Source organism: Danaus plexippus, chromosome Z (genome assembly GCF_018135715.1).
Source record: "Danaus plexippus chromosome Z, MEX_DaPlex, whole genome shotgun sequence".
Taxonomy (NCBI): domain Eukaryota; kingdom Metazoa; phylum Arthropoda; class Insecta; order Lepidoptera; family Nymphalidae; genus Danaus; species Danaus plexippus.
In genome coordinates, this window is record NC_083559.1 from 8,663,980 (window position 1) to 8,736,068 (window position 72,089).

General features: G+C 29.6%; 6 protein-coding genes and 1 long non-coding RNA gene across 10 annotated transcripts; 2 read left to right on the plus strand and 5 right to left on the minus strand.

Moving 5' to 3' along the window:
• Nucleotides 1-21,435: 21,435 nt before the first annotated feature.
• LOC116777292 (thrombin inhibitor hemalin-like) lies at nt 21,436-24,931 on the minus strand. The gene is made up of 5 exons (XM_032670752.2): nt 24,776-24,931; nt 24,359-24,449; nt 23,443-23,552; nt 22,066-22,159; nt 21,436-21,588 (listed from the first exon to the last, which is right to left on the minus strand). The coding sequence occupies exons 1-5, from the start codon at nt 24,876-24,878 to the stop codon at nt 21,453-21,455; spliced, it is 534 nt and encodes a 177-aa protein (XP_032526643.1). The 5' UTR covers nt 24,879-24,931; the 3' UTR covers nt 21,436-21,452.
• A 158-nt stretch (nt 24,932-25,089) lies between these two features.
• LOC116777291 (ATP synthase subunit b, mitochondrial-like) lies at nt 25,090-26,523 on the minus strand. Its single transcript, XM_032670751.2, has one exon. It carries the CDS (start codon nt 25,943-25,945, stop codon nt 25,178-25,180), a length of 768 nt encoding a protein of 255 aa, XP_032526642.2. The 5' UTR covers nt 25,946-26,523; the 3' UTR covers nt 25,090-25,177.
• Nucleotides 26,524-26,618: 95 nt separating this feature from the next.
• On the minus strand, nt 26,619-34,539 carry LOC116777289 (chitinase-like protein EN03). Of its 4 annotated transcripts, none has more exons than XM_032670748.2 (10): nt 34,379-34,539; nt 29,045-29,295; nt 28,816-28,948; nt 28,315-28,485; nt 28,023-28,191; nt 27,786-27,916; nt 27,581-27,706; nt 27,438-27,470; nt 27,095-27,194; nt 26,619-27,004 (listed from the first exon to the last, which is right to left on the minus strand). In XM_032670748.2, the coding sequence occupies exons 1-10, from the start codon at nt 34,488-34,490 to the stop codon at nt 26,893-26,895; spliced, it is 1,338 nt and encodes a 445-aa protein (XP_032526639.1). In that variant the 5' UTR covers nt 34,491-34,539; the 3' UTR covers nt 26,619-26,892. The 4 variants fall into 4 exon arrangements, with proteins under 4 accessions (XP_032526639.1, XP_032526638.1, XP_032526641.1 ...); XM_032670747.2 differs by having other exon boundaries at nt 29,045-29,316; nt 34,379-34,524; XM_032670750.2 differs by lacking the exon at nt 27,438-27,470.
• LOC133319899 (uncharacterized) lies at nt 30,335-34,370 on the minus strand. The gene is made up of 2 exons (XR_009753359.1): nt 33,079-34,370; nt 30,335-33,030 (listed from the first exon to the last, which is right to left on the minus strand). It is a non-coding gene; the product is annotated as an uncharacterized LOC133319899 (long non-coding RNA).
• A 7,037-nt stretch (nt 34,540-41,576) lies between the features above and the next one.
• Nucleotides 41,577-50,929, minus strand: LOC116777373 (nucleobindin-2-like). Its single transcript, XM_032670882.2, has 10 exons — nt 50,771-50,929; nt 50,254-50,374; nt 48,047-48,154; nt 47,453-47,560; nt 45,970-46,137; nt 45,743-45,865; nt 44,488-44,587; nt 43,122-43,355; nt 42,635-42,738; nt 41,577-42,474 (listed from the first exon to the last, which is right to left on the minus strand). Exons 2-10 carry the CDS (start codon nt 50,365-50,367, stop codon nt 41,833-41,835), a joined length of 1,701 nt encoding a protein of 566 aa, XP_032526773.2. The 5' UTR covers nt 50,368-50,374; nt 50,771-50,929; the 3' UTR covers nt 41,577-41,832.
• Nucleotides 50,930-51,344: 415 nt separating this feature from the next.
• On the plus strand, nt 51,345-53,617 carry LOC116777821 (transcription initiation factor TFIID subunit 7-like). Its single transcript, XM_032671556.2, has one exon. It carries the CDS (start codon nt 51,523-51,525, stop codon nt 52,804-52,806), a length of 1,284 nt encoding a protein of 427 aa, XP_032527447.1. The 5' UTR covers nt 51,345-51,522; the 3' UTR covers nt 52,807-53,617.
• Nucleotides 53,618-54,211: 594 nt separating this feature from the next.
• Nucleotides 54,212-60,802, plus strand: LOC116777776 (N(G),N(G)-dimethylarginine dimethylaminohydrolase 1). Its single transcript, XM_032671485.2, has 5 exons — nt 54,212-54,681; nt 55,996-56,098; nt 56,355-56,452; nt 56,693-56,920; nt 58,751-60,802. Exons 1-5 carry the CDS (start codon nt 54,418-54,420, stop codon nt 58,856-58,858), a joined length of 801 nt encoding a protein of 266 aa, XP_032527376.1. The 5' UTR covers nt 54,212-54,417; the 3' UTR covers nt 58,859-60,802.
• Nucleotides 60,803-72,089: the final 11,287 nt, after the last annotated feature.

Sequence of the window (72,089 nt, forward strand, 5' to 3'; positions counted from 1 at the left end):
TTAACGAATTACATAAGAGATGAGAATATTATCTTTAATCGGACGTAGTGCAAAAATGAAAGAAATCTACGTAACCTATCTGGATATATAAAAAAGACTGCTTGTTAAATATAGAAGAATATTTTTAGTTATTTTAATAAAATTCTGAATTTTGTTGTTTGTATCTTGAAACCAATATATTACTTTATAATACTTAATAATTAAATATATAAGAATTAGGATGGACATTTTCATAAAAAGGCCTAAAAAATAACACTCAAAACCATTTATTAATTAGAATAAAATATCTAAAAGCAAAATATTAAGCACACTTCAGATATCTACTCTCAGACCGTAACCGACACGCAGTTAAGATTTTTTTTGTTAGAAATAACGGATTCTATACAGTATCCTAAATTTCAAAGTCATTATCAGATTACAAATAGTTATGCATTAAAATATTTAAACTTTAGTTGTTTAATTGTTCTTAACACTTCCATATCCAAACACTGCTTTGAAATAATTATCAATTGGAAAGGATTTAAATTTTTACCTTAATATAGTTAAATAAAAAATATATAATTTAGTTTATATTTCAATTATTCGAGAAAACAAGACTAAAATAAATGAAATCCTAAACAGCTATGTGGCAATTAAAACAAATTTATCAATGTATTCATTACTACACAGACTAACAATTGTTCAAAATATTCAACCGGTAAATGAACTATCTATTTAAAATCAATGATATGATATGTAACGTAAATAGTTACAAATTTTTCCATAATTTCCATTAATCAAAAAGTCCGGTCACTTAAATTTTCAATACAAAACGATAATTAGAGGTGCATCACTAATTTTATTATTAACAGAACAAAAGCTCAACAAAACACAAAGTATGGTATTTTTTCCTATGAGTCATGACGCAATGCAACAGGTGATAAGAGTGCGGGAGTTATTGTCTCACTCTAACATCATGTCTCTCTTCCAACTGGATGTGATATTAATTTTCATCCAATTATTATGTTCCTATTTCATTGTAAATGTTTTAAAAGATTATATTAAGCATGTTAATAGAAATATTATTAATTTATTAAAATATTTTTGGTAATTTATATTACTACACTTAAATATATTGAAGTTCATAATATATTTCACAGCTTTAATCTAGTATCCATATACATACAAATACTTTTTGATATAGTATGCTTATTTTAAATAATTTTATAGCAAATAACAAAAAATATTGATGTACACGATAAAATTTGTCAATGTGTTTTCACAGTTAGGAATTATTACTTGTTTATAAAATTTATTAACAATAATTTTTAAATGGCATTTAAAGGTCTTTTTACAAGGGAATATCTTTTAAACTATAATATTTTAAAATATAAATAAATATTGCGTCTAAAAATTGCGTACTCTGGTTCGTTGGTAATAGAAAAAGCACCATTTTTATTCAATTAATAATCACATTTCAGAAAGACAACATGGCTGAATTAACTAATAAATAATAATAAGCAATGAAGTTAGCTTACAGTGAAACGACTTATGAATGTAAATTAAATTTTCAGCGACACAATAAATTTATTTAATGTCATTATTGAGATGGTTGCGAAATAAGTATTTTAGGTTTTTAAAAACTCTTAATATAGAGGTCGTTGAAAATTCAGTAAAATAACTGAAATAGTTAATAAACTATACATTACTAATTTTGATATACTAAGAGTAAAATCGAAACATCAGCATTGTATAATTATAAATATTTGATGCTGTTTCTAAACTAAGCCATGCGTGAAAGTGAGATTTTTTTTCTTATCCCATTGAGGTAATCTAATAAAGGTATACACCAAATACTACTGCGCCCAAGCTAAACTTAAATTTTGGACAAAGAGAATCTCTCTGAAGTGTACACGTTTTCCCTTTTACTCAACACCACAGATCTTTTACTCTTACGACCCTCTTTCACTCTAAAAAGTGGCCCAATTTAGACTTTCATTATTTAACATTTTTTATGTCCAAATTCCAACCGTTTTGGTTACAATGCTGATTGCAAGACAATTAAGCTGTTTTTTTATGTATAAAAATTTGGGTTTTATACTTTAATGTGTATTGCTATTTACAATAACGCTATAAATCAGATAAATACCTAGTATGGCTTCTAACCAGCATTAAGTTAATCTTCAGCACTAGTTAACGTAATCCATTGGCATATTAAGGGTGGGATGGCCTAGTTAGTAAGAAATAAGCAACAATAATATTTGTTAGTTTCTAATAAGGTTGTTATTTGGTTTTCTGGTTTAATTAATGACATTTGGATCGAATATCCATCACGTTCTAACATATTTAGATCAGATATCACAAGTTTATTTCCAACGAGTGAAATTCTTAGGTATTTTATCATAGGTTTGACATCGGTTTCTTACCTCCTAACGTTTTTGCTTAAAGACTAATTCTAATCTGATGATTTGCCAATATTAAAGAAAATGGTAATGGAAAACTGTGTTATACATAGCGTTTGTAACGTATGTCATCATTTATTTTAATGTCTTTATAAAGTTAAAATAAAACACATGCACACACATACATACATACACACAGCCAATATCTTCAAAGCCGACAATGCATCCGCAACACCCCTTATGTTGCCGATGGCCATGGACGACGGTGACTACTTCCCATCAGGTAAGCTGTCAGCGAGGTTTGCCAAAGTCCCATATTTTTGGTCCAGTCCGGACTCCAGGCTCAGTAAATTTATTCATTATTCAAATCAGCGGTAAATCCAGCAACAACTCTTGTTTTTAGGTAACAATACTGGTGATGCTTTCCACACTGGCCAAGTAAATTTTTCTGAAATTACGGCCAATGACGTAGCAATACAGAAGTTTCTGCCCCTGTGCTGTGATGGAGTTTACGCGTAAACCCCGTGGGTGGTGACCGGGAGATCGGCGTCCACACAAAAGGCGCCAAGGCGAAAGTATCCTAATGTTCGGGGAGCTCTGGGGGAGAGTTACGCGGCGGCGTGATCACCTCATCAGAGAAGAGTTAGAAGGATACTTGCGCTGCGTGGTCGAGTAGCCTTTACTGCTTCCACGTCCCCCGCTAATAGCGCAGAAGGAGGACATCCAGTGGCTTCGTAGGTAAACTTTGGAAGGACTTCCACAGGCTCCTATCGTCACAACCGTGTGTGGTAGAAAATGCATAGCGTTAAAAAAAAGTTAGGTTAGGTTGGGGACGACACCGGTTCTTGTTCCTGAGCAATGTGTGAATGGAACTTCCTTCTTTGGAGCAAGTTTCTAAATTGTGTAGTTGAAACCTACTTCAGTTCCGAGAATGAGCTTATGTCAGTTCTTGACAGGCCCAAGTCTTTTAGTAGTTTGTCGAGAGATTTGGCTATTATACCTCTCACTCCCACTTCTACCGCGTACTAATTTACAACGAACCTATTCTTAGTGAGTTCGTTAGTAAGCTCGTGATACTTGTTGATCTTGATCTTTGGGGATTTTGGTTTCCCAAGGAACCGTGAGCACTATTAGCACAACGCGCTTTAAAATTCGCGAACATAAAAATATGTCTGGTTTGGATGCCGACGCATAAATCTCTTCTGGGATTTTTTATTACTTCTCATACGTATCCATCATGACAGTTTAAGGCGAAGCCGCTAATAGAGTAAGACTTGACGTTTTATTTCGTAACCCTAGCTCCTTCTCTCACAAAACCTAATGATCGCTGATTTGTGGTTATTTCTATTTGCGGTCTGGTTACCGAAAGTTTAAGCGCCTCATGTATGATTTCTCAAAACCCGCACGCCGTGACGACGCAAGTATTGACCGCTATTCAGGAGTACCCTACATCCCACCAGCAAATGTTTAGCAGTTCCAACTGCCTCCCCGCAGATGTAGCAAGTTTTTTCGGTATCTTTACCCCATTTTACTAAATTACTTTGATCCGTGAGAGTCATTTTGGGTATGAATTAAAGTTCTCCATTAGTGCCAATGGGATGCAAAAATATCCTATGAGTACACATTCATTCTGTATTTCTAAGCTCATTGCATGGATCGTATACTTAGAATTCTCGTCTTGTCTAATAAAAGTCTTTAATACGAGTATATTCGTCGTGGCCTTCCTACTTGACCCTAGCCCTGCTCTGTTACTCTGTGCTGCTATAACAAACTGTTTATGGAATTGTAGTCTTGATTCTAGCTCTAGGGCATCTTTGTTTTCTAAGAGTGATGCAACGACGTTATCAAGAGATTTCCCCGGGTATGTCTCTTGGAAACTCTTAGGTAATTCTAGAGCTCCGAAGGACTTTTTAGATTCATCCCAAAATTATTCCGATTTCTAAATAAAGCTGACGAATAAACTGATAGCGCGAGCCCGAGCCACAACTTCGCCACCTTTAGACGCTTGCATCTAACTTTGACAAAAGGATTTTATTTAAATCATAGACGAGGAAAGGCCAATTCAAACGAGATATTAGATAATTATCGTAGATTCAAGCTTTGTTGACGTTACTTATCGGTTTGTTGACGACCTTGGTAATATCGTGCAAAAAGCTACTGCTTTTCCTTCTAAGGATGGAGTTTGACCTATATGATGCACCTTACGACCGAGAAATTTAAATGGAGCATTTTCCGTAACCGTAGAAACGCATTGACCGCCTAAGGATAATCTGGGATCGTGTGAGGTGTATTTTGTATTTCGCCTACCGGGACACAAGACAGTGACATTTATTGGATTTTGTTCTCAATCCATCCGTCTACTCATAGAAATTATCCACTTTATCCAATAGAATTTGACAGTGTTTGGGGTTACGTGGCAGTATTGCGAGATCGTCAGCGAATGTTAAAGTGGATTCTATATGTTTATTATTAAACTTGAAGCGATAACCGTATTTTTTCTCGTTACTTATTAGTTTATCTATTAAAATATTAATTATGATATTGAATATTATTGGAAATAAACAACAGCCTAGAAATAGTCCTACATTGTAACTTAAAGCTTTTGAAACACCTTCTTTAGTTTTTATAGAAAACTTTAATTTTGAGTAATATGATTCCATCATATCACTAACTAGTGTTGGAAAAATATACCATTTTAACATTAATTCATGTTGTATCGACCCGAACGCATTCTCTAATCTAAGTCTATCCAACAAACTGTAATTTGTCTCTCGCTTTTTCTAACACCTTTTAAGTTCTCCGACAACAAAGTGTTGTGTTCTCGGCATCCAGAAATCCGGGGTAAAAAACCCTTCTGGTCATTTGGCCTAAAATATCTGTTGTATATGAATCGCGTCATTTTCGTTTGTACAACAGAGAAAAAAGATTTAGCTATGGTGTTTGTTAAGGCTATTGGTCTAGTATCCTTTCGATCCTTAACTTGGTCTTTTATAGGAATGTGGACAAATATTGCTTTCTCGAAGGACTCCGGGATGTGTTTCCTTTACCAGATCTTCTCGTATATATTTGTAAGATATTTACGAACCGATGAACATTTTTTAAACACTATGTTTGGGATACCATTAGGTCCCGGTGCAGATTTAGACGATTTTCTCTTAATCTGATAACTTATTTCCTCTATCGTTGGTGGAAGTCGACGCGAGGAACTTCAGGATTTTTTCCGTCAGGATTCCTACATAATCTGACACTTCTGGGCACTTCATATGAGCTTTTAAAATTGTCGTAGATTTGTTCGTTGGTCAAGAGAAGCTTTCCGCGGTCTTTCTTAATAATGGTTTTCAAATACTCAAAAGGGTCTTTATCAAAATCTACTTCATGTTTTGCCCGGTCAAAATTATTGTGATATTGTGCGGTTCGTGCCGATATTCTTTGAGGTTATTTTACAATTGACCATAAGTTAGTTAGTTAGTTAGGCTAGTTGGTGACTCTGATTATTTTCGCCTAGGCTTTTGGCTATACGTAGATTTTTATTAATTCCCGTTTTTTTCCTTCTCATTTATAACTCGAAAGAATTTTCTTTGTTTTTATGAACATAACGATTTTGAGGTGGATATTGCTAGTGAAAGTAGTCATTAACAGTATTTTGGAAAGTTTCTATTTGCAAGTTCAATGTCTGCTTCATACCCGGATGCTCTAACAGGAACGCTAAATTATCGTCATGAACTTTCCATGTCGATTGTTTCATGTTTTATGTGCTAAGATGTGTCCGGATGCCAATGGACTCCTGGTAGTTTCCAGTCAATGGTTGGTGAAAGGAGTGGTTTCCATGGTGATGGAATACATGAGGATCAACTCTATCCGAAGTGAAAGTAGAAGTATTGTGACATATTATACACAAACAATAAGTGAACATATAAATATGAAAAAAGAAAACCTACCATACAAATTAGTTTATTAGTATACTTAGTGATGATTAATATATAAAAATATATATACAAGTCATCTTAGTTATATGTGGATAAAAATGAGCTATTATGAATTATACGCTGTGATATTCCAGATTTATTCGGACATTAAAAGTAGTAGGTCACAGTATAGGGAAGAAACAAAATATAAATTAAGGCGACCACCTATAGAAGGCCACTTGTCATTCTGACGAAGCTTTTTAAGTTTGCCTTCGGTGAAATTTAGGTAACTAAAATCTCTAATATTAAAGAATTTAAAACAGAAGAGAATGTACTTTCCTAATTCTAGGGGAAATCTCAACAGAAAATCTTGGTCGAAATTGATAAGAAATGTAGTTTTTTATAAACCTTCAATAGTATAGAAAAGGATATTGTTCGATCTAAACGAAAATATAAACATTTAATAAAGGTAAGATAATGTAAGGTAATTATTATAGACAATAGATGCAACATTTGTATACCAATTCTTGGTATAGTGAGGCATAAGCTGAGATTTGCATTTGTGTCTGTGCACACATTGTGTAGTTGTGATGCCAAACTTGTGCGTGCCACGTGCTTTTCTAGGTTTGGTCCGGTTTTTACTGCTTTTACTCCGCCCCGCACCTTCCGCGCTTCAACCTTTGTACTGGTAGCAGCGTGACGTAATTTAATACTTAATATTTAGTTTTTGTGTTCTATTTATTCCTGAAATGGATTCTAACATAAGAAATGAAGAATACTTTAAACCCTTAAAAAGCCAAGTTAAATAAATTTTGTGTAATTTAAATAATTATTTTGAAGACTTTAATGACAAAGAAATATTAAGTAAACATTTTTTTAACATTTTTTGAGTGAATAATTTAAATAAATCATTTTTCTTTACATAATTTTTATATCTGACCTTTAACAAGTCTTACTTATTTTATTTTTAATCTAGAATACCTCTCCCACTTATGTAATGTATATAATTAAAATATAATAAAAGTTAATTCTAAAATATTTTTTTTGTCTGACTCTACTTTTAATTTCACTCGCACAAATGCAAAGCTCAGCCTAGACCGCACGGACTATATCATAGTGAGCTAAGTAATAACAGGAACTGGCTGAAGTTACCTGAATTTACTCTAAGACTATAACACACTACACCAAGTATTCATCGCTATAAGACATTTTTGAAGTTTTGAGTAACGGTATATTTAAATGTACTCTTAATATATATAGCAGAGATAAGTAATATCTTCTTCTTCTTTTTCTTCCTGGCAATTATCCCAGCTTTAGCCAGGGTCTGCCTTCCTGCTTAATTCCTCCACTTTGCACGGTCTCCTCTGTTTGGCTGACTACAAACTCATGAGTTTGTACATCTTCGAGTTCTCTGTATCGTCCGGTTAGAGAGCCAATATTACACGTTGCAAAGCGGAGTTTCCGTTTGGGTACTGACTTCTTTAGCCGTGTCCGTGCTTGACACGGTAGCCCTTGCCCACTTATCGTAGGTGTAGGGCGATATGCCTGCACGTCGTTCGGCGACGCCCTAGCCGTACCAAATCCTTTAACTTTGTCAACCATATGACTGGCGAGGAGTGGTTTTAACGGAGCGAATGCCATTTGACCACCAAAACCCCATTTTACGGGAAAAACCAGGAGAAGAAAAGATAGAGAAAGGGTAAAGAGGTTAGGAAGGGGAATGTTGGGGAGGTAAAGGACTGACAGGACAGGACAGGTCTGACAATGGTGGCTCGAGGGATCCGGGGTTGCGTACCCGTATGCCCAAGACCAAATATCGGAAAAATAGTTAGTAGGACACCCTCTGGATAATATATATATATATTATATATACAGAGATAATTAATATATTGAATAGTAAAAGCAATGAATTCGGATAGCTCAGGAACAAGACACCACCCTGAATATGTTTGACTTCACATTATACTGAGACGAAATAGTATAATGGAATGAAAAAAAGTCTGGATGCGTTGATGTCAGCTAGAGAAGTAATTCTGAAACCAATGTATCAAAAGAAGGGTGAACGTCTGGCAAAACTTCTTTATCGACAGTAATAAAAGCCTTTCTAAAATCCAGCATAATCGTACTACATAATGACAATTCAGCGCTTATTAAATATAACCTACGACGTTGAGTAGATCAGTAATAAATTCCTATAATTTTGAGTGGATCAGTAATTGGAAAGCTTAAAATCTGTTTGAAAAGGATTGAAGAGAAATTTTTGCTTAGAAATTGTCATAACTGTGCTATAAAATACTTTCAGCCTGTAGAACAAAACACAATATTTCACGTAATGCAAAATAAACTTAAACCAGCGTGAATGACTCGATAAGTTTTAATCGAGGAGAGGTCAACTAGTACTTCATGCAGATGCTTTTAGGGTATGAACCAAAACCTACATAGACACAGAAGTGAAGGATAGAAGGTTTAAGATTGGTACAGTACTATAAAAGTGCGACTTACGGTATGAAACGAGAAAATTGATGATGCTCAAAGTGTAGTTTCCTCATAGAGAAAAATACAACACATACACAAACACACATACAAATACTAACAAACCGATATTAAATTGTAGTGTTAGCCTGGAGGTTAAAGGACCGTGAGGAAGCGGGTTCGAAACCTGGCAAGTACCAAAGTGATTTTTCATAATCATATGTACTTTCTAACAGTATTTAGACACCACTGACAGACGGTGAAGAAAAACATCGTGAGGAAACCTAGACTTATAATTTCAAATAATAAGTTTGAAATCGTCAACCCGTCTTGAGCAAGCGTGGTGATTAATGCTCAAACCTTCTCCATGTGAGAAGAGGCCTTTGCTCAGCAGTGGGCTCCGATAGGCTGATGATTATAATGATGATGATGATGATATTAGATAAAAAATATTTGGAATCATTACTCGGTTATTCGAGTCTAAATAAGATGTTATTATAGGTCCAATAAAAATACTCAACACGGCTCTTCAAATCGTTACTAATTCAATGGACTTACTTTTGTGATATGATTATAATCTGTGAATTTTTATTACAACATTTAAAAAGAAATGTCTCCATTTATACTTATCGATGCTGATTTACTAATTAATTATCTTCTGTCGGTTCAATTTTATGTAATCGGGCAATAAATTTTATTTATTTTAAAATTACCCAAAGCTTTCCTTTCATGTTTTCTTTAATATTACTAAGATAAGTCATGGCAGCCATTAATCATTTACTCCTTTAATTAACATAAAAAAAGGAGAGAAAGGTATAATAAATACTTTTAATAAGTCCACTATGTTTAAAAAAATATATTGGTTCTTTTGTTTTTAATTATGCAACGAATTGTATTTATACCTTGAAACATCCATTACTATAGAATAGTAATGTAATATTGTAACCTAGAGGTTCCAATATCTCAAAGTCAACAACATAATAAATCATGTTAGGCGCTTTAAATCTCCTTTGACCACAAATATCATTAGTAGCGGTAACGTTCGCTTTGATCTCTAGCATGTTAAATATAGTTTTACTACAAAAACCTAAAGGCAGTGAATATGCACAATTATTGAACTTAATTGCTTCCTTTTCAAATAAGCCAAAATGTGACTTTTATATTATTTAAACACTCAATCTATCACAATATATTTTAAATTTATGTAGTGCTGAGTAATAGTAAGTAAAATACATCCACATGAACAAACTCTTTATAACCTTCTTCTACTTAAACTTAATTATAGACCTTCTATTTAAACTTAATTATATCCTTTTTCTTTCTTATCAATCTATTAATAAAAAAAAAAATAATAAAAATTTTTAAGTTATTTTTTCACAGCTGTTTTCGTTTTCAAAGCTGTGTGCGAGGGTTGGACTTAAACCGACGATCGAACGATAATCAACAATGATTTCCGTTTCCGAAATAAATATGAAATCTAGAAACTATTTTTCTATTTTAACTTTTATTTTTTAATATTATTGATTTAAAATACCTATAACACTGCAAATTATACGTCTCTATAAAAGCATTAAAATAAAAGGGGTACTCGCATAACTGGCCAAGGTCCAGAATATTTTAAGTTATAAGAAGTTATTTTTAAATTTTGTGCATATCTTTTCCATAATTGGAAATATGAACCCTTAACAATGGTATAAATTTTATAAATTCAAGTTTTCATGTATTTATTTAATTATTTAATATAATTTTATCACAATGTCGTCAACGTCGCATAGTGTCATAGAGTAAAATGATCGTGGAATACGGAAAATCCAAAGCATTCAAAGTTCGTGGTCTACAATAAGACGAAACTTTCAGCACCTTCCATAGCAATGTCCTCAAAATTCCTTTGTTAGGAATTCCACCCCTTATTGTAAGGAGCATTACGAGTCTCGAAGCAATTTATGTCCAAACTTGAAGGAGCCTTACACCGCTTTTAAATTGCACGATTCACGGTTCAAAATGATCGTCTGATTCTTTTAAAATTGTTTTACGGATGAATAAGCAAACCCTTTGACGATACTATCACTGTACCTTATAAATATTACTTATGAAATTAGTTAATGAATGAGTTTAAATATTTTACATTTATATTATAAGTATTACTACATTGCTTATCTATTATCATTTTCATCATTGTGAACCATAGAATTTTCTCTGCCCTAAAACTGGTCAGTATTACGAGTTTAATACTGAAACGTATATTTTAATGTACAAGTAGATTAAATATAAGAAAGACATAACTGAACATTTCTAATGTCATAGACGCATTCAAAAAATATATTTACTTCTTACATTTATATAAGTACCAGCATGATAAAACATTTAGATACTTAATGTGAACTGAAATCACGAATTACTTACTTATGCAAAGCCGTGAGCAAAAGCTTATGTTAAATAATAATATATTGTTCAATATTCAACCAAAATTTATAAATAATAAACTTTACTCACCGCTGTATGTTATCAAAAATGACTACAAATTTTAATTTATACTTCAATATTAAACACTGTTTCTAGAATTTGGGTATTAAAACGTTTATGTGGTATCGTTTTCTTTGTTAGATATTCTATTAAAACTTCAAAGTTTAAACATCATGTATCATTGTCCGTTATAACATTGCCAGCGTTACACATCCTCAAAGAAACAGAAAGCACCCAAATTACTACTTAATTTCGAATATATTCATTAAGAATAGTAAATTAAAACCTATAATACAACAAAATTTTAATGGACTACAATTTACCTTGTTAGCTCAAATACGCAATTGAATGTCTTTAAAAGAAACTCGAAATAAACTTTTACGGAATATAGTGTTTTGCATCATAGTATCAGGTATAAAAAAAATAAAATAAGAGCTACCAAGAAGGAGCTGTTGCACTTGCAAGTCTAGGTTAATAATTAACAACAGCGGGTTAGCAAGGCCGTTAATGAAGTTATAGGTTCACCGACATTTTCAAAACAAATACTTTTAGATTTAGCCATCAAAATTGTCAAGTTTGCTGATGTAACCCTTACACCTCAATTAAGTCGAGTTTGCCACGAGGGTCTAACGACGGGGCCCTATCCGTAATGGAACAAAATCACTCGTTGTAAAACTAAAGAAACGTGACTTAAAAGACCCACTTTTATCTGGACTTCGCAAACTTAGAGAAATTAACACAGAAATCTTTTACATAGATCTAATATGTTTTCTAAGGAGTTCCAAGAAAGTTTTTGAACGAATGACACAATTGTTTTTCTAAAAATTAAATTACTCCCTGAATGCCACTTTGTCCAAGGTGACTTTCATAGTTTTGCAAAAATATATTGCGATAATAATAAATATAACATTTCAAGTTTCCTCATATAACTTTTTCTCTTAAAATAAATAACATTGAAATTTTTGAAGCTATTTCTGGACCTTATCAGGAGTTTAGTTTGACGCTAAATTGCTAATAACTTAGCAAATACAAATCACAACGTATAAAGCTTATTTTATAGACAATTGCGGTAGATTAAAAGCGAATGTCAGTCTTCTCTAATATTGTGTGTATTAAAATTTTATACCTTGCCTATGTTCCCACCTTGTTAGAATACGCAATATAATAATTACAAAGAAAGAATTGAAAACATTCAAAGGAAATTATTGAGCTTCTTAGTTATATGGACTGTAATATATTCAGCAACTACACTGAGGCTTACCTTTATAACCCTAGGGCTTAGAGACACTTTGCAAGCACTATGGATGGCGATGCTTTTGTTCACTATTATCCAACGAAATAGAGGGCAAAGTATTTTTATTGTTGTTGCAAGTAGATTGCAGTCTAATTCGTTAAACTCGTGGAGCAGCAATATTTGATACACTGCGGATGAATACAAAATATAGAACCAACTGTATAGTAATCTCAAACAACTAAATGTGTATGGTGTTAGAGTTTAACCACTTCCTACTTTGAATTATATTCTCACTTAAACTTACTCAGGATGAAGAATCCTGAATTTAATCTCTTTATGATATATACAAAACTTTTAATTTAGCGAAAAGTGTAAGTCAGGTGAAATTTGAATTTCCCAGAATGAAAGATACTGAGATAAATTATATTTACGTAGACAAAAGTAGCTTCTAATTTAATGAAAATTATTTTACTCAAGCAAGGTGTGCCAAACGGGTCTGAAAACTTTTGGAATGAATTCTTCCACCATTGAGATGTCGGATATCAAAACTTTGGAACTTATAATATCGGAAACCTCAGGTATTTCGTTAATTTTTGGATTAATCTTGAGAAAGATCTTTAAATGCAATAGAATTTGTTTGCTTTCTTTATTACCCTGAAGTAATAAAATAGAAAAGTCTTTCGTTTTGTGTAATGTGACGCCTTTACCGTATTATTATTGATAAAAAATACGATCATAGTTAGACAAAACTTATGTATTACCGTCATTAAGCTCGGTAAAAATTCATTGCAATACAATATTTCAGTTGCAGTAAATTTTTTATCTATGCGTAATGTATGTATGCATATGAACTTGTAGAAGACTATTACTTTTAAGAAGTAAACAATTTTATTAAATAGATTTAAATAAAGACTGTCTTTGGCCGATTTTTATGCTGTTACTTTTATATTTTTATAAGAATAAAAACCTGAAATGACACATCGTTTACTTAGAATTAATAAATTATTACTAGAATATTGGCCTTTACAACAATAACACTAAAGAGATTAGCACAAAAAATTACCATAACAACTTATATTAAACTATGTCAAAATAAGAATATGAATTCTATCAATACTTTGGTACGATACACACGACCACAAAAAAAAACATTTAACTCACTAAATTAACCTAACTAAGATATTCAGAAGTGAAATGTCACTTCTGAATATCTCACACTATGATAATATTCTCACTTCTTACAATACAGTTTTTCTAATTTTATTTGACTAATCTGAGCGATGCAAAAATATATTGACATTCAGCACTGAATGGTTATATCCACGGCTCTACTAACTACTTACAACATTGTCATAAGGGATTATTCTAGCATAAAGTTAAGAAGCTTAAAGTTCTTTTTCAAATAGCATTATATTCTTTAGATTTTAAACTTTCACATTAGTGACATCCATAATTTTTCCTTATTGTAATTCAATTTAATTTTTCAATTTTAATTTGATATTTTCCAAATCAGCTATTTACAGCTTAGTTTCGAGAAGTTCCTTCTTGCTATCACCACAAAGTCGGCGTAAAAAAATATCACACAAAAAAAAAACGTGAAATTTGAAACCCTTTATTTAGAAGCAATTAGTCTGAAATTTCCAACCAATCAACCAACTTAACCCGTTAAAGATCTTACGATGTTTTATTCCATTAACACATACATTTTTTCTTTCAATAAGGTGTTTTTATATATAATTAAATTAATGGCAGTTTTAACAAGTAACAACAACTGATTACAAGAACACGCTGTACCGATATTAAGCATGTACCCCCTTGATATACATACCAATGGAAGATAAAGGAGTTTATTGTTTATTGGAAACAATATACCTCGTAGTTATGGTGTTCTTTAATATAAATAAATTATACTTCATTTGTTAAAACTACCATTGCCTAACACAATTTGATGAAAATGTTTGCTGAGGCAAGTTTCTTTATAAATAAATTATACATTTGGAACGGACTAGACATAATATAATAAGACCTATATAAACATTAATAATAACTGGATTATAATAAACAAAGCATTGTAGATTTATTAGATATTTATAAGATGTAACTAATTACTAATGCAGTTAAATATTTCTACATTTGTTATATGAAAGCCAGTTATAGCCCTTAAAAAATTATAGTTTGCTACGAATAAAGAATTAAACCCGCTTTTCTTGTTATTTAGCAAACATTTACCTTCTGAAACATAAATGAAAATGATAAATAGCTGTACAGGTAGTAATTTCAGCTCTGTTATCTAGCTTAAGAATAGTCATTGCATTCCGCCAACAGGAGCAAATAAGGCAAACTCTACGAGACCTTACCCCATAGGTGGCGTGGAATCGTCCATGGTAAATGAAAAATATTATAATATACGAAAATTAATAAAAAAATATGAACTAAAACTAAACCAAATTATTCGGTTTTTTTTTGGTATTCTTACAAGTATTCAATAACACAGATGAATTAATGAAACTTAACAATTTTATAGGAGAGATTATTTGTTAATAATGTTTTTATAACATAATAACATTATTAAAACCTTTGCAGGGTTTTTAAAATGGCGGTCTGTAAACGCGGGTTGCTACACCACAAATTTGAATTAAACTCATACTATACTTCCACACACCGAAAACACCAAAAAACGCTAATCTGGATGTAACGTTGTAATAAATTAAGGATACATTAAATCTTATTATTAAAATGATCATTACATAGCTTTCTCAGCTTTGAAATTAAATATAATAGAACATACTTTAATATCCCTACTTTCATGAATTGTTATCATTATTAAAATTAAATTATGATGAATGTTTCTAAAAACGAATTATAAATACAAACTGAATAATACTTAATAAATATGATTTATCATAATTAATATTTAAAGTAAATAAATGTAGAATAATGTTATTTTTTTTATTTTCAACACTATTCTTATTTTTAATTTTGTGCCACAAATATGCGTTTCTAAGAAATTTAAAGACATTTATCATTTTTATATTCTTAACAAATTGGAAGTTATGTTAAGATAAAGTACAGAATGATAAATAATATATAAAATTCTTCACTGAAAAAGACGAAATTAGAGATAAATCTAGAAAAGTAATCATGCTAATCAATCCGTGCACCGTTTGAGAACGTTTCACAATTCCGTCGTAAATAGATTTTCCTGTATTTTGTTTAAGGTGTTACATTTTCAATTTACTATATAGCCTGTAGTTATTTGAACAAGAAAATAAGAAAATTCTGACAATCTATCTTTTTATAAAAAAATTGTCTATGATCGCGACTCAGCCGCATGAACATCAGAGTCCTTGTCCTCAGAGAGAAATGTAGAAAGTATGTTAAAACAAAACATCGCACCGTAGCACCTTATTTGAAGCCTTTTTATTTTAAATAACCTGGATACCGACTGCAACACTATCTATAAAGCTAATTTGGAAATCTAAACCACTTGATGCGCCACCGAAATCTCTCTCTCTCTCTCCTGGACATTTATTATTCCCATCTTGTGGTGGGGTCTGCCTTCTTTATCTTCTTCTTCCACTTCGCACTGTCAGAGGCATCGCATTCGGAGACTTTGTAGGAAATCATGTCTTTTTTGATCTAATTTGGCCACCTTATTTTCGGTCGTCCTCTAGGACCCTGGGATGTTCAGATTGGTTGTTACATTGCCCACATAATCAGGTTTTCTCTTTACGTGTCCGAACCACCGAAAACTGATTTCTTGGTGCTTATCAGCGATGTCACGGACGCCAAGACTGCCAAAAAAATGATGTGATCATTTATCCGTTTCACTTCGATAATATTGTCAATATGTTTTTGACTGACGACTACAGCTAGGCCATTTCTACCAGTATTTGAGCCCGTGTACATCACCTTAAACCCTTCGCCAAATATTCAGCGCATTTGATCCGCACCGTTTAGTTTCCTGCAAATACGCCGTCTTCTTTCCTTCTGTGCAGCAAGTCTGCAAGCTCCTTCGTCCTTCTCGTTAATGATCCCACATTCAATGTAACAAAGCGGACTTTCAAATTTTGATTTGGGACGAACGTCTTCAGCTGAGTTCGTCCCCTACTCGGTAGCCCTACCATACTTGTCACAGATGTAGGGCAATGTATCTGCGCGTAGCTTTGCAGCGACGCCCTTTTCGATGCATTAATTGATGCAAAACTTGATTATCCATTTGTTATTCTAAAAGGGTTGGTAAATTTTGGGTTTATTAGTCCAATGCCATCTGACGCATAAAAACCTGTATTTTCAGAACAGGAAAACCCACGGATTTTGATGTGCGGATCCGATTATCACAGTCATTTCCTACTGTACGAAAGTGGTCAAGTTATACCGCCAGATAGTCGGTCGCCAGAGCCTCTTCCTAGGAGGGAGCACCACGGCACGGTGTTGCCATGCCGTCACTATCCGCCGCGGGCAGGTGAGGTTGACAATTGGGTCAAATAAGATGTTAGTTTCCGTTCTCCCTTTACTCCCTAAAGATTAGTTCGAATCAGTCCAGCCATTTAGGAGGAGTTCAATGCTATTCATACGTATAGTAGAATTATATTTATAAAGAAAATTTACTATAGGATGACTATTGTTAAAGTGTATACTTAAAAAATAAATGTAGTAATATATTACTTTTATTCCTTAAAAATATTTTTTTATAAATAGTCCTCCAAAATCTTAAAATTGAAATAAGTCATGATAACGGTTACTGTTGAGACGACTAGGTTTTTATTTATACTGATTTTTATTAATATACACAAACTATTTTATTAAGTAGTCTAGAATTTTTTTGGATATGCTGGATAACATCTAAATTGGACTTTTACTGGATTATAAGAGATTTTGTAAGGATTTTTGTAGAGTACTGAAAAACGTGAACAAACTAAAATATAACAGAATTCCTAATACTTAATTAAAGGGAAACTCAAAGCATAGCAAAACATTTTAAAGTCATACAAAAATATACAAAGAAAAGCAAAATATTTACCCTAGGGACTTATAAATAAAGGATAGACGTAAGAAGACTGAACAACACAATGTTTTATCGTGGCACTTCCGGTCACAATATTTTGTAACAGTTTAAAAAACTATTGATTTTAATTTATTATAAGCATAATATATGAAAATATTTAGTTATATTGCGAGAGTCGTTACATGAGTAAAGTTTTATAAAAAAAATAGCTTTGAATTTTATATGATTATGATAATCGTTTTTAACAGAAGGGACGATCGTAAATGGACCGTGAACGGTTTGCTCTTTACCGCTTCGATATTTTAACAATGTTAAAGAAATCCCTATAAAGATTCTGAAAAATTCATTTAACAAGTACATTTCTGTTGCTCATTTATATTAGAACAAGTACCAAGTAACGACGAAGGCTTCAGAGCAACGGTTAATTTTATTTATCCTAGAATATTAAATAATCTATTTTTTGTTTTGACCATTTTGTTTTTAAAAATGTTATTCCATTCAATTTGCAAAGAATTAACATACAAAGTTTTACAGAGTTTGCTTTCATAGTATATAGCTCAAAGTTGTTATAGATCTCTAACTGCTTTTGTTTATTCTGAGTTTCATATTTCTACCAACAGAGGAAAAATCAAACCAAGGGTGTGCACTTCTTCTATTTCATATACTAGTTGTTGTAACTTAATCTAGTCACAATTTTTTTAAACCTTTTTTCCTATCACCATATAAAAGATGATTAGGTTTGTGGAATGCATACCAGAGCTTACTTTTTTAGTAGTTATCGTATTTAAAATTTAAAACTCCTGTAAATGAGAGTGTGTCGATCAGAAACCCGACTAAAACTTGTAGGACATTTAAGTACATAGATAATCGCAAAGTGAAAGGCATATAACTCGTGGCTTTGATTTTTTTTGAATTGTGTATATGCATTCTCATTAACTGATTTAATCAGGGTTTAAACCCAGGTAGGTACTTTATTATTATGGCAAAGTGGACAAACGAGCAGGTGGTTTACCTAATGGGAGGTTGTTACTGTCACCCATGGATATCTGTAACGTTGTGTTGTGTATGCGTTGGACCCTTGATGTGAAGGGAATGATGGAAGGATGCCGATGTTCCAAAAATCATGCTATCAAAAAGCATTGCCCTTGGTTTGAACTGAGATTCAAGTTTTGTGTCTCGCTGGCACGGAGTACGGAAGGGCCCTCGATCAGACCCGCAGTTGAAGGGCTCTAAGGGCCCCATGCCAATGAAACGCTCAACACCTCATAATGGTCTTAGGGCAATATAAGACAGAAGGTTACTGCACACATCAAAATCCCAGGAGAGGAAAGGGTTGAAAAAGGAAAATGCAAATGACTCCCTCAATTATCAGACGAAATGCAATTAATAAAGACTACTTTATGCCAAACTTCTTTAAAATTGTGGTACTTCCCCAGTCGAGCGAGCCAGTTAGGCTCTACCGCCTTTACAACTTTCTGTGTACACCATTTTTTTCGAAAACAGGTAAATAATTAATTTATACATGATTCAAAATATTCCGTGCCTTTTGTGACTTTCAACTCATGTAAATAACAATAAATGGGCTTCTTATTTGCATATAATGTATTACTCAATCTGTGAAAATATTTGACTGTTGTCAATAAAAAAAGTAACTTATGGCAAATTCCTTAAACCCTAAGGCCTCTTTATAAAAAGCCTCTGGCCGATAGAGCAAAAAGGAAGGTTCATAGTCTGTCTAGACCGATTGAATGCTTTGAATAATTCCACTTCAAAATATATAAATTACAATTATTGAGTCAAGTAACAGGGAAGTGATTTCATGGTGATTTACATCATTATTATCGCTATTGACACTATTTTCGAAGCCCCCAACTTACGAATTATAGAAAGCATAAGATGTATCTGACGATGTTGCAATAGTTGCATTTACTCGGAGTCCTTTTATTCCTGTGGAAAAAGTTCCCAAGTGTGGAAAAAGCCGGTTAGCCTTTCCCTGTGTCCAACCACCCTCTCCTGCCAACTCCTTACTCCTTCTTGCCAACTACTGCCTATCAAGTAGGCCGTCTTCTCGTTTGCCACCTTTCTCATAAAAAAAAACTTCTAAAACTATAGACATTTAAAAATCAATTTAAAAAATTGTGCCTCTGATGACCTAAGTTTTACGCAAAATTTAAATATACTAACTGCTTATTCCTATATTCCCGTATATTTATTAAACGTTTAAATACGTGAAAAATAAAAAAAAGCATGTGTAGGCAATTATTTTACTGATATTTGTAATTCTAAACTAAGCTAAATAAAGCAGAATAGAATAAAATCATGTATTTAATATATAACACAATTTGTAAGGAAAATGTAAAATACATATAGGAATGATAATAGCGTATTGGGAAGCATTACCTCGTGGAGTCTATCTGCTAAGATATTACCATAAACGTCGCCGAGGGGTGAATATAGAATTTCGATGGAAGGAAAATGGACTCTTTTAAGAATAAATACCAAAATGGATCATTCGAAGACCAATGTTTAATTTGAAAAATATATTTCAAGCATCAAATAATAATCAGATACCATTTTAAAAATTATAATTATGAATTATTTATAACTTAAAGTAAGTTAATTAATATTTGCAAAAAAAAATGATTTCTTTCAGATTTATTCTTACTGGCTGGATTTTTAATGAACTACTATAATTATTAAAACAGCTTCAGGGTTTATGTTTAGGTTCAAATTAAGTTAAATTTATCACAGAATATTTTATTGATGCCATCCACCTTATATTATTTATTTTGGGCTGTAATAATGTTAACTAGTGTCTGATAAGCAATAGTAAGTAAAATATAAGTTCTTACTTTAATAGTCTAACTTTTGTCAACGACAAGTTTCTTTCGATTTAGTGTTTTAAGTTCAAAATACAAAAAAAAGTATAAAAAATAAGACTAAGTTATCTTTAAAAATGTTTCTATAACACTAACTTTGAGACTCCCTAATGCGTAATGGTACTTGGGTTCTGGCTATTGAATGTATATGGCCACTCAAGATGGGTTCTTTGGTTTGCTTCGGCATCTATTCACCACAATCGTTACTCTAGAGGCAGGCATAAGATCTAGTACATAAGTATAATACTTATCAAAGTAGTGAAAAGTGATATCATATCAGGATACAGATTTACACATATTAATTATATATGTTTTAATTCTATATATCTGTTTATGTTAAAAATAAATAAAAAATGTATGTAGTAAATAATAGATTTCAGACGAGTTAGATTTACAAAAATAATATAATGACTAATTAACATTATTAGAGTGGGACTCTAATTGTCAAAACTAAAATTTTAAGCACTTGATAACTCGTATTTTTTTAATATTGCTTGCACGTTACCTATCCTTTTGCTGGTGAACCCACCATAAAATAATGAAATTCAAATATCAGCTTCTCAAAATAATTACTATAATATTAAGAGCCTCATACAAATTCTTAAATTTTAATATCTCAAAAATATAATTTATGTGTGAGTTTTATGATGAAAATTACGCCAAACATAAAAAAATGTATTTCTTTTTAAAAACTCCATTATTGAGCTGAAATACTGACTGTGTTATAACAAAATGTTGCAGAGTCCTAAAAACTATGGATAATTATATTTAAGGATATTTCCTATAATGGGTTTTAACATTTTAAAATTAAATTATAAAAATATACGCAAAGGTCCTAGGTTAGCACTTGTTTGTGTAAATGAACACTGCATTATTTATTGACTGTTCTGAAATATTTCATCAAAACAGATTTTGTTAAAAATAGATTATTAAATCTGCTTTTGTTAGTTCATATTTATTGAGGTTTGGTATAAGTTTATGGTATCTTCTCTATAAACAGCTCTTCATTAATTTGAAGTAAGGAACTTAAAATTGTTTTAAGGTAGAATTCACAAAATATCTTCGTCGTTATACTCCAAGACAAGAAAATAGCTTTTAAGCAAGAAATTTTTAATTAATAAAAGATTTCATGATATAACCACAAGTCGAAGTACAGGACTGTTGACTTTTAAACCTGTTTAAATTCCCTCCACAGCCACTAAAAGAAAACCCCCTACATCTTCGCGTTGTTATATCAAAGTACCATCTGTAATAATAGAATTAGAAATATGCAAAGGTTAATCGTTATTTTTTCAAAAGTAATAAGTATTGAATAAAAGTAAAATATATGAAGATTAAGAAGAAATCAATTCTTCTTCGTCACCACTGCTGTGGCTAACAAACTTGTGGCTTAGAGCTTGCCTGATATTCCTGCAATACTAGAAAAATCACTTGAATGTTGCCGAATTTTCAGATACCTATCCGCCCCTTAATTCTTTTAAAATTCTTTTGTATCTTTTTTTTTTTGGAAAGCCAATATTCTTATTTAATTTAAAAAGAAACTATAAGCAATATCACCATCAATACTATTTTCTTATAAACCACTAACATTTAAGTATGGGGTCCTGTAAAATATCGATCATAAAAGTCACGATGGACAGGATAAGATTGTACTTGCGGAAACATACGTTTTTCAATCCATATATTCATGGCGAAAAATTAGTATTTTATAGTTTGTGGATACCTGGGATGGTACTCATTGCACTGGCCAAAGTCTGGTTGCAGTCTGCAAAATACTTCCGAAGAGAGATTTTGGGTGATTGTTTGCATTCCAGCATCTGCAATTTCGATGTCATAATTTTTATGATTAAAACCGATTAGTTCATACTGGTCAGTATTAGTTTCAGGTTTTTCCTTACTTTTGTTTTATACCCAATTAGAAACTCCAACGTAACAAATTAATATACATATTTTTTTATGACTGTAGTCTAACTTCACTTGCAACATGAAACAAAGGTAATAAATAAAATCACGACTACATTGCCCAACCGTTTAAAATAAATTAAACAATGAAAATATATTATTATTGATAAATCTCAATTTTTATATTTTATATTTATAGTTGTTCAAAAATATCAAGAGTGGTAAATAAAATATCTCAATATTTATATCATGATTAAAAGTATGTTCCCTTCGAGAATTCCAAAGCAAACCGACTATTCTACCTTAACTCGTTTTGATAACTTAGGTATATAAAAAACGTACACCTAAATGCCATTAACAATGTAACATAGAAAATAGAATATATTAAAGCAATCTATCATTAATATTAACTTATATAAGTGAAGGAGTAAGATCAAACAGTGTGAAAGTCGGTATCACAATAGTTGTAAAAGTTAGACGTGGAATATGCTACTGAAACACATTTGTAAACTGCTTTAAACTGTTAGTTCTCTCAACTTTTATACAATTTATTTTAATTATAATTAAAATTATATAAAAAACTTGTTTGTCAAAATGTTCATTGTGTAGTTGGCTATGAACAGAAAGCTTTGTATACAATTTTTTTAAACCACTTTTCCGAACGAACAATGTTTAAAATTTAATTGTTAAATCAGATCACAAATAAAACGGCCGAACCATTAATATTATTTTAAAATTTCATTGATCTTTTCAGTTAAAACGTAGTGATATTGAATATTATTCCAAAACGTAACTATTTTCAGGTTTTGAAAGATTGTATTAATTCATAAATTTTATCTAATTGTTTTGTGTTCCTCTATGTTAAATCCATTAAATGATTCCGTCTTTATGTAACAGTATTTTTCCCTTTTACTGAGAACAAAAATTTAATTAAAGGCGAGGCACTACGCTTCAAAAGAATTTCATAAGGTGCATAATTTTATATTTTCTCTTCATTAAAGAGACTCAAAAGAGTATAATTATTCTAATACGAAATGACTTAGGTACTTGGCTTCCTTAGGTTAGCAATTTCGCGGATATTGATGATTATTCATAACCAAGTATTTTTTTTAAATATAGATACATTAATGGTTATCACTTATAGTTAAAGTAATTTTAAAATAAAGTGTTCATTATTTTAATAAAAATGTTAAATCACCTATGCATGCATGATGACAACTAGACAAAGTTTCATGCGCATTGAGATTATGCGAACAAGTACCCATGTTGAATGTTTTGCAATCTTCTAATTTGACATCATAATAGAATCTGTAAAAAATAACCTCCTGAAATATTCGTATATAAGATTCTTTAGTGAAAATTAATTATTTTTTTTTAATTACTATAACTTCAAACCGGTAGACAATTAAATAAGCAGCAAACGAAATGAAATAAAATATTAAAAAAAAATTTGGTCAAAATTCAATTGATAAGGAATATATAAGTTTTGAAATATTATCTGGTAAAAAATTTTGTAATATAAATTTAATTTTACTATGACGTAAGCAATCAATTAATAATAAAAAGACTTGTAAAATATGTTTTATATTCGAAATGAAACAAATATCACCAACACGAAGTAGAAATCCAAGATATTGAATTAGGCAGGAAGCTGAAATTTAAAAGCTCTATCTTGTAGATGTTAAGAGAAAAGACCTAAAAATGTATTATATTGTACGTACTCGAATAAATATAAAGCTTAATAATGAAAGTGAATTAGACGATATCAAATCCATCGGCTAAGGGTTCAATAATAGTAGAATTCTAGAACTTTCTCGATAATAATGACAACAGAAATTCACCAGCCAAAGCTTTTTAATTGATATTATTTCTACTGTTTGTGGTATGTGACGCAAGAATTTATAGACATTTAGATTTCTTGACTACATGTTCTAGTTATAGAATATAATACTTGACCGTACCCATGTATGAAACAAATTTGATTTCGTGTTGTTTATAAACAAATACAAGAATTTTCATAATCCCAGTAATTATTTTTATCTATTGCTAGAAAAGTAAGAAAAAGAGAGGGTTTAAAGCTTACAAAATATAATAAAAAATAATAAAAAACTAGCTTTGGTAGTTTCTTTTTACTTCCATCGCAGTCATGACCATTCGGTTGAAATTTACAAGTAATCGATGCGTCCAAATTTTCGTAATCTACTCCTAGATATAAAAAAAATAATAATGTTATATTTTAAGTTTTTACTTCTACTCACTTTTTCTTTTCATTTATTTGTAAATAATTTTCCAAGCAATTTATAATGCATTTTTTGATCTCATAGCCATTATGTTCACACGTGACAACTAGACGTGTTTATATATTTTTGATTTTAGAATCATTTTTATTTATTTTTAAAATAAATTCCAAAAGAAAAATTCTAAAGGGGGTTAAATAGAAATAATTCATAGATATACGAAAAAATATATCTGAAGTAATGTATCTATTTTAAAAATCTTATATTAAAAAATTAAAAGTTATAAACTCTTACTGTTTGCCTCAGTAGTTGTTGTAGTAGTTGTATCATCATCATCTGGAGAAGCAAAAGGTAGGAGCAAGAGTAAATGAATACATTTAAATAACACTGTAAACATTTTGAATGTTCAGTGGAAAAAAAACTAGTAACAAAAGTAATCGCGATTGCAATCGTACATAATTATTTTTATTTTAATAACCATAGCAATTTTGCCCATAGCTAATGAAAATTGAAATTAAATATGATATTAATAAGTCCTTCTATATAAACGTGAGTCACCCCACGAATAAATAAAAAAGGGTAAGTTTCATATGAAATAAAATAAATGCAAAGCATAAAATATACATTTTATTAATGAAATGTTAATGTATCATTTGTTAATGGAAGAATTATAACAGTAATGTTTTATAGATACTACTATTTTACTCGACCAGCAGCATCAGCAATTTGTAGAATAGCATTGTCAAAGACTCGTTTTTCGAAATCAGGAGTTATTGATTTCTTCACTTGATCAATAATCCATTCTATCATCCATTTTTGTTGAATCCTGGCATTGGATTGGTGAAGTTTTACCTGGTAATCCATACGACCCTTGATAGATCTGTAAGCATGCATTAATCTTTCTCTGTAAACAGCTTCAAGTTGCATTAGTATATTTTCCTTTTTGGCGTCCATTAACACTTTCTGGCCCTGTGCTCTCCATATAGCATCTTCAGCTTGTTTTATTTGCTGATCAAAAACATTTTTCTCCGCCTTTCTTTCATTTTCAATATCATTAACATAAGCATCAACTTGTTTGTCCAAATATTCTGCGAAAATGTTGCCAAAATTTGTTGTAGCGAAATAAAGCACAACAAAAATAGAAAGACCAATATAGTACTCGTGTTCCATAATAAAAATCTCTTTGCTTACTAAATAATTAGTTAAGCAAATACCAAAAATATAAGGTCCCGTGACACCAGTCTTATTATGGAAAAACAAAAACCACTCCTCCGGAAAAATTGCTAATCTTACAGGGCCAGATTTTAACGCCCTCTTTATTGTGTCTTTTTCGGAATCTAAGCTTCTATCCGTAGTTTTCTTTTTCATGTAGTTTACAGGACATGTTTCCGTATGTTTAAATATAAAGGTTGGTGTTATGGAACTATTTCGATATCCTAACTTAGTGATACAATTTAGTATCATAATTACTTTTCAATACTCTAATAGAATATTTTATTTGATTTAAATTCAATTCAAATATTTGAATCTTGGGTTTGGTCAATCTGACACTTATTATTTTGTCAATGTCACATGGGTTGTTAAAATCACGATCGTCTTTGCACGGATGAAGGCCATATTTAAAGTAACCTAACCTAAAATCACGATGGAGGTTGTTTGATTTTTTTTTTAATTAAACAAAATATACCTAGAAACCGAATGTCATTAAATCTCAAAATTATGTTTTAATATAAAAATATTTATGACATCAAGATTGTACATAATATTTTCAGTTTTTTTTTTAAATAATTAGGGACAAACATAGTATGTTTATGATAACGAAAAAATGCTACAGTAATAAATTTTTACTTTAATAATTTTAAGTGGTTGGTTGGTAAGAGTCTAAAATCTAGAGGGTTAATTTCGAACGTAATCTTAATGATATTGGTTAAAGAAGTAGATATACTATTACACAATAACGTGGTTACAAAATCCAATTTATAATTTAAACCTCAAGTAAAATTTATTTTTTTTTCAAGTAGAAATAAAATAATTACCAACCTTAATTAATAAAATATGACAAAACGTGATAAACCAATACTATTTCTATACTTTAAGTTGATTTTATTCCTGAAAGTAAGGATAATAAACAAGTAAAGGCAATTTCTAGATAGTTTTTATTATTTTGCTTAAAATTAGATAAAATACATTCATATATTGAGGGTGTCAAAATTATTGTTGAAAAATTATCATAAATATTACTGAAGAATATCAAAGTTAATTTTAATATAGGTTCACAATAACTAGAATAATAAAATCTTTCATTTCTAGTAGATAATTCCTGAAAATATGACAATAATAGTACAATGTTTCACTATCTTATTTTAGTGATCGTATCTCATAACTTATTTTAGTCATAATTATTATACAGCTTATACACGGTATTTTACAGCGCGAAGAATGGGATACTTGTCACCTGTACATAGACCCCGGAAGTCATCCATAGAGAGATCAGAAATTGAAACACCTCCAAGATTCTTTGATCTAAAAAGAGAATATTTAATATATAGTTACCGACAATTTCAGAAAAACCCCACTAGACTTGAAATAAATAAATTACTAATAGAAACTTACTTAGCATACACAGCCTTCTGTCCTGCAGTGTCAGGATCTTCATAGCTTACCCAAAAACCACCTTCACCATTGTCGTCGGGAACACGGAAAGCATAAGTTCCTAAAACAAATAAAATTCCAATAAATATTTGCTGTACTAATTTATGAGTTATTGTGCAGTTAAATGCGTGAAATAGAAATCAGATTACATACTATACATATTCAACTAATAAATAAAATGCACACATAATAATTCCACCGTAATAATTATAAATTATTTACATAAACCATCACCATTGCAGTATTAGAGTTTAAACCATAGAGCAAAGTTAAATAGCTAAAAAGCTTTTTATAAGTTACCAACCAAAAAAGTCGCCATCCTTCGTTAAGCCCATTTCTGAAAAGTCAAATGAAGCATCTAATTCCCAAAATCTTATGACAAGCAAATTTCTGGAGCTGGTTGCAGGCTTACATAACTATAAATAATTAATTAAATTTAAAACTTACCAAAACGCTTGCTTGGATCAGAGACCTTCCTTAAATGAGGACGCATACCCTTTTGATGATTGGGATTAATGAGTTTAGCACAAACTTCGGGATAGCTCAACAATCCTTCAATTTTCGTGTAGGGACCTGTAATTAGTTATTATTGAAAAATTACTATGACATATCAAGTTTTTTTTAAGCATACTGACAAAAACAAAATGGTTACCGGCTTCCCCAGGTCCTTCAGCATGGATAGGTGGGACTCCAGAAATTTCGCTGTCGGAGTTTAGTTTCCATGTGCGGCCGTAGGTGGCGACACCCACAACAATTTTATAACTAGGGGCACCTGCTTGAAGCCTGAAATAAAAATTAAAATAACTTATATCTATACCTAAATTAAAATAAATTATTATATGTTGAAAATCATTTAAACCCACAACACTATATTTTTAAGGATAAATACCAGTAATTTACAGCGGCATCAACATTTAAAAGTTCATTGCGGCCTTGAGGTTTGTAAATAGGTGCAGTATAGTCAGCCTCCTTTGGATTTCTTTCTGGAGTGTAGTAGTTAAACGCATTGATATTCACAATGTCCACTAAGTTTATAATAGCAGGTACGTCGTAGTAGACTAAAATAAAATGGAAACATTATAAATAAAAACTAAATTCTCCTTTTATAAGCAAAATATTAGAATCAGTTTTTTATACAGGGAAAGAAAATAATCAAAGTTATAAATAATAAAACATCGTACTGGTAGCGTTGACATTGGGAAGCACAGTGACAGACAATTGCATGTTTGGTTTTAGGTTGAGAGCAGCCTTCATTTCACGAACAAGAGCAGTAAAGCCTTCTCTGTGCTCCGCTTCCTTCTCATCGACGGGGGTAGTGCCAAACGTTTTCTTTATTCCGTGCCAGATTGATCCTGTTTAGGTATAACATTAGTATATAATGTATTATAATACATTTTTCTAAAGTGTACCCCAATAAAATTATTATAATTTATTAAGCTCCTTTAAAACACCAGGTAGTTTAGTAATTACTAGTAGTAAGAAGTTTAGGAATTACTAAGGCACAGTATAAATAATTTTAGCGGTTTTTAGTATTTTTTCGTTTAATCGAGGATGAAAACTAATATTATTGGTTTTTTAAAAGCAACTACATATTTCTTTTATTATTTAAATGTTTTTTATAGTAATTACTTGCAAATTTTCATTTTTATAGAAATATGTTATGAGATTAGTTATTAACTTACCCCAAGTTGAGCGGATCTTTTTGGGTTTGATTCTAGCAAACTGCCAAGCAAGATCAATACCATCAAAGCCGTGCTGCTCTGCCAAGAGTACACCAGAGTTTACGAAAGCTGTACGGGCTTGTGGAGACTCCAGCTGTAACGAATTTAATTTAAAATTAACATCATATATTTGTTTATTCAACTTGTATGTCTCCATTAATTTTTTTTTTTTTTGTTAAACTAAAATTACCAGTAAATTGTACTTCTGTTCTTCCTCGGTGTCGGCATCACCACCCACTGAGAGCAAGACCTTAAGTCCTGGGTATTTGGTCTTAAAGTTGGTGAGAGCACGATAATTGGCGTGGTTGCGGTCAATGTCCAAGTTCTCATTGAGTGAGACCATTTTATAGGTGTCAGGTTGAATTCCTGCATATCCATATACAAGGTGAGTGCAGAACGACAAAGCTGGATCCAGATCCAATGGCAGCATACGTGCTTGAGCTGGATAAATGCATCCCTCGACTGTATTAGTGTGTTATAAATGTAACAAAATAATTCAGTGCTAGCTTAAGTAATATAAGAACAGTTGCACAGTCAGCTAAAAATAAAAATCAAACATCTCTTTAAAACTTTATAGAACGTTTGATTTACTACGAGACGTAATCATTAAATTTTTGGTTTTATTTTCACAGAACTAAAACATTTAAAGGTTTAATTTAATAAACAAATCAAATATTATTATTTTTTTAATTTTTTTATGTACTATATTTATTTTATTTTATTTAGTCCAATTATATTTGCCACAGTAAAATAACTATATAGAACGCAGGACAAATTTAATGAACGTAGGCGTTTCATCCCGTAAACTAATTTATTCACACATTAACCACTTGGAATTCAGTAATCAGAAGGATAACAACTGTTTATGGACTAGCCACCTTATTACAAAGGTCCAAAGCCGATTTCTGATAAAATTCAAGACTGTGACGCAACCGCAACAAAGTAAGAGATTACCTATGGGTCAATGTCGAATATTGCACACTTTCCTCCATATTAGCAAATCTCTGATGGATATTATTCGTTGTAGTATGACACATTACCAGAATTACTTGTTACTTGGATGGTATTTTTTTTAATTTTGAAATTAACAAATGGAAGTTTATTTAATTTCAAAAAATGTTTTATATTCATTACAAAATGCTTGTTAAATTCACTATAAAAATTATTATCGGCTAGTTTGAATATCATCGGGTACTGTGACTAGAGGGTTAAACAATAATTTTTAGATAACGAGAAAACATTTTTTATTAATAATAATAATGAGTTCAAATTTTTATTAAGATATTTGATTGTCCGATAACGCTGATAATTAAATCTTTTCGTAATGCTAATTTAACAACAAATATAGTGTGTCAATTAATACATAGATCAAATAAAACGAAGATTATAGCGTAGGTTTATTTGTCTTTAATTATATAATTTAGTTACTAGGATTAATCAAATACGGATCATGATTGATTATAATCTAAATAAAAAAATATTTGAGCTTAATATTTTATTAACAAATCATAATTATTATTATATACACACTATTTTTAACTATACCACCAAATAATAAAATTATTAAAATCATATAAATGTAGCACAAAATATAAGGAATAGAATTTAGTAAATAGCTTTAATTAAAGAATAATGTTGTTTGTTCAATTTATCTCTGACATTCGATATTCAGGTCACGTCTCATTCTTATAATCGTCGTAAATTATCTTTAGCATTGTTACTAATTAGAAATTACGGTCTTATCGTAAAAGGTCAAATCCTGTAAACAACGTCAGTATATAACAACAGATACTAAAAACACATTACGTAATCGCCAAGCTAAAGTTGCAAAATGGAATAAAAATGAGGTTAAAAGAATAAATGTAAATCAAATATACTCCGAGAACGTTCGATGGAGTGACTATGATATGATGAATGGAAAAAATATGCAATGCATCCGTCCTATTTAAATAAAACTTAAAAGTATGGATCATTGCGAGAGATATTGAGTTATGCTATCGTAAAGTAATTTTAGGAAACAGTTGGAATGGAATAATCACAAGATTATTTACTGATGAATATTAAAATTTCTTTCAAGATGACGATAAAAATTGGTTATAAAAGTACAAAAAATTACAAAAACAAAATTAAATCGCTTATCTTAAGATATATAGTCACAAATTATTTGTATTGTTCTCATGGTGCATTATTTATCATTATTACTTAGGTATATATCTATATATGGTATGGTATGTATGATAAGGTATTATGGCCGTTTTTGAAAACCCACTCTATTTTTAAAACTGTGAACTGTGAAACTTTATATCGACCGATGGAAATTAATTTCAATAAATAATTACAATTATTACACATCAAATCTCAAATATTTTAAATCCTATATTTTTATTACGATATTCTGTTAAATAAGAATTTAATTATAAACACAAATCGTTATATTATTGCAAATAAAAGTAATATATGTTTTATTTGCAATATAAAAATAGATATTTACCTTGTAATGTGAAATGCGATCAACTACAAAGGTCATAGGAAACTAAATGACATGTATTACGTAATTCATTCAATACAGGGTAAGAGAAAATAGATTATATGGAGCAACTAGTTTCCAACTAAATTAACCATGGAAATGTTATAACTACCGAACCATTTAAAGACAAAACAGTACATATTTTATTTTTTGTTCTTACAAACAAATTTATAAATTGATACCTATTATTTACTATTCCAGGATCTAAAAAAAATTCAATTTAGATAGCTACATATGAACTTATTAAATTATTAGTTTACAATATTTATTTCACATGAAAGCGTGTAGCAAAATTCCCGTTATTATAAACAAAAGATAAATCTTATGAATATGAGCCAGTAAGAAAAAACAAATTAACTATATTTAGTTTGTATTTATTCTACCAATACTTTTTAAATTGCCAACTTATTATTTAATAAAAAGATGAACGAATAAAGCCAACTAGCAAATTTAACTTTACCTCTGGAAAACTTTATTACCTATCAGACACATACATGGTTACTTTGTCTTGTACTAATAAATTAATAATAGCTTAACAGTATTCCTATATTCCTAAAGTATTCCGTGTTAAATCTAGAACTTAAAATCGTTTTAATGCTTAATTTGGGCTCACGACATTCCTTTAAAAAAAATGCATTTCGGTAAATAAAATGTCTTCTATAAGGTTCTATGCCTAGCTATTATAAAACGAAAATTAAAAAAAGTCATGGAGCATATATCTGACATTGACAAATGTATATGTAGATAAATAAATAATAAAAATAATAGTGTTCTTAAATTTAAATATCAAAATCAACTTCCTCGGGGAAAGCTTTTATCCTAATGTTATGTGAATTGAGCATAAAATAATTTAAAAAAAACCTAATGGGAAAGCCTGCATCAATTAAAAATCATAAAACTTACATACAAAAATTATATGCTCAAAGAATGTTCTGGAATACCATGGAACACTTTTAGGACGAGCATTAGTATAAATTATTTTCATTCAAATAAAACTATTATTTTCTGTTTATACTTCTTGATTTTATTATTTTAATCGTCGGCGGTAGATGAAATACCTAAGAAAAGTATGCTAAGTATAATATAATAAATAAATATATAATAAAAGTATGTTATCTAACAGACACTTTCATCTCGTCTACTCGTGGTCACGGTTACAGCCACGAAGTTGAAACTTCGAAAAAAATGTAAAATAATAAAATAAAATGATCATTCGTTTATTTCTAATATTATGTAACTCAAAACATTCGTAGATATTATTATGAATTTTATTACTTTATACTTAAATAGTTAATTATCGCCGGATTATAAAATTTATTGTTTTTCTTAATCAAAGCTATAGTTATAACACAAGAGTGTATAGTATATAACAGCGCTACCATTTTGGATCGTCAGCCATATTGGATATAAAACTGTACCATAGTGCAAACTAAAGGCGTTTGAAAATCTTTATCTGAACTGGGTTAGATAATAGTTTAAAAGTCAGTTGCAAAATTTGATCCGAATACATCCACATTAATAAAACATACATATATACATACATACATACATACATACATACATACATACATACATACATACATACATACATACATACATACATACATACATACATACATACATACATACATACATACATACATACATACCTGGTTAAATATATGTTAGCAATAAACTTTAAATAAAAGCTTTCAAACAAATAAATATTTCCTACACGCGGAAGTTAATTAAATGTTTATATTTTTTGCCAATGCAATTTTTATTTGCCTAACCTTCACAAATTAGCAATCTATACCTACAGCATTTACACTCGACCTTATTTTGTTTATTATTTTTTATTTGTGACACAGAATTAGAATAGCAAAACTAAACGTTTTACTACATATATTCTATTTATATATCAATTGTATTTAGTCACTAATATTCTCTCAGCGTACACATGACCATGAAAACCAATAAGATCTTCCTTATATAACAGATAAAGGAAAATATATATGCAAAAAATAAACGTATCAGTGATAATTGATATAAAAGATTTTTCAATATTCGTTACATATAGTTTGTGTATCATCCACGTATAAAGCATTAATAAACTAATTTATTTAGTTGGTATTTTAAAAGTATAATTGTTCTTCTGGATTAGTTAGATACAACTGAAATATATTGTTGTATTTATTTTTGAAGGTACTACTAACAATATTATATTTTATAAGGTAGTACAATATATTTATATACAAGCATCGAAGCAAAATACACTAACAGTAACTACTACTACTAACTAAAAATTAGTAATTTTATTTAATATATATTCGTTATATTTATATAAGTTGGAATCATAATCCAAGCAGTGCTTTTATAAGACTGTTTCTTCAATGCCCCCCGATAAATTCACACGAACGGAAATTTAAAATTTCCTTCTCCATACGCAACAAGGAGATTAATAGTAGATATAAGTCTGAAAGGTCAAAATGTCCTGCTAACAATTTCGTCACTTTAAGAAATTCTTATTTTCATCTTAACCCCATTTTATTAAATAGAATTTGTGTAGTCCATTTTTTTATTATAGAAATCAATTTGGAGCGAGCTTGCTTTGTATGTCCAAATCAAACAGTAATGAAAATCTTTAGAGATTGATAGCGAAACTCTTCAATTGTTAATTTTCGTTTTAAAAATAAACTTATTAAATAGAAGCAAAGATCGTTGATAATCAAATTTAAAAAAGTTTATGCCTTAACTTTAGAGTGACAGAATGTTCCAGAAGTATTTCACATCAAAAAATACTATAATACATATATGTTTCAAATAACCATTTAAAAGAAGTTCAAATGATTATACAATGTTATAAATTAATTATAACAGAGATTATTGAAAAATGCCGTGAATCAAAAATCGCTTATAGAATCGCTTAGCAAAATTATACTTTGAATTTAATTTGAAATATTTACTAAAACGTTATAATTTCATTTAATTATTATCATCATCAACATTTTTACTTACATTCTCGTACGTAGCTCTTGCTGTCGTAATAGCAGACAACCTTGCTGGGCGGGACGGCCGGCGTGGCAACCGCCACTGCCAGCAGAGCAACCAGAGCAACCAGGACTTTCATGTTCACGTCTGATTACCACAAGGTTCGTGTGGCGAATGAATCGTTATACTCACCAAGCGGCGAAGATGACCGCGGGCAAGAAGGTCAAAGATTATTTGAACACATCTGTTGTTTATTTTCGATATAGGTAATCGTTTCAAATGAACGCCAGGTCAGAAGTCAGAACCGTATATTGTTTTGTAGTCAGAAAAAGTACTCATTTAACTTTACATTTTATATAAACTTTTTAAATTCTTTGTAATTTTTACTTTAAACTTTGAATAATTTTTATAGTATACATAGTAAATTTTGCTTCAGGTACAAAACTGATAAAATATAAGTCGGAGATACAACCTTACAATAAATAGACATAAAATTAAAACTCCACAGTCTGATTAAAATTTAATCTATGATCATATACTGGTAAATGATGTCATCATCAATCAAAAGAACTCCTGATATTTTTTTAAAGGTACACTCATCTCTCTCGATAAATTGTTTATATAGAACGACTACGACTCTTTGTTACATATCTCACCTTTACCCGTTGTTCTTAATTAAAAAGATTATGATTTTATGGTGTTGCTGATTATCGGTACTTATATATTTTACTCTCGATTGTAGACTATAACAATAACAAGAAGCAACTACGAAATTTTAAAGTTTATACAACGTTTTGAAGGCTATTACACCTCCACAGCAATTGCAGTAATTCTTTTGTGCCTGTGACTTCTTACGTCCGTTGTGTGGGTGAAACATAAGTCTTGCGTATTAGTTACAAATTACAATAAATATAAAGTACTTCGTGGTGTAAGCCATTTAATAATGTTATAAACTATTTTGATAAGTAAGTAGGGCTTATAATAGTTTACTTGGTAAAGTTTGGATAATTTTAATATACTTTATTACAACTAAATTTCCTGTCTTGTTTTAAAGACTGTACAAATAAAAAATATATAATATCATGTGAAACTCGAAACTATTTTCTGGTTATTGGCACAATCAACAAGATCTACCTATTTTTATGTAAATGAGACGAAAAATTTCAACAAACTTTATAAAATAAAGGTTATCGGTAGTAAAATTGTGTTTTTTTTTGTTTACAATATCGATAGCATTAGTTTTAAAATTATGATTTTCTTTTTTTGCCTGAAGATAAATAAAAATAATATTGAAGTCTATATCAATATCAATGATTAGAAGGAAAATATTTTCTTTAAATATAGACTATTTTGCTAAATTGCCCCGAAGTGATATTTTAACGGCTATTGTTTGCGATAGCGATCGAGGATTTAGCTATTCAACCGTAATATTAACAAGTTACCAATTCAATACTTTTTTTCTTCAATTGATAGCTTTAAACTCAGTACATTCTATCGGAATTATAAAGTCATTTTTTTTACTAGTTAAAAATATACTTAAATAGAAATAATTCTATAAAAATATACTTTAATAGAAATAATTCTAAGTATTATTATATGTATAAACATATAATAATACTTAAAGATATTTTAGGTTTTTCTTAAATAGTCTAAGTTAATGCTGCTGACCTCCGAAACCCGTTTAAGGCAAACTGGTGACTTAAGATAATAAAATCTTCTGAGCGAAGGATTATTATTTCAATCATGTATCGTACCAGTATTTATCCATACCAAGTTTTGTTAGTGTGAATATACTACAAAAAGCTTAAGTGACTAATGTCTATAATGAAAAATTGTTTTGAGTTTCAGATATCCGAATGGGATTATTTTTTTGTGAGTATTAAGTATTAACTATTTAAAATAAATGCCATTCTACTACCCATTTAACATAACAAATATCATAAAGCCCGAAAATTTAATCAAATTCTTTATTATTCCTTTTATATATTAAGATTTTATATAGATATTTATCCTGTAATGACTGAATAATTAAAATGTAACAATAATTAGTCATAACGCTGTCTTTCCCTATTTAATGTCATGAAATGCTAATTCGTCTTGGATATTAAGTGTCTGCACTCCAAATAAAAACTAGTATTGTTTGCTAATATGAATATTAACATAAATTCGCGTCATGAAATCATTTTGAACTCTAGCCAACTTATAATTAAATAATATTTATAATACCTCCGTGTTTTTAACATTCAATTGATTTTCTACAACTATAGTTTTCAGTAATGGTAGTTTTATTATTTCATTATTAACTAACGCCGAAGAGTACATATTTTCTCAATTCTAGTTGCCCAATGTAATTATACTTCTTTGAACGGAGTGTTAAGAGTTTTTATTCATAAATCTTCAGAAATTATATTATTATCGGCGGTTATTACGGTGAGTGTGACGATGCAAACTTGAACTAAACATACAGATGCTCGTTCTGTGACGTCACATTTTTTCTTTTAAACAACTAGCTTTTCAAAAAAAAAACATATGAAAGCAACATATTAATATAAGAACTTGTAACTACTGGAACTAAAGATATGAATCAAGTTAACACTAATATGTAGTTAAACATTTTTTCGGAAAACATAGTCACTAACTAGATTTTATGTTAATTCTGTTCTCTGTTTTTATTTCAAAGTCACTATCAGTAATATTTTTTTTAATTATTTTATCTGTTAAATTTGTTTTGTTATACGATATTACTTATAGGGGCTTACAAAAGTTGCAGGTATTAATTGCTGAAAGGTTAGATAACCATAGTTAATAACAAAAGCAAGCATGTGGGTATTCAAAAATAAAAATACATTGAAAATTTTTAATTTCAGAAGAAACATTTTAATGCGTATGATAGATACCTTATTCCAACCTCCTCAGTTGGATCCGACGTCAGTCTTAAATTTAATTTATGTTAAATATTCATTATAACATAAAATTTAACCATCCTCAATACTCATTATTCTGACAAAATTCTTGGATATTGAAATTATTTTCTGAAGTTATTCTAACAAATATGTCTATTAAAATGTAAGTTTATCTACATTTCTGATCTGTTTTAAAGCGATGTAATGAGTATATCAACTTAAAGATACATTTTATCAACACTCAAGCCTAATGTGCCAAAACATAAGTGGTTACCATGAACATTCTCTTTTCATTCAGAGATACATATTTATGTCAATTTTAACTATCATTTATACGCGTACAACTTGTAATATATAAAAATTATTCAAGAATATTATGACAAACGCCACAATTTTTTCCTTGGGGAAGAACAAAAACTACTTTTTTACACAATGGCAACGGTCCTTTGAAATGTTAGTTATTACTGGCATAACTTATTGGATATTCTTTTGGTAATGAAAGTAAATTCAATAGTATTATATTAAATTACCTACTTCTGAGATTTCACTACAGACAACTCAACTACGACCCAAACAATGTGTCTACACTAATAATTTAATCATTTTATTAAATCCTCTCTTCGTATCTTCTACAAAATATAGAAAGTTCTAGGGATCGCTTTTCACGTCATTATACTCTTAGTTGTTACGGATGTTATCCACATGACCTAGTATCTAGAATCTAGATATATTTATTTATTATATTGTACATTGTGATCTTTATTTCAGGCACTAGCAAGATGAATAATAGATAGTGTACAGTTTTTTACCCTCGAGCTATAATAAAGGGACTTGTAAAAGTCAAGAGAAACTTATGTTTAGGATAATGTTTCAGACTTCCAAAGGCGACAGTTTCAGCAGCTGGCCTGAGGCATTTAAATCTAGGCATAGTTACGTATCTCTATAACGAGTAGAAAATAAAGTAAAAAATATGTACAGTTTGGGTCATGCGAGTCAAATTTCATTGAGTTATCGGACATTTGAGAAGATATAATAAAACTAGTACCAATGTAAAATATGTTAGAGGAAAGAACCAACTTGAGAAGAAAATCTATCAAATTTAAAACAAATTTGTAAATAGAGAAGTTATGACAGGAAGTATATCTTAATAGAAACAATTGTGTTATAAATCTTTTTTAAGTCGGTTCAAAAACAACTTCGTTATCAGATGTAGGTACGACTCATTCACTATGCACAAGGTAATGACTAAGACGGTGATGCAAACAAGTTAACAGCTTGGCCATTGTTGTATGCTATACACAATAATGTAATAAACATATGATTATGTACTTTTCCTGTTCTTATTTCCCTTTTTCCATTGCGTCGATTTCATAATTGTTTATTTCGTTTGTTAATTTAGGTCAATTCAAATACTATATATACATACCTATACATATATTATTAGGGAAAAGTGATATTTTTTAACAATGTTCCGTAAAGAATAGACTCTGATCGGGGAATTCCTCGAAAAATCTCAAAAAGCAACTCGTGTCTTTGTCTTAAAATAATAGTCATTATAATATATGGTACAGATATTTATATAAATGATTATTTACCTATAGCGTAATAGTTTTAAACTTTCGTATTAAAATTGCTAAAACTCTTTATACGGACTTTCATGGTCAAAATGAACACCCATATTTTCACATTTTTGATTTATTTTAAAATTTATAATTAATTAACTTCAAAACTGTGAGTATTTATTTATTTAAACGTTACAAACACCTATCAACCGAACAAACTTGACATCCCTTTTGTAACTTTAATTGCCAGTTTGAACGGTTATCAAAATTAATTACTAGCACAACATATAATACCTACAATATTGAATAAACGGGGACGTATGAGATATAAATAATTTTCCTTGTGCTGTCTTGTAAAAGGTTTCCTTCGTAAGAGTTTATTTACACTGGCAGTTAGTCACCATTACTTATATATAACAAGAACATTACAGGTAACTACCGCTGTAACTACCTCATTAACATAAAAGAGTGTTATAGTCCCCTAGCTACATATGATATCTAAACTCGGCTTTGTATAAGGATATCTAAGACTATCGCTACTATTCGGTTTCATATAATTTTATGTCTTACATGATATATACATATTAGAATTATTTTAAGATCGATATTCTTGGTCTTGTTATTGACTGTTTAAATTGTTGAGCTATGTGGAATCATTTAAATAAGATAAGGTTATCAATAGAATATACATTACACATTGTTAATTTGTTATTGTGACAAACATTTTTCTAAGATTGTGGCCAAATTAAGGAATGAAACATAAGTCGATAAAGAAAATAAATTAACCAGATTACATGAAAGTTAATATGTAAATAATTGTATTATACGGTTTTAAAACTGTGATACCGAAAAGAAGCTTAGAACTTCAAATATGTTCGTATACCTACCTAATTATAATTATTCCCATAATCAATATTAACTTAAGGTTATCACATTTCAATGTTACTTGTTCTAAGAACTATGTCTTGAATAATAAAAACAGCTATAACAATGCTTTATACGTACACAGCAATTTTATCGCTTATTTAAAATATTCGTATTTCGCTTTACGAATTACCTTTGAATATAAATAACAATTTAAAAACAGCAAGATGAGGTGGTGGTTGGTCGAATAACTGCAGCTCGAATATGGGCTGGCTCGACCGGGGAAGTACCACCCTCTCACAGAAGATCGGCGTGAAGTAGTCTTTAATGGCTGCGTTTCGTCCGATGAGTGAGAGAGCCGGTTGCTGTTTCCCCTTTCCTCCCCCTCTTACCCAATCAAGGGTGACAACACATCCGCAAATTTACGTTGCAGATATCCATGGGCTACGGTACTACCTCCATCACCTGATAGGTAGGCCGTCTGCTCGGTTGCCCCTTTTAGCTTTAAAAGCATGAAATCAACTATCTTGTTTTTTTATGTTATTTTTGTAATTCATTAGAACATTCAGCTCAAGTGAATAAAAGTTATGAACTCATTGCCAAAGATTAGGCAACAACAGTAAGCATTATGTGCTTCAAATATACATATATTCTACTTGTGCACTAAAAATGGCATATTTTTAATATATATACATTCATTATATTATTGTCTTATTTATATTAATTGTAACAATGAAGTTTTTAATGTAAAGAAAATTAATTAATGTTATATGAAAAAAATTGGTTACGACGTCATTATACCCGTCGAGGCTGTAATCAGTCGCAAAGGCGGGTAGGTGTAATATTTTATGTATCAGTATTTATTTATACATTTATTTATCTTTTAAATTTTACATTAATAAATACCTGAAATAAACATTGACCAACTAGGTATTATGAAATGACTATTGTTTTCAATTTGACGTAGGAAGTGTCTTAAAATTTAATCGCGATGATATTACTATAGCGACCATGTCGTTGGTATTACAATTTATCTTTTTGAAAAATGTTTTAAAATAAAACTTGTAGGAAAACCAATTCTCCATAATATAAATATGTATATATAAAGAACATTAATCACTACGTATCAGTAAATTGAACACTCCAAACATCGTATTTATGTACATCATATTTACCATTTTCGTGTATTTTTTACTCTACGAGAACCTTTTCCCTTTTTACCTAATGAAGTCACCAGCGTCAATAGTTGCTCCACAGCCCCTTTATAATAAATTCATATAAATAAATCGGTACATTCTATAAACGTAATATAGAAATTGCTTTTTGATGTCTTCACGTAAAAATTCGGATTCAAAAAATCGCGGTGCATATATTTTTTATATTATGTCCAATCCTCATTTTAAAAAGAGATTGTTGATTAAAAGATCGGATGGATTTACTTGCAACATAAGAGATTTTGTCTCCAAGAACTACATTTTTAATTATATACATGTTTTTAAAATTGTCTTAAAATATGCTTTATTTAAAAAATCATCATCAGCTTATTGGTACCCACTGCTGAGCAAAGGTCTCTTGTCACATGGAGAAGGTTACATCATTAATCACCACGCATGCTCAAGGAGGATTGTAGATTTCAAACTGATAATTTGGAATTATAAGCCAACTTTTCCTCACTTTGTTTTCTTTCAGCGCCTGTTAGTGGTGTCTAAATACTCATAGAAAGTACAAATGATTGAAAAATCAAATTGGTACTTGTTAGTTTTCGAACCGGCATCCTCATGCACAAGAGGCGGGCCTTCTAAGCCATCACGACTTTATTTAAAAAATATTTTTAGGTATTTTTTTTTTTTATTACACTGATTAGTCCTTCAGTAAAAAAAGTGAAATAAAAGGCTATTTTTAGTGTCACTTAATTGTTTATATCTAAAAATCTCAATACAATACAGTAGTAATAAAGTCAATTTATTTATTAATTTTGGCAACCTTTGACAACCTCTAAAAAAGTACTTTATACACGGTTTTATATTTTTGAATTATGATAATAATATAAAATCTTATGAAGGGAATAAATTAGCACTTCCCAGATTAATTTTTACAAATCGAAATAATTATAGCAGCTAAAATCTAGTTTCATGAATAGATATCAAATTACTTAGTGCTGTAATCCGCTAAGATTTTGAGCAGGGGGTGATTGTTGTGAACCTTGAGCTTGGCCCTGCTCTAGAGCTGGTGGCACTTGTCCTTGAGAGGCTTGTTGTTGAACTTGACCCTGTGCAACTTGTTGCTGAACTTGTCCTTGCGGAACTTGTTGCTGAGGTTGACCTGGTTGAACTTGTTGCTGTATTTGAGCTTGAGGGACTTGTTGCTGAGCTCGGCCAGGTTCTGCTTGCCCCTGTGGTGCTTGTGGAGGAACTGGTGCTTGCTGGACTTGACTTTGATGAATCTGTCCTGCGGGAACTTGTCCCTGATATTGTCCTTGGGGTACTTGACCTTGGTATTGTCCTTGTGGGATTTGTCCCTGATATTGCGGAACTTGTCCCTGATATTGACCTTGTGGAACTTGTCCTTGATATTGACCTTGTGGAACTTGTCCCTGATATTGACCATGTGGAACTTGTCCCTGATATTGACCTTGTGGAACATGTCCCTGATATTGCGGCGGATACTGTCCTTGAGGGTATTGCTGCATCGGTTGGCCTTGAGGGTACTGTTGCTGGTATTGCTGCTGCATCTGGTGATATGCCTGGTTTATTTGATGTTGGGCTCCAGGAATTGGACGGCCATGAGCATCAACCTGCAGTTAAGTACAGTGACTTTTATAAAACCAAATATGTTAATTAGAGCTAAAACGAATTAGCACCCGTAATAATCGAAACCTACAATTTTTAAAAACTGCTAACATTTAACAACGTTCAGTCTAATAATTAATATTCATACATTCTAATAATACTGACCAGTCCACGTTGTTGTAAATAATGAAGTTCTTCCTGTCGTCGGCGTTCATAAGCCTCGTATTCAGCTTGAGTATAAATCTGGTTCTCGTCGATTGGTTTCCAACCTGCCAATACAAAACCTTTATATTGCTATAAGAATTTAAATTTCTTAATTTTCGTATGTAATATATAACACTTTAAAAAAGATTGTAACAAAAAAATGTTTATACAAATCATAAATAAAAATATAGTAAAGATTTAATTTATAGTTATATATCAAGGATTCATTTCCTATGTTCAACTAAATTGACAAAATAAATTAAGCTATACAAAAGACTAAATAATTATCATACACTTTTAAAAAACATAAAATAAACATAACATAGTCTTATTAGGGAAACCCCAACTAGATCTGTCATGACCTCACACCTACTAAACACAAACATTACCTCCAGACTCCATATCATCTCACATCATATGCTCAGGTCTCAAACATATTTTAACTCACCATCGTCCTGATTGAATTCAGCTCGCTGAGTCTCGAGCATAAATTCATTGAAGTCTATAAGACCATCGTGGTTTTTATCGTTTTCTTTGAACACGTGCTCCCTCATGCGTTCCATTTCCTCGGCTCGTTCGTGGAGGTCTTTATTCGGACCACCCGGACCGTACATCTTATCCAGCTCCTTTATAAACAGAGCCTTAACTTCGTCCGCGTCCCAAAAACCATTACCGTCCACATCTGTTGTATCCATAATAATTTTATTAATGCAATAAACAGCAGATTAAAATATACATATATAAAAAAAACTATTTGATATCTCAAAATATTTCACTTAACAAAATACATAATAGAAATGTTAAAAATGAAAAATGGAATTCTATTTTATGTGTACGAAAAAAATAAAATATAATGTTTACAGCCGAATAAAGTATTGCGAAAATCAATAATAATAAAACTAAACATATTTCAGATATGTTTAGGTTAGTGAACATTTATTTTGATACAAAATTTTTGTGAAATAATTTTTGTGTTAGATACATGTATGTATATTATTTATATCAGAAAAACGAGAATACAATACGTTTAACATGGGAACTATCCATGTATAAACAGCAGAAAAGAACGAACGGTAATCAAAGATCAAATAAATAGAAATAAAAAAAACAGGTTGCATAACTTTTATTTCTGTTCATATTTTTCATGTAATATTCTTATTTACATGGTACTTTTCATTTCTCGCAGGAATTATTGAATGCAAATAAAACTACTTGTGTTTAACGTCATGGTTTATCATAAATTCTATTTTCGGATCACCATGTACCGTAATAATATAATAATTATTCATTATAAAAAAATTAAACATGATTTATCTAATTACCAAATAATTTTAATTTTTTAATTTCTTTTTAGTTTTTATTAGAATATTGTTCTCAAAAGGGTGTAAATAAGTAAACGTTTTATAAAGCAAAGAATTATATTGATATACCGATTTTTTGGATAATACGCACACATGCAATTCGCAAACGTTTAAAAGGATTTCGGATGTATAAAGATGAAATGCTAGGTTTTGGACTGAAAATAAACGAGTTCTATTAAATGAACAGAACTATACAGTGCCAAATTAAGTACAAAATATATTACTATACAATAAAAATCGTACGTAAAACGACAAATAAATATATCCACATGATTTTCTACGACACTACGCTACCCACATGACATCCCTTACCATACATCACGAAAAAGACCTTCGGATCAAAATCCTTATCTGTATTCACATCCCGCCATAGATTGAGCAATTGCTCTCTGGTCCCCGGATGTTTGAGCTGTCACAGAAGAATTATTAAACACTTGTTGCTCGTTAACTCACCATGGGTCATGAAGAATGTTTTCGGGTCAAACTGTTGGTCCATGTGGTCCTGTTTCTCCCACACCTCCTCTAACTGTTGTTTAGAACCCGGGTGATGTAGCTGTGTGTAAATACGTAGTTTTTTCTTGTTCAATACATATGTGTGTATATTGAAGGGATTTATAACACTCAAGTTGCTTCTTCGTTTATTTATAGATAAAATCAATAGCAGCTGTATTATTACTCAGAAGATATGACCCCTTTATATAGAAATGAAAAGTTAACTTGTTTTTGAGGAATTTAACATAAATGAAAGTGAAATAGGCTTATTAATAATCTGAGAAGAAACTGTTTAACTTAAAGTCATTTATATAACATGAAATAAAAATATCGCAAGAAATGTACATCAGGTTCTTCCCTTTTTATTAATATCTTATTTACAAGTATCTGTTTGTTTGACCCTGAAGTTATATATTTATAGTCCAGAGGCCACTCTTATGTAAATATGTTTGTAATATATTTTACCAACTTACCTTACCTACCTACATATGTATTTAGGATATTCCCTTTTTATTATAAAATGTATATCTTTACTGTATAGTAAAGTAATTTAGTCCATTTATGTGCTTATTATTAGTCAATTTAGTATTTGTTTTTTATAGAACACTTTATAAAATTATTCGAAAAGTCGTCTAATTGACAAAAAATTGTTGCTAACTGTGTTTAGTATAGTTGTTTATGAAAATGTAAGGGGTTTTAAACAATTGGTCTGTAGATGATGGTTACAGATACGTTCTAGTCCTAAAATATCAAATTCCGTCAAAAAAACATGAACTGGAAAGGTATTACTTTTATCTCATTCATACCCTTAAATTCATGTATACGTATGAAGTATGTGTTAGGAATACTTATTTAAAGTAATAATACTACGAGAAATTACATATGACAATTTACAGGTACCGTATAATTGTCTCTGATACCATATCTTAGACCAGAACCTATATCTGCTGTAAAATTTTACCTCAATATTTTAAAACTTTAGGAATTTTGGTTAAGTAACGAACAAACACACAAACATCAGTGAGACAATGTCTCTACTGCTATGAACTTCACTCTATATTCAATTCTAATACATTAAACATATCTCCATTTAATGAGTGTGAAGTTTGGTTTATCATTACAACATACTTTCCTCTTTATTTCATAATAAGATTTTGAACAGCAACATATACGGCGTTTAGTAAAACGCTCGAATACAGATCTATTAAGGACGTACCGGTTTGTGATGTTTCTTAGCTTCCTCCTCCTGCTTCAATTTGTCCATGTATTCCTTCTTGTGGGCCTCGTCGAGTGCTTCAATCCTCTGATGCTTCTCGAATTCCTTCTGCATTTCATATTCCTGGAATTTTACATAGTTTTGTAAGCGTTTTATTGGTACCTGTACTGTAACTGGCTTTGGTTATATTTGTTATATATGTAGTAATTATTACTAGTAATTATCACCTTAAACTGTTCCCGTCTTTTCTTATCAGCAGCTTCAAGATCAGCCGTCGTCTTGTATATTAATTTCTTGAGATCTTCTATTTCGAAGGTGTGTGGATTCGAATGGTCCAAGTGGTCGCTGGACGGAACTTTGCCTTCAGCTTCCAGATTGTTTGACAGCTCGTATTGCTGTTGAGACGATTTGCAAAAATATAATTTATTATTATTAAAGTTAAGGTTTCATTACAATGAAAGTTTTTTATTTCGTTGCATAGGCCTATGGTCCAATTTTAAATTTTATGAATGATATATATATCCCGCCACCCTTCTCTTTATGAAATTTTCGAAAGTAAATTTATTATTCTAAATTTTATTTTGTTGACCTTGTTTTTGACAGGTCATGTACCGCTAAGTTTGTTATCCACATTTTTATAAGTGTTGTAAAGTGTTTTGAGTAGACTTTAACTTCCTCAGGAGCTTATTAATTATTATACATTCCAAATATAATTTGAGACTTCTAAAGGGGCTGGGTCTCCGTAATTTTTGTCTCGAATAACGCCAATCTTCTTGTAATCATTTTAATAAATCTGCTTGTAATATCTAAATTTCTTTATTTTTCAGTTTTATTATAATCTAATTTTGTTTATTACTTTTGTTATGGTTTTGTCATGCTTTATTTTATTAGTATAGGCAATTAGAATTAATCGTATTTTCCTGCTCAACTCAAAAATAATGGAGATGTTGTTTGGTCAAGTCAAAAAAAATAAAACTTAAAAAAAAAATCATTTCGTCTTCCTGTACACACGGTTGCTAAGAAATCACACAAGGCGATTACGCAGTTATGAAAACAAACTAATAGTATCCCAAAAAGTTAGTTTCCTTTAAACAAGTACGCGCAAAAATCTTAGATATCATTATAAAGAATGTCCCTCTTGTCTACAAGATTTCGAATTAGCACGATATAATAATTTTATTATTGATTACATGTATGAGAGAATTGTTATTCTAGGGAGCTCCATTACGAATATAAATTCATCCGCAATTTTCAACTTGTGTATAAGATATATAGTTACATAAAAACGATTGGCACAGGACGCTGTGAGATCACGAGACCTTTATATTCACGATAGTGTCAGAAATAACTAAGACCTCGACACAACCGAGTCAGAGAGGGAAAATTTAATGGACTTCAACAATACTAGAAACAAAAATGGAAATAGATTAAATGATCATCAAATTTGAAAAAATAAAACGAAACTTCAAACTGGAAAATACCAAATCCATGTAGTGGTAAATGTCCTCAAAGCAAAAAGGAAATATCCCTTCATTTCTTTGTGCTTTGGCTGGATATTGCTTAATTCCTAAGAATTATTAAGATTTCTTTGGACTGGTGAGTGTATAAGGGAGTCTCCAAAGAAGATTTTTTTTCCACACATTTCTTGTTTTGTTGACGACAACTTGTCTACAGACTTATCATTTTAATAAATTTATATTTGTTACATACCTTGGTCGCAAGATGCCGTAGACGTTCCAACTCTTGTCTCTTAATTTCATCAAGCCTCGTCCTAACATTGTGATTGACAAAGTCGAGCTGCTCAGCAATTTTACCTGTCTGCAAAAATTTGTTACCATATAAACGGATGCACATCGAATTTCAAAAATACTAAAGTGTAACTAACTCAATACGTAATGCTATGTACATTTCAAATCAATTAAAGTAAATATTGCAATGATGAAAATAATATTTGCCACAAAAGCAGTCAAAGGAAATCTTCAATTTGGATTGTAAATGTAAAACGTTACATTATTCTCAATCACAATAGAAGTAAGACTTGTAAATCGTTTTGCTAATAATAGAACAACAAGCAACCTTTATTCAAAGACTTGTTCATTGTTATGATACCAATATAAGCTATGTTGTGCAGATAGTATTATCACTGCCTCGATTTCTTTCAATCTCGATTGAGTATTAACTAACCTTTTTTTTTTAACTCTTGAATCACAAAATCTCGTTTTGATTACTTAAAGGTGGCTGGCAAATATAAAATATATGATATTTTATTTTAAACCAATACAAAGATATTCCATGTGAACTTACACGAACGTCATCCTCGTCAGCTTTGTCCAATCGTTCTCTAAACTCCGGATCGCTTTCCAAAGCCTGTACAACCTCCTTCAAATATCTATGATACTCCGTGTACTCGGCCTGTAAGGAAATACTCAATGAAAAATAAAATAATACCACAATCACAAAAACAAAATTGTCCTCAGGACAGAGTAGAGTTATTAAAACTATATCATGTCCTGTTTAATTATTACTGGTGCTCTGACTACTCTGAAGTTGACCAATACCAAGATAGACTTTAGGTGTGACTTTTGGCAATCAGCAAAAATAGTAATAACGAATTTATTTATATAACTAAACTAAACAACACGATAAAATGCAATATGAAAACCACAAACATTGCTGATAAGATTTAGTGGAATCGGTAATTTATAGTATAAACAATTAAAATTATTCGCACAGATATTATACTATTGTAGCAAAATATTATAATGAAATATAATAGATTGTTAAATTTATGAAAGTATATGAAAGTATTCATTCCAGCTAATTAAATGTAACACACCAATAGTTACAAGTACAGTTATACTACATATAACTTTTTAAAATTTTCTTCAAAATACATATTTACATTTACTTTGCATAAAATCATACACAAAAATTTTAAAAAAATTTAATAAAACACATTTAGGGACGAGATTTATATTACGATAAAATCGATATGAATGTAATCAGTTTATAAAAGATAATGTCATGTCTAAAGATTTATTTAAATAATTATTTACTTGATAATCTTCTAAATATGTATTCTTGTAATTGTATTAAATTTTTTTGATGATTTCATATAAAAATAAGCTTACATACACACAATAACTAATATCAAAATGAAAAATTGGAAGAAACAAAAATTTTCTAGACTTGCATGAGAAGTAGAACCAATAGTAATAAATAATTAGCAACACTAAAATCATAAATAGTTGAAATTCAAACAAATTGGCATTGATTTTATGAATTCACATACAAAGTAATTGATTGTTTCGTAACATTGAGGTTTAATTACAATCATATTAACATGCACAGTTTATAAGAACAATAAATCGCATGTGCATACTTAATTGAAACACCAGCCAACTGCAAAGCAATTATATAATTGTTTTATATTAAATAATGAATATATCATATACAAATGTAACAATTAATATGTATATATAGTTATTACAGATTTTATTTTATATCACTTGTAAGAAGTACTTTAGAGCCATGATGAATTCTTAACTCAAGGTCTTGTCTTGTCTTTAAAAGTAAGAAAAAAAAAACAATGAACAGGTTATACAAAAGTGAATGGTATTTAAAATGATTAAAACTAAATAAAATTTTACTCCAATTATATTTTTGTTTATTAAAATTCAATTACCATAAAAATTCAAACTGTCATTTCTTAGTGAAAACACTATTAACACTAATATGCAAATATCTGTGCATAAGAATATTCCTAATTTCTAATTACTAATAACTTTGAAAATGGAAAGTAATCTTTGCTCAAACTGTAAATTATAGAAAATAATACACTTTTATACATAACTAAATTCAATATACACTTGAATTCGCAAAGCATATTTACATATAATATATATTTGTGTAGATAAAGGAATTAAAAAAACTTTCATTTTTTTCAAGCAACATATAAAATACATTTAATTACACTGCCATAATTGCTTTGCTATAACCGTTGTGTTACTCTAGATATTGTTTCATAAAATTACATAGATAGTTAAACAAATCAGAAAAAAAATGTAACTAATTTGATAGTTTTAAAAGACAAATACAATGAAAACTTGAAAACAGCAGTAAAGTACTTAGATATAACAGAATTTCAATGAAAAAGACTATGTAAGATAACTGTATATACTTATTATACTACTACATCAAAAAATAAATCAAACAAAGTACTTTAAGCAGAAACCCTGATCATATTGATAGTATTATAAACAATACAGTAAAGTGCAAATGTTATTTACAAACTTATTTTACTGTTCTAAAACATGTCTTATTATTGTGTCAGTAACATAACATAACAAATTAAATAACATGACAAAAATTCTAGTCATTTATATACAAAAATTAAAAATTCTGTTGTTGCCAAAAGTCATTATCACCACATCAGTCAAACCTTATAAAATAAGTATAATCTAAAAATAAAATAGTCCTTTTATAACTAATAGTGAAGGTAAAATACTTACAAGATCATCCACAACATCACTGTCTTGTTCCTTAGCCTTCTCAGGGGAAACAGGTGGTGCATATGAACAATGTAAAATTGCAGCCAAAAGGATAATGTAACCAAACAGCCTCATTGTTATCCTTGAAATATGTTAAGATTGGTTAAAAATTTGCTTTCACAAATGGTTTTGATTTATATAAGACAATGTAAAGAATTTGTTACCTATTTTTCTTCTAATTTCATTGTCAATTTGTATTTTTACCTTATATAAATTTCAGTATCATTTACGAAAATACGTAGTGTTCTTTAAAAAGTACCTTAATAGTATAGGTACATATCCAACAATATTATGATTTATGAGAAAATAATAATTAATCTTCTTAAGAATACCGGGCTAAGGAAGAACACATGATTTCTATTTGTTATTAATTGTTTGCACAATTATGATAGTTGTTTTCATCGCGTCCAAATAATTTAGAAGTGAAAACGGTTTATAAGAAAATTCGGAATGAATATATTGAAAACTAAAAACTTACCAATTTTAAAATGTTACTGATATGTCGTGAAAGTTATTATTAATGAAATTAGTTTAAGTTTTCAGAATGAACTCTAGTTATCAACATGACGTGTCTTGTAATTCCAAAATCGGTAATAATATGTCGTGTACCAACTAGAAAGCCCCAATGGCAATGATCAATACGATAAAGCAGTTTATACACAGTCTATTTTTCATCTATATTTTTTTTTTATGGAATATAAAAATTATTTTTGTTTTATTTAAAACTTAGTGATTTGTGTATACATTGTCTATAAAAGTACTTTTTAAACTTCAATTTATGCTTTACATTATCTTAAATAAGTTGACGATAAGTCAAAGTGGTCACATTTAATTTATTCTTATTTAAAATTAAATATAAATTGTTTCTGATGTAAATAATTAAAACTACTTGTAAGTTCTAGTGTTCTTAATTTATCAACAGCAATTTATAGACATTATATAAGAAGTACTTTTTAAATACGTATTTATTCACCATTTTGCCAATGCCTAGAATGTTCACAATTATTTTGTTTGTTTGTGTTTAAGCTTTCATCGTTATCGATCGCGACGACGTTAGATGTCTAGTGTCTACTAAAACTACGTTTTGGTATTTGACATCCGCAGTCTGAACTTATGTGCTTAAAGTATTGATCAACCTGCTGGTTCTCCAAATCTTTATAAAGGTACATAAGTTATTAAGAATATTATTTCTTTAAATATATTTAGATGCTACAACAGAAATAAATCAAGATGAACAGAGATAAGAGAGAACCAGAGTATCCTGCGGAGCTAGAATCTCAGTTTATTCTTCGTTTGCCGGAGGATCCAGCAAAAGAATTGCGGGAGCTACTTAAAACTGGAGATAACATAAAAAGTCGTCTAACAATTCAAATAGATAACGATATGAGAAATGGTGAGGTACGTTTTGACCATTGGTTAATGCACGCAAAAATTGTAGACTTACCAACTATTATCGAGTCATTGAAGACAATTGACAACAAAAGTTTCTATAAAACAGCCGATATATGTCAGATGATGATATGTAAAGAGGAAGCCGATCAAACACCTGCAGAAGAAGAATCACCTTCAAAAAATAAAAAAAAGGATCCCTATAAAGTTGATAAGAAATTTCTTTGGCCGCATGGTGTGACACCGCCGACCAAAAATGTAAGAAAGCGTCGCTTTCGCAAAACTTTAAAGAAAAAATATGTAGAAGCACCTGAAATTGAAAAAGAAGTAAAAAGATTGTTAAGAGCTGATAATGAAGCCGTCAGTGTCACTTGGGAAGTTGTGAAAGAAGAGGATGATCAACTTAAGCCAGAACCTGTTACCCCAACACCAACACCAAAAGCAGAGAAAAAGACCAAAGCAGCTGAGAGAGCAGCAAAGAAAGGTGCAGCTGCTGCAGCAGCCAAAGCTGCATCTGTAGCAGCTGCTGCTGCTGCTGCTGCTGCTGCTTCTGCTGCAGCTGCAGCCGCCAGTGCCAATAACTCTGAGTCTTCTAATGTTGTTGATATATTTGGTAGTGCTGTAAGTGACAGTGATGCAGAAGATGACAACATTAATGTAGAGTTGGAGGATAGTCACTTCTCAACTTATGACAGCCGCCTATCAGACAACAGTTCAGTTTTAGGCTTGGGAGATATGCAAACAAAAAAAGAAAGCTATCCAATAGAATTTGATTCGCAAATGTTTCAAAGTGGTCAAAGCCATAAAAGATCTAATAGAAGCCGAGCCACAACTCCAGCAACTTCAACAGTTACCAAGAGCGGAGGGTTGTCGTCTGAAGAAGATGGAGAATATTCAAGAGATATGTCTAAAGATAATATGTCAGTGAGAATTGAGGAACTCCGAACTGAACTAGAAGAGTTGAAACAGCGCAAACAGAGGATGCAGTATGAAATTGCTGGAATGGAAAATCTAGCTTTACGACAAAGATTTCAAGAGATTCTACATACATTAAACCAGGATGTTATGTATAAGGAAATGGAATATCAAGGCCTCATCACATTACAAAATTCTGAAGATATATGAGGAACATATTACATGTAAAGAGCTAAAAGCTTTTTACATGTATGAATTATTATGTCATTTTTTCTTAAAAGAAAAACTTATATTGTGGAATAAGTTTCATGTTTTTTTACTTTCATATTAATTTTATATTTTTACATAATAAATTTTTTTTATTGCTTTCTTAAGTATAACAGTAAGTGAAATATTTTTCTTATAGGTCGAATTATATGAAAAAAATTTGTCTTCATGTTGTAAAATAGGCATTTTAAAACTATCATTACCTACTTATGGAATATCATATGAACATCTCGTTGAGAAACTCTTGTATTTTTTTTATATATATTTATTAAGTATTAATTAGGTGTTTAATGTTATTATCATTAATTAGTTATATTTGTTGAAATTAATTATTTTTTTTACTTTAAGTAGGTCTTTTGGATCCCTTAAAAATTATACAATTATAGGGTAGATCTAAGAGTTACTTAACTGTACTTAACAGTATGCATATTAAAATACTGTATTAGCCAATAAGAATTGAAAAAATTTAAGTCATTTTTATTGTTATCTTAGATATGTATATCCTGACAAGATTAATATCTTAATTACTATTTTATTTTTACCACTCGTTTTTAAACTATTTACAATGTTTTATTAATCTTCGTAAGTTAAGATAGTATTATTACAGTAATAAGAAAAATATTTTTTATTTCTACACTTTTAGGAAAACTATTATTATACTATATTATTAAGCAGTATTTAAAAATATAGATTGCAGTTTACTAATGTAGCAAACAAGTGTTTCAAAAATAAACATTATGATGCTAATGGAGAACTTGTTTTTATTTCAATCATAATTCTAGAATTGTATTTCATTACAAACACTTTTTTCATTAACATTTAGGATATCAGCTTAGAATTTTTATTACTTAGAAATTCTATTACTGGAAGTAGTCATTACCATGAACAGCTTAGGTGACTGTTTACTTTTTTCCTCATTTTTATATTTATTGAAAACTTATTGACATTACATAAAAGAAGAAGAAAAAACATGAATGTTGTAGTTACTTTAATTTTCTATCCACAGAAAATCCATGAATTCTAACTGAGTTAAAAAATTAGTTATTTTAGGGATTGGCAGTCCCAAATAACAACACTATTATATATAAAATATGACAGTGTACTAATATAACAAAATATTGTTAATATAAAATAAACTGTTATTATGAATGAAATTCTTACTCTACAATTAGTTAAGTCTGAATCTTAATATTGCAATATTTTGTGCCTTGTGCTCTATCTTAATGACTTGATTTTTTTTTGCTTAATCTATGTTGACATTATGCATTTTTAAACGTTACTATGGTTTACCGTTTCAGCTCTATGCTCAGCTCTATGTCTCTCTTGTCTAGTCTACTGTTTTGCAGTTAGCAAGTTTTTTATATACAAATGTGGCGGTGTTTCGACAAGTATTATGTTAGGTAGTGATATTTACATATAAAAATATTTAACTTCAATATTGACGATTATCGTATATTCAACTACAATATATTTTGAAAGAATTTAGTTCTTGGAACAACAAATTATAATAAACTAAATAATTACTTATTATATCCAGCTCTTATTAAAAAAAAAATGGATTTTAAGATGCATGAATACACACATGCAGTCGTTGGTAAAGTAATTCCAGCACTAAAGCTAACTGATAGAGCTGACTTGAACGACGCCCGTCGTCAATATGATTATTACTTAAGATTATTAAAAGAACTAAATTTGGAAATTATTGAAGTCGAAACAGATGCCTATTTCCCGGAAAATATTATCTTTGAGGATATAGCTATCGTTTGCCATGGCATAATGCTTTTGCCCAGACCTGTATCCAGCACTGAAGAAATAATAGTAAGTGAAATATTTTTATTTTAGTACGTTCTTGGAAGCTGGATTTTATAACAGATTTATCGTAAAACACTTTCAGGTTTATATAAAAAAGTTGAAGTAATATTATATAAGTAATATAGTAAATATTCAGTCCTTTGCCAGTCTCTTAAGTTTTCATAGTTACTTCTTCTATCTTCTTATGTACCGTAACAAAATAGTTTGGTTGCTTAACATTTTATATCCATGTTATGGCATTCAATTTACATACAACTACTCTTATTATTTAATTGTTTTAATTACCAATTTGGTATTGGTTTAACCTTTTTATATTTATAATAAAACAATAAAATATATTCAGTTTTGCTTTTTACAGTAAATTAATTAAATAGTGTATATTAATTAAAAACAATTGTTTAACTTATATAATCAATTTATTTACTCAGACATATTTTGTATTAAAGAATATGTTTGGCATTCTCGGCCATTATGCTTAGTTTATATTTATTAATATACACATATAAAATGTATTTTTTTTTTCAAGCATTAACTAAAGTTGAAAAAATATAATTCATGAGGTTAAAGAATTTATGTAACTTTAATATATAGCTACACAATCATATAATGTGTAGCTTTAAAATGTCATACTAACAATTGCATAGTGCTTAATGAGATCTAAGACTTTGTGGAGTGCTGTTCTATATTTCAGCTTAATATAATTATCTTTTAATTGCACTTTAACCTGTGAACTCAATTGACTCATGGTCATATTACATTTTCTAGAAGTAATGACCACAGAAATGAATTTAATTAATTTATAAAATCTATGACGTAATTATTCTTGTCTTTAATTTCATCAAATGAATGTAACTCACAAAAATAGATATGTAACAGATAAAAGTTTATGTATAAAAGATAGAAGTATATTTTAAAGACAAATTAAAAGATACCTATGGTAAAAGAACTAACTTTAACTTCCTTCAATTGTTATTTATATTTTGAAATAATTCCTCACATTCTAATATTTAATGATTTATATTTCAAAAATATTTTTATAGGATATTTACCAAATAATAAGTTAGGAGTTATATATTAAATTAAATATTAAATCAATGTTGCTCTAACATTATAATTAATAAGTATTAGAAACAAGTTTGTTCTGAAAATATATCACGAAAAATACATTAACACCACTTCCAGAAGCAACTGGAACACAATATCTACTGCATTGATGAATTTTTCAGACTTTATTTTCTATTTTATTTGTAATTTAAACCTTAAGTAGTGTTTAGAGCTATGGAATTAATTTTGATAAATATAAAACTATGTAATTTACAGATGACCGCACTCAAAGAGGTCATGCAAAATGAACTTGGACACACTGTTATTGAAGTCAGTGACCCAGAAGCCAAGCTTGCCGGTTCCGATGTCTTATTCACAGGTAAATATACAAATTGTCAATAAACATACATTGATTTTATAACATACATAAATTTTTAGTTTTATTTAAATATAGCTTCATCATCATCATCATCATCAAATCTTATTACTTATTAATTTGAGACACTTAATATTTACATCTTACTGGAACATTTAATGGCCACAAAATAGATGAAGTTGGAGCCTTAAACAGGCTTGAGTTAAAAAAATAAATATATTACATATATTATAACTAATATTATTCTTCTTTTATGCAGGTCGTGAGTTTTTTGTAGGCATTACTGAGACCAGCAATGAAGCTGGAGCCAGTGCCCTAGCTGAGGCATTCCCAGAGTTTCCTTGCACACCTATAAAGGTAACACCTTAGTATTGTCAATTTTTTTTAATACAAGTTCTTTTTAACTTCATAACTTATATTGCTTAAAAACATGGCTTAAGTAATCCCACTTAATAGATTTTTATGTAAGCAAAAAATTTATGAGGCCCATACATTAAAGAAAACAAAATAAGACATTAATAAGACTGAATATGAATATAAAAAACCAAATAATATGTCTACACTTGTAACTAAAGCTTCAATGAATGTATTATTCAGGTATCTCAAGGGGTACGTCATTTGAAGAAGTACTTCAGCATGGCGGGGCCGGATATTCTGTGTGTGGCATCCAGCAAGGAAGCCAAAGAAATGCTGAAGAGGATAGAAAGAGAGGCCACATTTACCTATCAGACCCTCACTGTCCCTGAAGTAGGGGCTGCCAATTGTTTGTATGTGAATGGTACTCTAATACACCGTGCAATAGAGGAGATACCAGAATCCTTTAAGGTAAATTTAATTATTCTCGAATAACTAATATTTCGAAAAATTTATCGTGATAATCATCATCATCGTCGCAAGAGTCTTGTCGTGGTCATCACGTATCAGTGATCCGTATACATGATGACTTTCTTGGGAAGATAGTTGCAGTGGTTGCCCCTTGCCTTCTGCACCAGCACTTTTTTTTTGGGGGCTATTTAGACCCCAAGGCTTGCTGTAGCCTGTTCCAGCCAGTGGTGTCTAAATACTCTTAGAGAGTACATGTGACTCAGAAAAGATCACATTGGTACCTGCCAAGTTTCAAACCCGCGCCCTCATGTATGAGAGCGGACCTTTTAACCTCCAGGCCAACAAAATATAAATTTATTAAAATAACATTTGGAGCATTAATCGTAATGAATCTTAATACAAATCACCAAAAATAATGTAATACAAGATTTTCTGAGGAGGATCATTGTATTAAAAGCGAATTTGAAGTATTATTTTAAAAAGAATGCTTTCCGACATAATCAGTTACCATTTTTCTAAAATCTATTGTAATAATTATTCAAAGATTTAAAAAAAAATCTCAAGATTATAAGTATATTTTTTAGTAACTGACATCTCTTTTATTTGTAATTTCTTGTAAAGATTAAAAATATTTCAAATAAATCATATTTGTAGTCAATATTATAAACATTTAAGCAAAAAAAAAAAAAAATACAATATTCTATACAATGAAGAAATATGGTTCACACTACAAAATTTGTTATGTCATGATACCAGTCGAGTTGAACAATAAATTGATGTAAAGTTATGTCCAGGCTATACACCATACTATGCTATACTATGAACGGTATATAGAAACCGTTTGTTCTATGCTACTTGCTTCTTTCCTTGCTTCAGGATCGAGTCCTAAAATTATCCATACATTCGTACTGGGAGAAAGCTGAAATAAGATGACCTAATTTATACCAATTACCAATTTTTATACTAGTTAAAGCCATAAATTCGACAAGTCTTTTAAACTTACAAGGTACTCACACTCAGTTAAATGTTATGCCAATGCCAATACTCTGGTTAAAAAGTACGTAACATTAACTTTAGGTATAGACAAAAGGTTAAATTTTTCTCTGGACGTGACATTGAACCTCCGGTCGCTTTTATTCACCTGCCTTATTAAAATACGATATATAATACGAATTCTTAAAACAATATAGTGAGAAAAAATCCCCAATCCGTGATAACTGAATAATTATTGTTAGAAGTTGGAGGATATGTTATATTTTTGTAATATAAAAAAACATATATACAGAAGATCTTAAAACTAGGAAACCATTTCTTTGTGAAAACTAAGACGTATTTGAATGCTTTTTAAATGGATAATGCCTTTTCCGAACGCGTGGGAGATCAACTACAAAAATAAAAAGAAAAACAAGGGGGATCTAGTAATTATACCGTGCAATTCCTACACACACGCTCCAATGTTAAATACCCAGTGGCTGGCTATTTTACGTTTTTAGTCAAGGCTGATTAAATAATTTTAAACAATTTCCTGGTCAACCGTAAGATGACATTCGGTAGCGCCTGTACAAATCTGACTATTTGCTGTCCAACCAGCATAGCTATTTGTTCTCTATTCAATGTTTGATAACCTAATATGGGACATCTCCAACAACTAAAGCTAATAATGATAAGCTAGAGATGCTTTTTAAGGAATGGGTTTCATACTAAAGTTTCAACTACACTTCATATTGCTACAAAAAAAAATGTATAAAAAATTAAATTCTTCTTTTTTTTTACTGATAACATTTTGCACGCTTAATTAACATTTTTAAATTTATTTATCTACTATTTCAGGTATTCTGTGAAAGAATTGATTTTGCCCGGCGGTCGATATGCTTCTCATCACTTGCTAAAGTTTCTAGCGGACTCACAGCATGCTGTCTTCTGGTGAGGAAACCTTAAACAACTTGACAAATTCTATGCTAAAATCTGATGATTTTTTTTTTCAAGCATCGCTCCAACAATTCATCCTTACAAAATTTGTACCTTTTGTAGTTATAACTTAATTTTTAACTAACAGGTTGTTTTCATATATAAAATTATTTTTAGGACCATTACTATAGAAAAGACCTATTTTATAATACAAAGGTCGAAAATTATGAGATGCTTTTATTAAATAAGAGCGTGGGCAGGTCTTATTTTGCTTGCCATTACAAGTTAAGATGCAAACTGCATAATGTAAACAAAATTTTTTGCTTTATCAAAAGCTTAATATCTTATTTTACCATTATTAATATTTGTTCATTTTTTTGCAACTTGCAATCTTTGGTAATTAGGTTAGATATCGTCCGTTTGTTTTCCTACCCTTTACCTAACGTGTGACCAAATTATTATTATGGTTTTCCTTTGACCAGAATAGGTTAATTTTAATGTGATGACCTTTTTACCTCACCCATTTAGGTAAAAATACGGCTGATTCAAAATATTCTGATTTACAATTATACCTCACCCTCCTCCTCTAAATAAAGAGCCACTATAAATGTGTATCTACCTTTAGTAGTAGTATATTGAATTCATTCCTTAACTTAAAGACTGAAATAGTATATGATACATGACACAAGAACCCTTAAAAAAAATTTAAATAGTTCTTGACAGAGGCAAGCTGACGTGCTTGAAAATATAGTAGAATATTTTCGACTCTTACCGCAAGTTTTTCTGGTCGATATAAATTTCAACTATTAACCGACTTTTTTTGTTCCTATATTCCACATTCCCTTAGATTTTAGTTTTTGTTGATAATAATGACGTACAAATGTTTAACCTTAGTACCTGGTGCCGTACTTTGTTCATTTATATTGTAGCATAAAATGTAGCACAAAAATCGTCATATCCCATCTTATATTTAATTCCAAGTAAAATATTTAATATTACGATACTTATTTAGTGATTTTAAGTAAAATTATTATTAATTTATAAGAATACCTGTTAAAAATCACTTGGAACTATACGGAAGATTTATTGTTAAATGTTTTAATTATGAATGTTAAATTGTATTTCTATGTTGTTTTTTCTTTTTATTTTAACTTATTATTTCCAAAAAACTTTTAAACATTAACTAACGATAATTATAAAAATATTTAAAATGATAGATGTCCTTATACCAATATATTATTCGCTCTCTATAGACTTACATGTAATATCTATAGTATTTATTAAATATACAATACCATACCCAATAAATTATATTTATCTTTTAAAAATAATAAAAAATAAACATTGGCTTCTATCGTCATGTTAATAATTAACATATTTCCATGTATTTAAAATGTATGTCCCTATATAATGTTTACTCTTCGATAGTCATTTGAAGGATATATGTATAATATAGTTGTCACCGATATCTAGTTTTCTGAATCTCGAAATTTAGTTTGTGCTCTCGCTACGGTAGCCAGAAGTGTTATTGGAAAGCTATGTTAGATTATTTATTGCGTTCAATAATAAAATGAAGTAATGTATAAAATTAGTGTGATTGAACATCGCTTCCCAACGATCCTGTCGAGGGTACAGTCTAATGATTATAGTATTAATAACGTAGTTAAACTACTGCATAATATAATCAGTATTCGATATTGTAAACGGATTTCGCACATTTCGCTTAGCGCTTACACATATTAATAAAGCACATAAATATATTTTAACAATGATAGTTTTTGGATATTTTGATAAGTTTTAAAATGTTTATCATTTCTTTGTGATCATTAATAAAAACACACTGAAATCAAATACATTTTAGTTAGCATTCGAGAACCATAGTATTTTTTTTTGTTTTATATTATTATAGACAGGTAAGCTATCATCAATTCTGTAATGTGTTTGTAGACTTCAATAAATAATGTTATGAGTGTACTGTGTTAGTTTTATTAAAACGTAACTCTTATTCCATAAATTTTTTTTTACACCCAGCATCGTAGTAGGGGATTAAAAGGCTCTTTGCAAAGTAGTAAATGGTTCGCATCAGCTAATGGTGTAGCATTTATATACTTACTCATTCGAGCAAGTGCACCACGACGTGTTTTTAATCAGTGATATAAATAAATATTGTGTTCAGTTTTTATCATTCCTCTAGCATCTGGTTTCTTGAACTTGTTATGTTTTCTGTGCACTTAGATTGAAATTAATTTATGTAGTTGGAAAACCCTTATATATATATCTTAAAAAACATACATTGTTAATCTCATTTTCCAATTATAATGTTGAGATCACATCATTTTAATGTAATATATTGTATAATGTTCTGAATATTTTACGTTAAATTCCTTCAATCCGAAAAAAATATTAAAATTTATCGTATTCATATACCCTCTACACTACGATAATATTCCAAACAATACAACTATGCCTTAAAATTAAAGTTTAACTAACATCCTACCTGACAGCTGCCACATTACTCCTACACTGATATTAATGAATTTACTACAATCTCTACAATGTCAAATTTAGAATGCCTCTATGATAACGTAATACGTAATTAAAAACCATATACACGTTGACAAAATTTGTAATTCCGCTTGATTTCGTGGCCAAAAATACAATTAGAAATGGAAGTTATATGAACGAATTGTTTTAAAATGACTCTAGAACTTTGATACTAGAGATATTTTAAAGAGTCCGAGAAGAAAAAAGTTCACTCTCGAAATGCTCTATGTAAAGCATGATTTTGAAAACAGTAAAGATGATTTCAATACAAGATGTCGTGAATATGAGTAAAGAAATAAAGAGTGTAACTGTATTTTTGAACTAAAAATAATAGATGCGTCTTTTAATAATATAAATAAGTATATTTTCCATAAAAAGTATTAATGTTTATCTACTTACTCAGATATTTTGTCGCTCCTCCATTTTTTCACAACAAACTATAACCAAAGGATATTTAAAAACAATTTGTGTTCTGTCATGGATAACATAGTTATAAAAATTGTTAAAGTATTTTATGAATAATAAAATAGTCAAAGAAAATAAAATGTGAAACAAACTGGTAAATCCATTCTAAAAATATGAGAGCTACCAAAGTATTATTTTAAAAATAAGCCCTTTGCTTAATTTTGTCCATTTTTATTAGATTATTCAAATGAAGGGAAGAAGGGGTAGATAAGGTTTAGTTTTTTGAGAAAAATAAATATTTCGTTTACATAAATATTTATATAAATGATAATTATGCGGGACTCGAGTGTTGCTTATCCATTTGTACTGTTAATAAATGTTATTTTTGTTGACGGTTATTTTATGTTAATATGGGAATTTAATAATACTTACTTTGATTTATGATTTTAAGTTGTTTTTTCAATGAGTAAAGTATGAAATTCTAAATTGTAAGTTGTAAATGTACGTAAGTTATTTAAATATTTGAGACGATAAGACACCAATAGTTATAATAACTAACCTCGGTGGAGAGATAATGACATTATGAAATTATAATTTTTTTGCGATGATATTTAAATACTGATTGTATTCTGTCGAGTAACAAAAGTTTACAAATACAAATTCTTTATATACGAGTACACACTTTCATAAAGATGTCGCTCATGGAATATTATTCGAAATGTTTTTAAAAGATTTTTAACGTGTAACGATAATATAACGAGGAATTAGAACATAAAGAGAGCAGCTGAAGAGAATTTAAGTCCGATTTTAACTAGAGTATTGAAGTTTAGCTTTTTCAAAGCAACCTCTATCTTCGTATAACAATATAGAGGTATTATAAATGGCGATGGGACGAATATGAATTTAAATTTGATTAAACGACAAATGTGTTAATGAAATAATTTATACGATATTTAACCCATGAATGGTAAATTGAAATTGAATGTATAATTATAATTATGGTAATTTAATTTTAAGTATCCCTTCAGAACTTTGTGAATAGATATGACTTGTCCTTTACAACACAAATGCAGAGAACTGGCAATTCTGGTGTAAGAAAAAACAGATCTTAAAATGTTATAAATTCTCTCTTTTGTAATATGTTTAAATCTTATGTTTATTGACTATCATGTCGTAAGCGGTCGATATAATTAAAAAGTTTCTTTAAAATATTAAAAATAATAATTGAAGTGTTTTTGAGTATTGTTAGATTCAAATAACAAATGTTAGTAAAGCATGACAGAATGCAACAGTTTGACGCAATGCAATTCTACTAATTAAAAAATATATATAAATGTTTCAGAAACGGTTCCTAACATCGGTTACTTAAGTTAATAGAGGATAATAAGTTATCGCAAACTATTAATGTAGCTTGGAAATCCGCTGATATGACTTTAGTGATCCATTATAAGTTTTAGAACCTACATTGTTAGTGGGGAATGTAAAAGGCTTGTGTAACTGTTAGCTTAACTGTTTAAAATTTTGAAACTTATTACTACTTCAATGATAGCTATAGTTTTCGTTACTTTAAAGGCTTACAGAAACAATATTGATAAGAATGAACAAGACAATATTTTGTTTTGTGGTATTCGAAATCTTTTTCGTAAGTATTTATTGAAATAATGTTTTGTTCTGTAATGTATTTATGTTTAAGAGCATACTTGTTGAGGGCTATAAAAAAACGACATTCCTGTTCGAGTTCATGTAAAAGAGAAAAATAATGTCACAATGAAAAAAAGTTTAAATATATTTGTGTCATCTTTCTCTAAGAAGTGGATAATATATATATGTTTTCAATATATTTTGAAGCCGTATCTAAAAGTAAAAATAGCATCTGATTTTCAGAAGCAGAAAATTTGTTTGAGTTTTAAAAGTGCTGATATGTTGTGAATACAAGTGTCAATATGTTGTGAACTTTGGTGCAAGCTAAGCTTCTGTAAACCCTGAGCCTAATAGCCGAATTCTGGCATCAGTTGGCGTTGCTGAAACTTATTCACTAACCCTAGAAATAATCCGATCTGCTTTATTGAAGGTACATTCCGATACATGCTGAAGGAAAATACATTGAATATTGGAAATATCAAGTTCTATTTAAAGGAAAATTTATTTTATTTCTAGGCATATTTAATTATTCTAGCAATGATATCTACTAAAAACGACAAAACAGACATTATTATTTTTTTACGGATCAATAGAGTAAATATAATGATGAAATGTATAGAAGAGATTATATCTTACATATTTGAAAACTAGGAAGGTCTGTCAAAATCATATCTTCTACTAACTCAAAATTATGTAAGTGCATGTTTTGTTCCATGTCTCAGTTATAATTTGTTCGTCTAAGTGAAATTTTTCGTACCTTTCTAATCAAGTTAAATATCACAGAATTTAGGTCAAATCGCAGTCTGTTAAGTTCTACGACGAGAAAACCATATTTATCTACACTTCATGCTATTTTCTAAAATAAATTATAAGAAAAATTTAATATTATAGTTTGAAAAAAGTAAATCTCTTACTTGGGATGATAAAATAATATAATGAAATGAACTGTTAGAATATATATATAATACAATAAATTAAATCGCTTGACTTATTAAAAGAATCTTAAAATTTTTGATTTTTTAATTGTAGAACATATATCGATGTACACACTAACATCATAAAAGTTGCAATTTTCAAGATGCGAGTTTAATACTATCACGGGAAATTATTAAAATACCTCTAAAACAGAAAACCTTGTTAGTCTAGGTAAACTTCATAAAACATTTTTTTATATTTTTTAGTGTACGACGCCTGGGGAAACTCTATTAAATGTACTGCCATGATGGAATTTATTATGGAATCATTAATGGTAATTACGTCGATATATTCAGTAGTTCAAAGATTATGCATAAAATTATGAGATTATTGTTGAAGCACAGCTATCGTTATCATTTAGGTTAGTTAAGTTCGTTACGAGGTGTACTAAATTGAAGAAGTGTTGTTGTAAATCATGAAGTTTATCGGAACGTTGCCGAACAGTTATTTCGGTACTGCTATGAGATAACAAATGGTCATATGATTAACTGGATTTGTCAGTCGATTAATATATATTTTTTAAAGTAATCTTATATCTTCTTTTTTTTTTAATATAAATATTCAAAACAAGAAGTACTAAAGTATTATATTGCAGATGCATGGATCGTAACAGACTTATCTATGTACAATAATTTATTTTAAATAAACATAAAACAACTTTTTATATTGAAGATAAAATTTTGGGACATTATAACGGAAAAGGCTAAAACTAAATGATATTTTTGTCAATTCCTTAATCATTTGATTATATCATTTAATAATTTAATATTCTTTTAACTTTTTTTTTTCTTAATACGAATAATAAATTATGAACAGATGGTCATAATTTTAAAAATATAGAGATATATAACCTGCTTTACCAACCTCCATATTTAATATTTATGAAACTTATATAATTGAAGGAGTTTAATAACGTTCCGTTTTCACCAAAATCGCTTTCAGCCATTAGCTTTTTGTTATTCCACGCACGAGCTTCGTTCCGATAATCTGTTATTTTATTTGACAATGCCGACGTGACAGGTCGGCGCTATGCAACATTTTACCGAGCGATAATGCGTAAGATAAACATTTTATGTTTTGGAAAATCCAATACGTAACGGATAGGTAATAAAAATACAAGGGACAGTGCGATTTCATATAACGTTATATCGATGGTGTAACAATGTGTGATTGGTAATAATAATAAACCAAAGTGTTTCTCTAAGTATGTAAAATTGAGTACGTAATTTTTTTTTTCAAAATCTAATTTGACGTTAGACTGAAACATATATATTTTTTTTATGAATATTTGCTGCCTAAATAATCTCTCTATGTATATTAAAATTTTTCAAAACCCTTCCTTTAATATTGAGCGTGTAAGAATTTCGTTTAATCCATAATTCTGTTAATTAAAGCCAATAAGTTCAGTTTATGCATTTTGCTTACGGAATCATCGCTGACGATATAATTGGTCTACCATAATAGGTTGTTTATTACTTATCTGTACAAATTAAAGGATTTCACCAGGGATTCTTGTTTAATGAAATAATAAATTATTTTATTTTAAACATCAACATTCTGCATATGAATAAGAAGATTACTTATTATCTTTTATGATACTTATTATTTTTATTGTATCAGGGATAATGTATTTGTCTGCCAAACAGACTTCTCAAAGTAGTGCTTCAACTAGTACTGGACAGTTTAATTTGCTAAAATTAAGATGAGAGATCACTCATTGTGTAAATGTGACTTGAGTGAGGGTTCAACTTCTCATATCTTATTTTCTTCGCTAAAAACATCCCGATCAATAAATATTCAGTATTTTTAACTTTAGTTTTTTGTCCTCTTCTTCTGATTAACGTGTAAATTAATTAAATATAAGAATTTAAAACTGGGGTTATCTTTAAATATTCAGTATATCTATATTAAATAAATAAGTTACTTAGATTAATTATCATTTATGTTTTTTTTTGTATATTCCGGGTGTTGGTAAATATCATATTCGCTTTCTCTATACAGTATACCCAATTTTGTTATATGTATATTGTTACAATAAATAAAATCAGACATAAGCAAAAAAACACAAATACAATTTTAATGAAGTCTTATTAAATAAAGTTGAAAGATAAGTTTGACAATTAAATTACTGTCTGTATTTTATTGTAAAATAGCTAGATCGCCGCTGTTGTATATATTAAAAAAAAAATTGATGGTTATATACAAGAATTGTCAGAATTTTAATGATCAAGCCATGCCGATGGTAGTACACTTAGCAGGCCACGGGATTAACTTTTGGGTTCTGAACCGGATGCGAATGTTACAGGGTGTTAATAATGACTACACAGCCATTTTCGGAAATCACAAATTGTTACACTTGCCCAAAAATGCGAAATATTTGCGGTAATGAAAGCACACTTTCAGCTTCCTCCTGTGAGCTATATTTTATCTTTATCGAAGCTAGGAATGGCTTATAGGCCATGGTCACTAGCAAGATTAGGTAGTCCGCCGTGGCTTCGTTTTGTGAGAACGTAATGTCTCGTAAAGAGGCGTCAGACAGGAAACTATCTTCTCTCCACTCACCGCACTAAGCGCATTGAGCGCCGGTGGGTGTTATTCAACCTCCTGTTAACATGAAGAGCTTTCTTATAACTATAACATAGAACCAGCGAGGTTTACAATCCTATTAGAAATAATAACGTTGTAAGTGTACTATAGGATTCATTTACGTATGGTATATTTCTAAGTGGATATAATTTAAGGATGTTTATATGGAGAAAATTAATAAAGATTTTTAGGATACACGAACTCTTAAATAAGAATTAATATATTAGTAAAATTTCTAATGAGCCAATGAAGCCTCATCGAAACCATTTGAAGCGGAGAGAGTAAATTGATATTGTATAAACTTTTCGACTTTACTCCAAACTTCCCCTTTCGAAAGCAAAGAAAAGGCTAAGTCTTAATTGTACTGATAAGCATGATCGTAGCCTCACTTTTAAAGCGACTGCTAATTGCAATGGATTTTTTGAAAAAAGAAAAATAATTTGTAATTTCACACAAGCCGCTGGCTGTCTATTAACATTTATGGAGCATGCTAAAATTGTTGATTAGAGATTATATTTTTATAATTTTTTCTAACAGTAACAGCTGATTTAGAAGTCCTTAGAATGAAGTAACAAAGTACATTTATTGAGAATGATTGAATAACATTATTTCTTGTTTGTTATAGTAATCTTAATCTTAATCTAAATAGAATTTCTTCAAACCGAAGAAGGTTCTAGATTTACCGGGAAATTTTTTTAGTAACTTATTAATTATATTTATAAATTCATTATTATAATAAAAAAAAATGTATTGCACAGACTTACAAGTAGTAAATTAGCAATCAGTATTACTAAATTCATTTTATTTAATAAATTCATGGTAAGATTAATTTTAATTAAAATTAGTTTAAAGACATTTTGAGTTTTTCTTAGGCTTTCTATCTGTGGCTAACGTAACCATTTCCTAAATAATAAAAAATAACAATAATAACATAACGTTAGCTCATCAAAATCTAAAAGTGTGTTATGATGTATAAGTAGCTTCCATACTGAACCAAATTTATTAAAAATATTGATATTAATTCACAACTTATTTAATTTCGTACGTATTGATTAAAGAATAATATTACTCTAAGAAGTAATAAGAACCTATGATTTAATTAATATTGTATTCCTTTGTTAAAATATTACACAGATAAGCTGAATTTAGAGTTTGTTTTGTTTTCATACAAAAGTGGGCGCAAAACCACAACCTCGATGTAAAATAATGCTCATTCGTTAAAAGTTATCTTTATTTTGTCCCCGGGTAGAATCATCATTCTGTGGGAAAAGTATCATTTAAAAAACTTTATCGCTCTCAAATGAGGTTCCTCTGACACTATTAATTTAGTCCTGAAAATAAAGATAATAATTATTTTTTAATTTCCATAATAAATTTGTAACAATAATGATGTAATCGATTTTAAAAATTGCCTGTTGGGATAAAAACTAACACTATTACTAACGTTATTAATTTTATAATTAATCATTGGACTTAATTAAATATATGACACAACATTGACGTATAATAATTATATACTAGGAAATACAATTTCCAATAGGCACTCCCATGTTTTGTCAATATTAAACATAAAGCTTAAATTATAAAGTTTTATTTGTACTACCTTTTTACCTCACTTTATCTTTAAAAGGTTTTGTTTTCTGTTTAGATCTTATGATTGTAATTGTTTATTTAGAGAGCTAAATAGTTTCATAAAATGTCTGAAATTATTATTGAAATAAAAAAGAATTTGAATACGTGATAATTTTTCTAAGTGTACGTACCATTTTCTAAAATATTCACGTTGTTTTAAAAGTATTCAAGGCATATTTCGTTTACGTTGATAATAGTTGTTATTTTATTATGATTATTAAATAGGCTTAAAATAAAATTCCTCGTTAACAAAATTGGGTATGAAAAAGTTATGAAAACTTATACTGTTTTTCTAAAAAACCAACATTTTTTATCGTAACTTAAGTTTTTATTTTTCCTTTCTCAAAGTTGCATTTCTCCAATTTTATTTTTGAATATAACTTTGAAAATATGTTCATAACTGAAAATAGAATGCGCTAATAGTATTTTTAATACATGATCAACTGGTTTAATTAGAAAAATATATATATTTTTAGTATATTCTAAGTTCCACTCCCATACAAAGGATGCAACGGTAGGGGTGTTGAAAAGGAGTTTTTTATTTAAAACAGAAAAACATTAGTCGTAAATTTTAACAACAGTTTTGCCGACTTGTAGTAATATTACAATAATGTTTCAAAATTTTATATAGAGATAAACAAATTATATTAATTGCTTTCATCCAATGTACCTATTTCGAATTAAATATGATGGTTACCAAACGTAAGTAATGTAAAAACGCTTTTAGAGTATTATATATATTTTTTAAAAAGCATCTCTACTATAGTAACTTTTCTACTAGGAGGGAAAAACAGCGCTGAGACTATTTTCTTGACGTTAAAAGTCTCCTTAAAAACACTGCAATATGAATTAGTGATTATATTTTTCTTCATTTGCCGTCAAAAGTTTTAACTTATAAAAAAATCATGTTAAAAGTGGTCCATCAGAATATATATGACTATATTGTTAGTTATATTTGTCAGTACGGTTTTAAAAATTATAGAATTACAAAGATTGAAAAGAGCAAAATGAAAAGAAATAATATATGGGTTTAAAGGTCTAGGAAGTTTAATGGAAGTCAGCCAATTATTACACCCTAACTTTTCCGCTACTCGATCATGTTTACGTGTTAAATTTTATAAATACACCAGTTACGAACAGATTTTTATAATTTTCATAGATCTATTAAATATGGTAAAGTAAATCTTATTATTACCTGAGCTAAAACTGTCGCAGGTAAAAACACTGTTTTCGTAATATGTTGACTACGTAAATTAATTTAGAGGCGATGTATACTTTAATTAAACGACACCGACTATATTCTGCTGCTTTGAGTTTTACATCAAAATAGGTTTACTAGCAAGACATGTAAATGGTTGTTATTAAATTCCTAGAAAATTGTAAACTGTTATACAAAGCAAAATATATATATTACTTAATAGGTACTGAAATTAGGTTGATGAAAGTCTTTATCAAAATAAGATGTCAAGGTACTGTAAGACTACTTATATGAAACTTTAATAAAAATAACAACGTTATGCGATTTTATGAGTTAAGTAACAGATGCAGTTAAAAGTTACAATTTCACACAACTGCCTTACACCTTGAAACTTTTAACTTCTTTTTTGCTGAGAAAAATAAAGTATTCTTAAAGTTTCTAGGTGACAATTTAGGAGCCAGACATCGGGACTAAAGAGCATATGTGTTTTTTCTACGCCTTAAGGGTTTTTTTTTTAATAAATCAGTTTGCATAGTAATTGTGGACGAGATAAATGTGAGGTTGAAAATTTTTTGTACCAAAGCCTTCTGTTTCTTAAATTTTGATTACCTTATTTGTTTTTGTATAGATAACTAAACAATGTTTAAAAGTTATCCATGTATAATATATGCTATAACCATTAGGTAATAATTAATGTGATTAATATATTAATTTGAAGGATTACATTGTTTTAATATTGTATTCTTATCCAGTTGAATCCATTGTAACTTATGGTTGCTTATTATTATTCTAATTAAATTTAACTTCGTGATAGTAATATATATATATAAATTTATACCATAACAGGAAGGGAGTTATTAAAATGTATTTACATTACATCAATTTATGTTGCCATCCAACACTATTGTTTTAGATTGAAAGAATCATTAAGATTATAAGAAGTTGTTTTAATAAAAAAAAAAAAAAATCGTTTCTAAATAAAGACCAACTGACTTCCTCACTATATTTGAATTTGGTATTGTTAAACGTTCTACAGTCTGGATTAATTTATGAGGTAATTTTAATCTTTAATTCATATTTGATATAGCATATTAGGTATATTACGTCGCTAATTATCTGTGTTATTGAATGTTTAGTTTGTTTGTATTTATTTTTTCAAAATGATGTTGTTCTTACAATCTTTTCAATTGTAACATGTTATCTGTTTTAATATATTTTGGAAAACTAAAAAAATATAAATACTATCCATAATACAAAAACAATTACTATCCATTATTCGTAAATAATATTTTAAATCAATCTTAAATAATCAATCAATCTTAAATAATTTTAAAAAGTACACATAATATTCAGATGAAATGAATAAAGCATTGAAATTTAAATAACCTTATAAGTAATATTCACTGAAGTGGTGCGGGTAAATTGATATTGAATAAACTTTTCAACTTACAGTCCAAAGTTTCTCTTTTGAAGATGGCAGTAAAAGTGGTAAGTCTTAATTATATTGATAAACGTGGCTTTTGGCCTCGTTCTATGCACCTTTAAAATGAGAAGTAACTACAATCTTTAACTAACTCAGGAAATTGTTAGGTTTATTAAAATAATGAGTCATAAAAATCGATAGAATTTGCCTTTGACTGGAACAATGATTTAACCATTACAAATATAATAAAAAAGAACACGTAGAATTAACTATTATATATTAAACAGACAAATTGAAGAGAGAAGATTCTGTTAGTGAATTGTAAAGTATTTATTTTTGTAAGTTAATTGAAAAACCGTTCATTCTCTTTATAGAAAGGTTTTTAACTTCTAATTTAATTCTTATTCAAAGCTTAAAGGAATTTTGGATTATGTAGATGAGCGGCACCTCACTATCTACACTGATATATTTGTGAGTACGGTTACTTATATGGCTTCGAAATTAACGTCTCCCTCATTGTTATTATCAATATGGATAATTAACAGGCTTAACGTTGAAATAATGGATAATTATTGGTAGTCCATTGAGACTGTACAAATTGTCTTTACTAAATATTGCATAAACTTTACATAATTCTTACTCAACACAGATTTATTATTTTTTATGAAGTTACTATTGTTTATTTATAGACTGATGATAACGATTATTTTTGTAAATTTTAATTTTTGCTCAGTTACATTAACATACTGATAAAATAATACATATACCAAGAATGTACGATGAGAAATGTATGTGGAATATTTCTATTTGTGAAAGTCAAATCGTATACTCTAGTCGATTGTTCCTAAAGTGAATCG

Bases quoted from the DNA above. Each gene is read 5' to 3' on its own strand.
- LOC116777292 (XM_032670752.2), bottom strand. From the start codon at position 24,878: ATGTTTACAGTGTTATTTAAATGTATTCATTTACTCTTGCTCCTACCT. The intron at 22,160-23,442 runs GTGATTTAACAT...TCGAAATTGCAG, and splicing joins TTGTCATCATGCATGCATAG to ATGCTGGAATGCAAACAATC. The intron at 21,589-22,065 runs GTATCCACAAAC...CTATTATTACAG, and splicing joins TGCAATGAGTACCATCCCAG to ATGGTACTTTGATATAACAA.
- LOC116777291 (XM_032670751.2), bottom strand. From the start codon at position 25,945: ATGATACTAAATTGTATCACTAAGTTAGGATATCGAAATAGTTCCATA.
- LOC116777289 (XM_032670747.2), bottom strand. From the start codon at position 34,490: ATGAAAGTCCTGGTTGCTCTGGTTGCTCTGCTGGCAGTGGCGGTTGCC. The intron at 27,917-28,022 runs GTATTTATCCTT...TTTTTATTTCAG, and splicing joins GATGCCGCTGTAAATTACTG to GCTTCAAGCAGGTGCCCCTA. The intron at 27,195-27,437 runs GTTGGTAACTTA...TATTTGTTTTAG, and splicing joins GAAGGATGGCGACTTTTTTG to GAACTTATGCTTTCCGTGTT.
- LOC116777373 (XM_032670882.2), bottom strand. From the start codon at position 50,367: ATGAGGCTGTTTGGTTACATTATCCTTTTGGCTGCAATTTTACATTGT. The intron at 46,138-47,452 runs GTATGTAACAAA...TCGTCTCAACAG, and splicing joins TACGGCATCTTGCGACCAAG to CAATACGAGCTGTCAAACAA. The intron at 42,475-42,634 runs GTCAGTATTATT...ACTTAACTGCAG, and splicing joins ATTTACAACAACGTGGACTG to GTTGATGCTCATGGCCGTCC.
- LOC116777821 (XM_032671556.2), top strand. From the start codon at position 51,523: ATGAACAGAGATAAGAGAGAACCAGAGTATCCTGCGGAGCTAGAATCT.
- LOC116777776 (XM_032671485.2), top strand. From the start codon at position 54,418: ATGGATTTTAAGATGCATGAATACACACATGCAGTCGTTGGTAAAGTA. The intron at 56,099-56,354 runs GTAAATATACAA...TCTTTTATGCAG, and splicing joins TTCCGATGTCTTATTCACAG to GTCGTGAGTTTTTTGTAGGC. The intron at 56,453-56,692 runs GTAACACCTTAG...TGTATTATTCAG, and splicing joins TTCCTTGCACACCTATAAAG to GTATCTCAAGGGGTACGTCA.